General features: G+C 33.5%; 4 protein-coding genes and 1 non-coding gene across 10 annotated transcripts in view; 3 read left to right on the top strand and 2 right to left on the bottom strand.

Moving 5' to 3' along the window:
• LOC132067619 (protein PAL OF QUIRKY-like) overlaps positions 1–1,543 on the bottom strand; it is a 2,567-nt gene extending 1,024 nt beyond the window's left edge. The window contains exons 1-2 of the mRNA XM_059460905.1: positions 547–1,543; positions 1–12 (exon numbers count right to left, since the gene is read on the bottom strand). The exon at positions 1–12 is cut by the window's left edge and continues 1,024 nt beyond it. Coding sequence (XP_059316888.1) covers positions 1–12; positions 547–1,478 — 944 coding nt within the window. The 5' untranslated portion in view covers positions 1,479–1,543. The remainder of the gene's footprint in view (positions 13–546) is intronic.
• A 37,021-nt stretch (positions 1,544–38,564) lies between these two features.
• On the bottom strand, positions 38,565–40,799 carry LOC132066145 (uncharacterized). Its single transcript, XM_059459520.1, has 5 exons — positions 40,727–40,799; positions 40,318–40,638; positions 39,783–40,028; positions 39,136–39,719; positions 38,565–38,771 (listed from the first exon to the last, which is right to left on the bottom strand). The coding sequence occupies exons 1-5, from the start codon at positions 40,797–40,799 to the stop codon at positions 38,565–38,567; spliced, it is 1,431 nt and encodes a 476-aa protein (XP_059315503.1).
• A 5,372-nt stretch (positions 40,800–46,171) lies between these two features.
• LOC132067616 (putative lipid phosphate phosphatase 3, chloroplastic) lies at positions 46,172–52,023 on the top strand. 6 transcript variants are annotated; one of them, XM_059460899.1, is made up of 9 exons: positions 46,172–46,331; positions 47,562–47,675; positions 48,632–48,856; positions 49,096–49,183; positions 49,434–49,543; positions 49,817–49,907; positions 50,502–50,690; positions 50,774–50,833; positions 51,629–52,023. In XM_059460899.1, the coding sequence occupies exons 2-9, from the start codon at positions 47,640–47,642 to the stop codon at positions 51,796–51,798; spliced, it is 969 nt and encodes a 322-aa protein (XP_059316882.1). In that variant the 5' UTR covers positions 46,172–46,331; positions 47,562–47,639; the 3' UTR covers positions 51,799–52,023. The 6 variants fall into 6 exon arrangements, with proteins under 6 accessions (XP_059316882.1, XP_059316884.1, XP_059316883.1 ...); XM_059460901.1 differs by lacking the exon at positions 46,172–46,331 and adding an exon at positions 47,008–47,030; XM_059460900.1 differs by lacking the exon at positions 46,172–46,331 and adding an exon at positions 47,153–47,176.
• A 3,899-nt stretch (positions 52,024–55,922) lies between these two features.
• On the top strand, positions 55,923–63,772 carry LOC132067617 (putative lipid phosphate phosphatase 3, chloroplastic). Its single transcript, XM_059460904.1, has 9 exons — positions 55,923–56,083; positions 56,253–56,351; positions 59,459–59,683; positions 60,770–60,857; positions 61,016–61,125; positions 61,701–61,791; positions 62,392–62,580; positions 62,671–62,730; positions 63,410–63,772. The coding sequence occupies exons 2-9, from the start codon at positions 56,316–56,318 to the stop codon at positions 63,577–63,579; spliced, it is 969 nt and encodes a 322-aa protein (XP_059316887.1). The 5' UTR covers positions 55,923–56,083; positions 56,253–56,315; the 3' UTR covers positions 63,580–63,772.
• On the top strand, positions 57,597–57,703 carry LOC132069031 (U6 spliceosomal RNA). The gene has a single exon (XR_009417603.1). It is a non-coding gene; the product is annotated as a U6 spliceosomal RNA (small nuclear RNA).
• Positions 63,773–72,089: the final 8,317 nt, after the last annotated feature.

The following is a 72,089-nucleotide window of genomic DNA, read 5'->3' as shown; positions in this document are numbered from 1 at the left end:
CCACTACCCTCACTGCACCAAATTGAATTCAAGATCTAAAATCAGACAATTTTCCTTAAACCATTCTTTAGCCTTAATTAGAAGTGAAAAAACAAAGACTTGCATCAAGTAAATACTCCCTCTGTCTCAATTTATCTGGCAGTTTCCCTTTTTTCGAAATCCAAACTATGTCAACTTTGACCAACATATTATAATGTATTTTTTTCATTATATTGACATGAGAATCCAACTTAGCTTCAACCATTAGTCAAGTTGACTCTCGGGAAACGAAAAGTACAAACTGAGGGAGTAGACCATTTCTCAGATACCAGATGGTTATTACACAGCGTTATTGGTATCCGGAACCCAATGCTAACGTTATTATAACCATCTGGTATCCGTAACCCTTGGCCTGACCAATTTAAGGGGGAAGCATTCCCCGCCAGAGTTTTCTCCATTCCCAAGAGTAAAACCCAAGGAGGGATCACATCCATCCGCCACAAAACAAATAGTGCTACTAGTATTTTATTTCTTTCAAAAAGTAAAAGATCTTATAGAGAATTTTACCTTGAAACTGAATTAGGTGAATTCGGTTGCACTTGCTGAGGCTGCTGCTGCTGCTCAACTACCGGCACGCCGGAAGCAACACTCACTGGAGCTACAACTACCGGAGCCGGCGGCGAAGATAAACCCACAAATCCCCCAACACTGCCCTTTTGATTATTCTCCTCAACCTGAACCCTAATTCGGGGCAAATTCGGCATAGAAGAACCCGACCCGAATGACGATGTAGTTTCAACCATAGGAGAATCAGGTACAGATTGAACATCTTGAGTATTCTTTTTCACCTCTAATTTTTCTTCAACATTATCATCTAAACCCAATAGGCAATTCACTGAACTCGATTCAGAAAACACTTTAGTAGAAGCATTCGAATTCGCTCCATTTAATACATTAACAAACCAATCTTCAGATATTGTAGAACCATCTCTAATCAAACCAATTGTACTAGAATCATTATTATTATTATTATCGATTTTACTAGGAAATAAAAACAAACGAAGCCTTGATATTTTACTAGATGAACTATTCATTATACGATCATATTCATCGATCATGTTTTCTAAATCTTCATCAGAAGTAACAGAGATAAGTGAATCTAAGTCTTCATTTTGTAACTGATATTTTAAACAAAAGGGTTTCCCATTAAGGAAGGTTTTAGAGAGACGATTAGAGAGCTCCGCTAGGGAAGTGTTACGATTAGTGGCGAAAATGCGGGTTTCGCCACCAACGTAACACAGAGTTTTGTCGTGCGGACGAGGGATTATGTGGCCGCCGTAGCTAATCATTAGCCGAAGCTTGCCGCCGGTGGAGCCGCCGTCACGTGGCGGCGGCTCGTCGAAGGAGCGAGGTGAGGAGTTTGTTGAGTCGGTGTAACAGACGGTAGCCGGCGGTGGGATGGTGGCGGCTGAAGCCGCCGTGAAAGGTGGAGGGTCCATTTATAGGAAAGAGAATGGGAAACAAAGAGAGAGAGAGAGAGAGAAATAAAGATTGTTTTGCTAGAGAAATTTTCTCAACATTTATAAGAGATTTATTTAAAATGCGAAAAAAATGAAAAAAGATTTTGTACTATTCGCTTTGTCAATTTATGTGAACCGCTTTGATTGGTACGGTGTTTAAAAAAAAAAAGGAAAGACTTTTAAGTTGTCATTAAACGAGTTGTATATATTTTGAGTAGTTATAAATCATTATATAAGCGTAAATTGTTTCCAAATATAGAAAGAAATTATTTTTTATATATATAAATTAACAAGAAATAGGTTCATATAAATTGAAATAGAGAAACTATTAATTTTTATTACTGCCGCAATAAAAGCTAGAAAGAAACATGTATGTGTGTACAATCTGTCCGTAACAACATTTTTACGTAACACCACCTTACTATAATAGTCAAAAAAATTCGAGTCAATTTTTTTGTTATATTTTATTTTTCTGTAATAATTTTTTATTTATAACAATAGTCATCTTTATAAATATGCTGTTGTATTCTTTTTCAATAATATAATACGTTAATAATTTTTATAAAGTAAGAATCACGGTGAGGAATTTGCTGAGTCAGTGTAATTGACAGATCACGAAGGTGGTGGCACGGTGGAAATAAAAGATAGTTTTGCCAGTGCAGACTGAAGACTGCTTGACTGCTTTTCCCTTTATAGTTCTCAAGCTGTTTTATTACTACTACTTCATCGGTCCCAATTTATTTGACACTTTTCATTTTTTAGAGTCAAATTTTTAATTTTGATCGTGTGGTTAAATATAACATCTTTAAATTTTATAAAATAAAATTTACATATTTAGAAATTACGTAAAAAATATTATAAGTCATCATAATTAATAATTTAAAATATTTAAAAGACATATGAAAAATTTACGTCAAAAAATAACTCGTTTGACTCTCGAAAAGCTAATATTGTCAAATAAATTGAGCGAAAGGACTATGAGTTATCAGTTACTGTGACTTATAGCATTTTTTTCACATAGCTTTTAAATATTTAAAATTTATTTTAAGAAACATCAAAAATTCATGTCCGAATACATGCTCAATACAGAAAGGTTCGACTCTAGAGAGTCAAAATTCTTTATTTTGACGATGAATTCGGACATACAACATACATTCTTTATGTTTTTTGAAAAATAATTTACAAATTTATAAATTACATAAAAAGTATTATAAGTCGCAATAATTAATAATTTAAAATATTTAAAGGGCATACGAATAAATCGCGTCAAATATTTTCTTGTTTGATTCTCAAAACCCGAACTGTATCATATAAATTGAGACATAGGAAGTATTAGTTTAAGGGTGTGTTTGGTGTGAAGGAAAATTTGGAAAAATAATTAATGTTTTAATTTATTTGGTCTTTGATATTTTTTTTTTTAAAAAAAACTCATCTTAAAGAATGATATATTTTATAGTTTTTAGAAATAATTGATTTTTTTAATTTTTTATTTTAATGTTAATAAAATGATATATACCCACTTTAGATTTCAAATTTCAATAATTTATCTTTTTTTCCTTAAATTTTGAGCTCAGTCAAAATGCATATAAATTAGGAAGAAAAAGGAACTTACTTTTTATATTATTAGGAAGAAAAAGGTACTTACTTTTTATATTTGGTGAATAAGAAAAAAAAAAATATAAAAGTATTTCTATGTAAATGTATAACAGCCGCCGTAGCTGCCGTGACGGGTCTGCCGAAAAATTGTGGAGGGTCCATATAGGAAAGAGACTGGAAAATTATTTTTCGTTATAGAGCTTGTTTGGATTAGCTGGAAAAAATGGCTTTTAAGTATAAGTGCTTAAAGTACTTTTAAGTGCTTAAAGTATTTTTAAGTGCTGAAAGTTATTTTATAAATAAGCAGTTACGTGTTTGGATAAAAGTGCTTAAATGATTTTTAGAAGTAACGATAGTATTGGAATTAACAGAAAATATAAGGAATAAAAGGGTAAAGTTGTTAATCAAACCAAAATAGCTTTTAAGCCAAAAAATATAAGTTGGAGTTGAATAACTTTTTGATTTTGACTTATTTTAAGCACTTTCTAATTTAATTTAAGATGTTTTCTATTTTTATTAAACACTTAAATAATTTAAAAGTGACTTATAAATTAGTTTGACCAACTTATAAGCCAATCCAAACGAGCTCATAGTTCTATAAGCTGATTTGCTAAAATTTTATTAGTTTTAAATTTTCCTTAATATTTTAAAGAGATTTTATATATTATATATGTAAAGAAAAAAGAAAAGATTTTATATTATTTCTACTACTGCCGTGCCCGTCTGCCCCAATAAAATCTAGACCAAAACATGTTGCACGTATGTTTTGTGGACCCCACTCCTACTGTTTTACACTCATTGACCCCCACCCTAAGGCCATCTCCAACCTTGCACCATTTTTTACACCAAACTTATTTTGATGCAAAAACTGATGTTTTAGAGTTTCAACCTTGCATTATTTTTTACACCATTTTAGTGCATGAATAGTTTTGCACCAAATTTGGTGCAACACTATTCATTGCACCATTACTATTCATTAATAATATTTTTTTTTTTAATTATATAACACTTTTAATTTAACATATTATAAATTTTAATTTTTACATTTAGATTCCTAATATACCTATTCATCTACACCATTACTATTCATTAATATTTTTTTATTTTTTTATTATATAACACTTTTAATTTAACATATTATAAATTTAAATTTATAATTTTAGATTCCTAATATATCTAATTATTTTTTATGTAATATCTTATAATATTAATTTTACATCTTAATTTTGGAGTGTAAGTTTTATAAATTAATTTTCGTATATATTATTTTATATAAAATTGTAAGTTAATTTTATTATAATTTATAATTGTATTAAAAAATATAACCATCACAAAAATGAAAAGTGCAAATATAAAAGAAGAAATATTTCACGATGAAACAAGAATCATGTCGAAAAGATGTTGAACGTGCATTCAGAGATTTGCAATCTCGTTTTGCAATTATTGCAGGGCCGTCGCGTTTTTGGAGAAAAGAAGTGCTACATGATATATTAACATCATGTATTATACTGCACAACATGATAATCGAGGATGAGCGTGATCTTAATGCATCAATTCAAGATGCTTGGGAAGATCCAACTCCAACAGTAGAAATGGTAGTATCCAACTCCAACAGTAGAAATGGTAGTAGATGAAAATTATCGATTTGAACAATTTTTAGCTCGACACAAAAAAAAAATTAAGAACAAAGATGCTCATTTTGCACTTCGTAATGCATTAGTAGAGCATTTATGGGAGCAACGTACTAATCATGGAAGTTGAATATTTATGTAGAAATTAAAATAAATTCTACCTTAATGTAATAGTATTTATTTAATTATATTTTATCAATGATTTCACTTTTATTTAAATTATCCATTAATATGTATCACGTATAATATTTGCTTACAATTTATATTATTTAAAATTTTATGGTATAAAATAATTTTATATTAAATGATTATATAACAAAGGATTATGAATTACATGGGATGGATATGTAAAAAAGAAAAAAAAGGATTTTTTATGAAATTAAAAATAAAATTTAAGTAAAAGAAAATAATATAATATAAAAGAGAGAGAAGAATATAAAAGGAATATTCTTTTTTGGTGCAAAAAATGGTGCAATGGGTTGGAGTTAATTTGCACCATTTTGGTGCAAAAAATGGTGCAACGGGTTGGAGATGCCGTAAGGGGCCCGCTCTCTAAAATAGCACAGAGACAACTTGCAAGTTGAGACTTGGGAGTGTATGTTGGGGTGTTCATGGGTCGGTTTCAATCGGTTTTAGGTTAAAGCGAAAATCAAACCAATTTAGTTAATTTTAAAATTATTAAAACCAAATCAAGCCAAATATATTACATATTCATCGGCTTAGATATAGTCGGTTTGAGTCGGGTTTCAGTTTTAATGGTATTTCTATTTTTTCATGTTTTTTTCCTACAATTATGAGAGAATTTTCTACCATTTTTCAACTTATAATCCGTTATTACCCTTTTATTCTGGTAGCTATAGTTTCTTGCATTATGGAGAAAATGTCTTAAGATTTATGATTTTAATTAAGTGAATAAAATTTATAAAAAATACAAAAATAAATCTAGACAAATCTCGTATAGTTGTTTCTTTGAATAAATGAGTTTGAATTCATGGATTTCTTTTTTTAGAATCGGCTTACAGTATAAAGTTCATTAGCCTATTAGAGATAAATAAACTTTTGCTTAAAAAGTATATAAATTATTAAAACTTATTTACAAAAACCAATATATTGTATATATAATTATAAAAATTATGTATAAAATTTGTCGGTTCGGTTCGGTTTTTTCTTCGGTTTGCTTTTAGTAAAACCAAACCAAACCAAACCAAATATTATCGGTTTTTAAAAATTTAAAACCAAACCAAACCCAACCCAAGTAAATATCGGTTTGGTTTTGGTTTTGGTTTTGGTTTTCGGTTCGGATCGGTTTTTAACCAAACCGTGAACACCCCCTGTGTATGTGTACCTAAAAAGCTTGTTAAGTTAGTAGATAGTATTAAAAAACTTAAGAGTAAATCCCATTTTACCCCCTTTAACATTTATGGGTAGGGAAACGATACCCCTTTCACATATTAAATGAGAACGATAATCCCAGTATGCAATGGTTTCCGGTGAGATTTTTTTTTTGAATAATAATTTGTTTTCTTTTTGTTCCTAAAATTTAAATTCAACAATTGCACTAGTATAATAATTTTAGAATACAAAGAACACACATAAAAAAAATTATTACTTTATAGGGCAAAAATTCCTTCATCTAATATACATTTCACAAGAATTTCTAAAATTCTTACGTAAGATTGACTAATTCTGCATACTCTAGAATTTTTTCTCTACTGTGGAAATTCTAGCAATGAAACTCAATATAATAAGAAAAACCTTTCAATTTCTTGCAGAAAGTAAGAAAGACAAAACTAAAATATTGTTTTGGATAAACATATTATACTTCATCTTTTAATAAAATGACATGTTAAGCCCGAGGGATATAAGAAATCTTCAGATGAAATCTTTTTAACGAATTTGCATCCATTTGAAGCAAATAAAGAGGAGCCCAATAATCCAAGATTGAGAGGACATGGATAGAAAAATTGAGGCTCTGAGGTGTATAAATTTCTTTTTATTGATTGAAGGATTATAGATTCATCGATGGCAATCCATGAAAAGGAAAACAATGGATCATAGAATTGGAAAATTACTCACTTGTAAAATCACTTTACAGAATGCAATAAGAGCGAATAAAAAAGTGAAAAGAATATACTATATCCATGACTAGAGGTGGCAAAATGGGTTAAAAATATGGTTATCCGCCCGATCCAACCCATTTTAAATGGGTTGGATACCTATCCATTTAATATGGGTCCAATATGAGTCAACCCATATTATCCACTTAAAATATGGGTAAATTAGTGGGTAAAATGGATAAAACCCACAACATATAGAGTGTGTGTTTGGTATGAAGAAAATGTTTCCAATTTTCCCACGTGTTTGGTTGGTCAAAATGTTTTGGAAAATATTTTCTCTAGAAAACAAATTCCTTAACCACCCCTCCCACGCCCACCCCCACCACCCCCCACTACCTACCCTCCCCACCCCTATAACCACCCGGCCCACCCCTACCCCTATCACCACCTACCCCACCCTTACCTCTCACCTCCCTACCACCACCCCTATCTCTCAACTTTGCAAAACTAGACATTTTGTGAAAGTAGTAACTTTCAAAAACAAAGCAACTTTGCAAAAGTAATCACATTACAAAAGTAGCCGCTTTTTCAAAATATTACTTGCGAAAAGTAGCTACTTTTCAAAAATAGTCGTTTTGCAAAAGTATTCACTTAAGAAAATAGTCACTTTGTAAAAGTAGTCACTTTTAGAAAATAGCCACTTTGTGAAAGTAGATACTTTTTAAAAATAGTCACTTTTTGAAAGTAGTCAATTTTCATGAATAGTCATTTTGTGAAAGTAGTTACTTTAAAAACTAAGCGCTTTGCAAAAGTAGCCATTTTTTAAAATAGCTTCTTTGTGAAAGTATTAAAATAACCATTTTTGAAATGTGTCATTTCCAAGATAGTGGTCAATTTTGTAAAGTAGCCATTTTTTTAAAGTGACACAAAAATGGCTACTTTTGTAAAGTGGCCATTTTTTGAAAAATGACAAAAAAGTTGCTTATTTTTGCAAATTTGCATTTTCGGTGGTTTTCCAAGAAATAAATTTTTGCAAAAATAACCATTTTTATGTCACTTTATAAAAACGGTCAATTTACAAAAATAGCCATTTTTTGTCACTTTTAAAAAATGGCTAGTTTACAAACATAGTCACTTTTTGGGGTTGTCTTCAAAGTACAAAGTAGTCATATATGAAATAGACGCTTTGGAGGGGGGGGTGAGGGTTGGGTGGAGCGGTGGTGTGGGATAGGATGGAGTTGGGGTGGGTAGGTGAAGATGAAGTGCGTTCGAGGGTGATCGTTAGGTGGGGCTGGGATTTGGTTGGGGAGTGGGTGGTGGGGGGTGGGGTTGGGTGGATATTTTCCAAAAAAGATTTTCTTTGAGGTCGTGTCATTCAAAAGGTTCGAAGTTATATTCTTCCCACAAATGTTGAGGTGCAACTATGTACTAGGGATTGGATTTGTGGACAAAATGGTAAATTAATCTTCTCCATATTGGCTACATGAAGCCAACATCTTTGAAGTAGCTTTGGATAATATGGATATTATGGATATCCATATTATCCGACGGGTAACCCATTTTTTAACCGTGTTAAATATGGGCGGGTCGGGTAACTGATCCGTTTTTTGTCAACCCATTTTCGACCCGACCCATATCCGACTCGACCCACCCGTTTGCCACCCCTATCCATGAGATAGAACATGCGAGAATCCCTAATGTTCACTATGAAATAGCATAAGGGGGTTATCGTTTCCATTCAATAAATGGAGGGGGTATTATTTCCAACCCTTAAATATTAGGGGGTAAAGTGAGATTGACTTAAAACTTAATTCACTACTTTTTTTGTTCCAATTTATGTAAAATCTTTCGTTTTTAAAGATTCAAATTATATAAACCTTGATCAATGTTTTATAACTTTTTTTAAATCATATTGACATGAGATTGCTTTTCATGTGATTTTTGAATATCTAAAGTTTAATTTTAAAATATTAAGCTAATCTAATTCAATTCTACTTCAAGGATAAAGTCAAATTGACTCACTTGAAGGGAGGGAGTACCCAATCGTGGTGGAATGAATGATCAAATCTCTAGGGTTTAAGTCTCGAGAATGGAGAAATTCTGTGTGAAAGTACTCTACAAGATTTGAATTCAAATTAGTCAGTCTATAAATTCTTACCAACATCTATATCTAAATTATTATTCTAAAATAAAAAATTGAGTTGATCTAATTAATTTAGCTTCGAAAATTAGTCAAATTGACTCTTAAAAAGCAAAAAGTACCACATAAAGTGAAATGGAAAGAGTAATAATCAAATGTAATTGAGTACATTATAAAAAATCTCACTTTATTTTTTACTACATATCAGGCTTGATCTATAAGGTTATATTTTGTTGAAAATTAATATAACTTGATATCATAAAAATGCTAAAAAGTTCTGTACATGATAGATGCACGAAATATATAAAATATGCCTAATGGGAAATAGTGAACAATCGTGTTTTGTTTTAAATGGAATATATACTCCTAATAAAAAGATGTCCGATATTGGAGATCTCGATATCCAAATTTAATCTAGATTTAGTTCGATTCTACTTGCATCTTATTCTTATCTCAATTTGGTAAAACTTAGAAGCTAATCAAGATTACACTCAATTTTTGTTTGAGAAATTCAACGATGTAGATTCATTATTCTTTAAATAAAATAAACTTGCGGGAATAATATATTATAGATGACATATGCCCCTCCTTTTCATTTCATCATCATTGCTATTTGAAGGATTAAACAATTCATTTTATGGCTATGACTTTTTAAAACATGAAAAATCTTGACTTAAAATACTTTTTTCGTGTTTTCTTAAAATTTAAAGAGTCAATCTCTAATTTCAAACTAAAAATAAGTTCGTTGTTCAATAAAATTAAGTGCTTTCTTTCATTATATTCTAATTCTAAGCATCATTCTTCAAGACTTATCTAAGCAAAATCCTACAACATTTGGCTCTTACCAAACATTTGTTTTTTCCTAAAAAACTTAGAAGAAAAATTACAATAACAACTATATCTCAATCTCAAATAAAAAACAAATGTTTATAAACATTTTGAGAAACTTTAAAATCAACTATTTTAAAAAGATCTTTTTTTAAAAGATTTTTCAAAAAAACACTTTTAGCGAAAAGGTTGTGTTTGTAAATAATTAATTAAAAAAGCACTTTTGAGCGATCATTAGTGTTTGACCAATTGCTTTAAAAAGTCTTCTATTTGTATTTTTCTCAAAAGTATTTTTCAAAAAAATCTTTTGGTAAAAGCTTTTTTTTAGCTTCTCAAAAACTCCTTCTGCTACTCCCCAAAAGCACTTATTTTCTTCAAAAAGCTTGGCCAAACACCTCACTTTTTTTCAAATAAGCACTTATTGAAAAAATAAGTACTTTTGGGGGAAATATAAGCTTGGCCAAACATTCTATAAGTTAGAGTCAGTTTATATAAATTCGTACTGGCATTACAGAAAAATCTCTTGTATTTTTTAGCATCTTAAAAAGTTGGGTAACCTACATGTCCAACAACTCTTTGCTAAGACTTATAAAGGAGAGATGTTTACTTTAAACAATTTGAATTTATATGCATCGACAATATTAAAAAATTGTCACACTAAGTATTATTGATCAATAATTTTATCTCTTTTTTTTAAAGTTATTCATCCACATCTAATATAGATATTTCTTGTAGGTGATTGGTATTAGGCCCACATAGATAGGACTTAAAAGAGCATCTTAAGAATCCGTAGTTGTAACAGGACCCACTAAGGATAATAACGAACAGATAATAACGAACATTACCCAACTTTGCTTCTAAGTAACGTGTTTCAGGAGTTATATTCTACTATTATTTTTCACGTGTAATTATAATGTATAATCAACAGACTTTCCAAGTTGCAACAACACATAGGACGTATTTTTTTTGTTAAATTAACCAATTTTTTTTTTTTAATATAACATATATATATATATATATATATATATATATATATATATATATATAAGTAAAAGTACAAATACATGATTGAATTATGTAGTTAAATAATATTCAATCTTCTAATCTAAGGGAGAATCAAATATTCTTAGTTATTATGGGCGCTAATGAGGACATGAACAAATGAAAATTATATAAATGATTTATTTACTTGCTTTCTAATAGTATTTAGTAAGTAAGCAGAAAATATTCTTAAATAATATTTATATATAATTTAAGCAAATACTATAAAGTGGGAGTGGAGATAGGGGTGTGGGGGCTATCGGGGTGAGACAAGAATAAGGTATGTTGGAGAACGGAGAGGAGTGAATGCCAATTGCGAAACTTGTTTTCCTTAATTTTACAAAGGAAGTCAATTTCCTCTCTTTTAAGGATTTATTTTCCTTAGATAAACTGTTTCCAAAGATGCTTTTTAGTAACAATTTTCAATACTTCTATATTTGCAGTAATAATATGGGCATTGGACAGTCAATCCCAAATATTGGACTATCTTTGCAACGACATGTCTAACATCATTCTCTATAAGTTTTGAGTAGAAACGTTCTTACAACATTGTTGTACCTCACAAAACAATCTAATGTAATTACAAATAACATTATCTAACAATTTTTTGTGATTATTAACCGGGAATGACGGGCAACGCAAGTTCATATTGACTAGTTGCTATTACCATGAGCATGTTTCCTGAGGTTCTTTAGGTGCCTCGAGCTCCTTGATAGTTCCTTAAGTGTTAGAAAATATTAGTGATGGTAACACCAAAGAAGAACATTTAATCAACAAACAAGACACGATAATTACACCTACAACAACACTCTTCCTCTCCTCCTTCAACATTCCTTTCACCTCATGTATTATATGTATTATAGAGAAAAGACATCATTTCACCCCTGAATTTGGCACGAAAACTCACTTTAAAGAACTAAACTTAAGTTGTATTTATGTACCCCCTTAACAACTTACGTCTCAATTAAATACAACCCCATATGCCGATGTGACAAAAAAAAAATTAAGAGAGTGAAGAACACAAAAAGGTGGACCCGCGATATATATATATATATATATATATATATATATATAAAATTAAAAAATAAAATAAAAATAATATATAATTAAAAAATAAAATAAAAATGCACTCCCCCACCCCCATCCGCTCCTCTTCCCCCACCTCACCGAAATCATTAGGCCCAACCGAATCCAACCCCTCCCTCCCCCCCCCCCCCCCCCCACGACCGCCACCACCGTAACCACCACCTCCCGCTCCTCTTCCGCCACCCCACTTAAATCGCCCGTGAATCCCCCCCCCCCTTCCCCCCCTCCCCCCCACGATCCGCCACCTCCACCCACCTTCATAACCATCACCACCACCGCCGCCGCCAACCTTCCCCACTACCGAAGCAATGAAGTTGCACAAAATTGCACGAACTGCCCTTCAAATGGAGCCCAGTTGGGTAATTTTCTTCATTGTTTAAAAACAATGAAGAAATTCCACGAACTCTCCTTCAAATGGAGCCTAGTTGGGTAATTTTCTTCATTGTTTAAAAACAATGAAGAAATTGCACGAACTGCCCTTCAAATGGACTGGTGTGTGGCCCGAGGGGGGGGGGGGGTTTGAAGAAGAAGAAAGGTTGGTGGGTGGGAGTTAATGTTGGAAAAAATGTGATTTAGAAATTTTAATAATTGATTAGGAATTAATTAACGTGGAAAGATGATTAATAAAAGAAAATCTTTGACAAAGATGGGATTTTTCAGTTGGGTTGATTTAAGGAGGCGTTGGTTATGGTGGTGGTGGAGGTCGTGGTGGCGGCGGCGGCGGCGGCGGCGGTGATGGTTGCTACAAGTGTGGTGAGGATGAGGAGAAAGAAGAAGAAAGAGAAAAAATAATAAAAGAAAAATAAAAAAATGAAGGGTTGGTAATTTTTGACATGACAATGACATGGAAACGACGTGGCAATGATGTGGCGCGGCGCTAGTGTAATACGCCTCATATTGTGAGAGTGGTATTATTTTTTCAGGCGGGAAAATAATTGAGACGAAGTTGTTAAGGGGTATATAAATACAACTTAAGTTCAATAGCTAAAGTGAGTTTTCGTGCCAAGTTCAGGGGGAAAATGATGTCTTTTCTCTAAATTATACAATGTACTAGTTGTATCTCGCACATCAAAGATCATAACTTTATATATAACGATCCTAAAACTTCATAGGATGTGTGCAGAAATAAAATTAGATAGCGGAATGTTTACCTTCCGTCTCTGTTCTTCTTCTTTCTTGGCTTGTAATTCAGCCCTTCTAGGCTCTAGCCTATATTGTTAGGACTCTTCAAAAGATATCGACAGATGCATCTCGCACATCAAAGATCATAACTTTATATATAAATGATCCTAAAACTTCATAGGATGTGTGCAAAAATAATATTAGATAGCGGAATGTTTACCTTCCGTCTTTGTTCTTCTTCCTTCTTAGCTTGTAATTAAGCCCTTCTAGGCTCTAGCTTGTATTGTTCGGACTCTTCAAAAGATATCAACAGATGCATGTCTGATTCTTCAGAAGTGGTGCATTTTGGAGGATCTGAAACGGGTGTGGCAACATTCTTGAAGAGTCGGAGCAACATAGCTCCTAGCAGCCTCTAATTACTGCTTAACCAATGAGATTCAGTAATGATTAGCCTAATGAGATCGAACAATTCTACGAAATGGGAGCCTCAGGCTATCAAATGGCTCAGCAAACCTTCGATATACTATCCATATTTTATAAATCAATCCCCAAAAAATGAATTTGAAGGACTAAAGTTATTTTAGTTAATAGAAACAACTCTTTTCTTGATGAAGCAACAAACTTTCATTAAGAGGCATCACGAAGATGCACAGCAAAACACACGAGTATAAGAGTGTGTCTACTCATGTACAAAAACTACGTTAAGAATAGGGAGCAGATACATTCCAAAAAATGATCAGAACTAGACACAGGACCTGATTGAGCCAGGTGAAAAGGATTAAGCAAACACTTAGCCGGGAGGGCATGATTTGGAGTTGATAATCCATCAAAACATCTTCGATTGCGATTTCTTTCATTCCAGATGCACCAAAAAATAGAAGTATACACAAAGGCTCTACTATTCCTTTCTGAATAAAAGCACCACCACAGACAAATAGACATTTTGTTAGAAATCTTACGAAAAATACTCCATCACGAACGTTGTCGAAAAATACTTGATCACGAACTCTTGTATAGAAGATCTTGAAAGCTTGAGGCATGTCAATTAAGACACTGTCCTTAAGGATATTTCACCCGGTATGGGTGTATTCCCCAGGATTCAACAAGCTCTTCTAGTGCAAAACTAGGAGCCAGAATCTAACAAAGATTAAAGTAATATTATAAAACCCAGCAAAAGAAAAATAGGAGTAAGAAGATATGTTGATGTGTTCTCACTTTTTTCTGTATCACAAAGAGAAGAACTTAAGAATATATATAGAGACTGATTCATGCAATATTGATAGCTAATTTAATAGCCCAAGAAACATGTACTGCCATCTCATATCTCATAGCAAGTAACGTTTTCACCATAATGGTATAGGCATTCAATTGCACTAATGCAGGAACATGAATGAGGATTGACCAACAATAAAGCTGATAACGGTTTTTGCTTTAAACCTTAGTATAGTGGTTAATTAAGGTATTGGTCATAATTGAAAATAATCAGACCCGTATTTGGATGATATAATTAGGATAAACTAAATATTATGAGAATGAACATTATTTTGGAAAGAATGAATTTGGACACTTCCTTTTGAGATTTTACACACATTTTTTCATCACATTTAAAATTATAACACAAGTTATGAGCAAAAAGTTCCAACAACAATATTTATGGAACCTGTTACTTCCAAAACATGGCCCACATATAAGAGACTACATTAACAAAATTTCAAATAAAAAGGAGAACATGTATGGTTGATGGGAAGGAGAAGATCCAAATGAAAGGCTTAATACATAGATTACCCCTGAGGTTGCCCCCCAAATACCTTTTACACACCCGTGGACCACAGGAATCACCTTACACATCCAATCATTTTAAATGTGTGTCTACTTCTGCAACCCAGTTAAAAACTTGTTACCCCTTGAGCATTCAAAATTTCACATAATGGGAATATTTCCAGTAAGCATTACACAAACTTGAAAGATACAACCTACAAAGTGCTTACTGCTAGACATGTCACATGACTTGGGTCAATCATTTTTCTTCCAACATGTGCGAGTTGATAACATGGTATAATACTGCAGGTAATTTGTCATTTGAACCCTACCAAATTGAATCTTTTGCAACCAACTTCTTGCTGAATCCATTTACTATTCATCAGCTTATAAGGTGATATACAAGGAGCCTTTAAATCAATAATTCATCGTAAACTCGCTCAACTCTAAATATTTATATAGAGTATTAGTTAGCTCGTTCGCTTTCATAGTGCTACCTGCTCTAACAAGTTACCAGCTAAACTGCTCTTTCTTTGTGTTTAATCTCTTTCTTATAAAAGAAATTGCGTAAATTTTTCGTTTTTATCTCAGTTTTTCCATTATTCAACAACCAACTAATTTGCTCTATACTTTTTCTAAGCTCAGCCAACATTCCGAACTTGTCTCGACACTAACAATTCGGTGCATGGGATAGCAGAGAGAGAAAGGAAAAGAAGTAGTTCCCAAAAGTGATTGTACTCATCCCGAAGATTGAAAACTACCAAAGTTCATAAATAAATTTGCACACATAAGAACGCATAACTGCCTCAAAACATACCGATATCGACTTGATGAGTCCAAAGTCGATTTTTTTAGGATAGGCCATAATTTTGATGTCTGAGCTTAATTAGTGAGGTTACGTATTGACTTGAGTTTGTTGTTAACAATATGGTTTCTTCCAATCATCTCTGCTACCTGGAAACCAATTGCAACAAAAAAAAAATTAAGTTCTTGTTCTGTTTTATTGGAAAAAACAATGCTACAAAATCATACTGGATTCCCCAAGCTTAATGCTACAAAAAGAAAGAAGAAAGTGTGATTAAGGTAGAAGATATCTGTCCCTTACTAAGAGCAATCAAGTTTTAATATAATATATTTTTTCTTCCCTCAAGAAACAAAGATTGACTCACAAAAATATATTTAAGGTGGTAGTTAACTAGCAGAAAGAGATGTTCTTACAATCCAAAAGCATCAAGTTCATCAATCAATAAATCGCAAAGACAAAATTAAGCATTCAAGTAGATAGTTCTAAACTAAATTGGTCAGATAACCAGCCTTCTAACAAGACACTTAAATTTCACTATTGGTTGGGGGTGGGGGGCGGGGGGGAGGGAGAGACTTCCACACCAGTGCAAAAGTAACACAAATTGCTATGACCCCGCCAGGGATAAGCGGAGAATTATTTTACGTTTTTGCAATATTTGAATGAAGCAGCTCTAACAATCATTCAAGAAATCACATTACACATAATGAATATATGATTGCAATGAGGATCCAAAACACCTGAACCAAAAGGTTAATGGAGGATATTTTTAGAGCCATTTTCAATGCGTTAGGGACATTTTTTACCCTTTTTCCTTTTGGCCATTAAGAGATCACAACGTGAAGAGTCGGGACGGCATAGTTGATTCATGCCTACTATCTAAGCATATATATTTTCTCCAAATACCAACAAGAGTTACGGTGGAGTGGTAAGTATTTCTTCATCCTTAATCAGATATCTCGTGTTCTAGCCTTCAGTATGAAATCACTTGTGTCGGGGAGAATTTTACCCCAATGTGAGACGTCGAGACTTTCTGGCACGAATCCTCTCTAAGGTTAAGTGTGTGGGTTGGTATGACCATTCAGTACTGAACATGTGTTATTGAGCCCAACCAACGTTATTGAGCCTTAAAAGCCCAGGTATGTTTGGACTTGTTAAACCTGTGGCCTTAAAAACAATTGTTAATAGAAATTTCTTTGATAATGATTTTTTTGCTTTTTTGATTATTTTATCTGGATGATTGTAGTGGAAATGAGAAACTAATAAGGCAACTTGACATGAATACTCTATTTGGATATTTGTATACGGTAAAATTCGTAGGCAACAGGTGAGTGTATCAAAAGATGACATGTGGTGGTGATGACATGTCAGATTCGAGTCAGCAAGCAAGGGCCTCTGGAAAAGCATATGACGCTCCAGATAAGTAATTTGGTAATCGCTACCTGAGACAGAAACTACAAAAGGCCCGGAAAAGCATGCCAACTCACCGGTCAAAAATCATTCAATGCATTACCGTTACAAAAAATCTCAAATCTTCCTCAACTCTTAAATGTGCATTAATACCCTTTATTACCATTCATTGTCACCTTTAATTACTTTTATTGCAGTATTAATATTGGTAATTAAGGGGGCATGCTTGGTGGATCATGTACCCCAGAGCTCTAGTATAAGCAGAGGTTTTTATTCTATTGTAAGACATTAGAAATCATATAGCAATACAACATACTTACTTTGTTAACTTTATTCTTTTGTTCTAGATTCGAACTGTTCTTAAAGGCAGAGTGTTCAACCGGAGTCATCCTCATTGAGAGATTCCTCCGGGTTCCAAAGGCCCAAGCTTATTTTATTATATTCTTGCTTTATATTTACTTAATTTCATTTCTAATTGCTATTATTTTCTACTTACTTATAACAAATCAATTCACGTATCCTTTAAATCACTGACAAATTCAACTATACCTTTATTGGGTAAACAATATTCATTTTTGTAAGACGAAAAAAAAACTTAACTTATAGGATCAAAATAGAAAAACCCGAAATAACCAAATTGATCAATCTGAACCCGAACTTAAAAATAGTGATTCAATCCAAACTTATTTTAATTTAATTTGGATGTATTTTTTTAAATCTGAATATGAAAATCCTTCAACACCTTGCTAATGCCTATTCAACTACCTGGAAACCCATCCTTTAATATGACAAAATTGTATTGCAAATGCATTTATGGTTGAGAAATCGTTTTTGGATAAGAGAGTCATCGCAATAGATGGGGTAGGTTAAATCAAAGCTGCTGTATTTATTGATAGACAGATGTATACTTCAATTTTTTGATTCATCTTCCCACACTTAATAATTGATGCTTCCATCATTTTATCACCCATGATGAGTCATGCCATTTCTAATAAACATATAATATATTCTAATCCATTTTTCCAATCAATTGATAGCTGAAGCTATGAAAATAACATTTGCATCAAAGCTTTTTAATCAACTTGTTGCTATCCAAATACTCAATTATCTCTTTAAAATTACCAATAAGTGCTTGCCCATCCGTTAGGGCGGTGAAAAATAGTGCTAAAATTAATTCAATTGCACAAACCTTTGTGGGAATGCCTGTCAAAAGTGTGTCGTCAATTGGACATCTTTGTCTGAAATGATAGAGACTAGAGTACCATGCAGTTGGACAGTTCATTTCATCTACAATAACTCAAATTGAATCATATTTGTGATACGATCAAGGTAGACCAACTATGAAGTCCATATTGATCACCTCTCATTTTCACATCGGGAGCTCTATATTCCATGCCAACCTAGTAAGCTTATGATGTTAGACTTAAACTTATTGACAATTTTAATACCTAGCCACAAATTAAAATCCGAAACATCTTTAGTACTTTTTTTTCTTCTTAATTACGTATTTCATTGTTTGTGTACTTCGCGTTTAAATGGTCGAACTTTACCAAGCTGCAGCTGCATTTAAAATGAACAAATTTGTCATTGAAATATTATTGGAATATGAAAAGGCCACAATAAGCACATTACCAACAAGAGTTAAAAGTAGTAAATTAAAGTTTGACACATGTTACCCCAAACAAGAAAATCACATATCACCAAAAGATTACAGAAAAACATGTGGAAAAATAGTGTTCCCCTTTAACGGGCGGTATAAATTCGGATTAATCAGATAGGTGGATTTCGAATACTGAATGAGTTGTACAAAAAGAACCATTTAGGATAAAAATACCCAATTAAGCAATTTTCCAAAATTTGAATAAGTAGATCAGTGAGTTTCGAATACCGAATGATTATGTAAAATAAACATACATTTAGGACAAAAATACTAAGCGATTTTCCGTAATTAGGTGAAACTTCCTGGAACAACAAACAGATAGAAAGACAAAATTATATAGTAAAATATTATGTGAAATTTTCTTAGGAAGCTAGTATGTGCTTGTCGTTGGTCAACCAACTTCATTAATTAATTTTTATTCTCCGGTATATTTTTCTTGTGAAATATGAACTTGGAAAGTTAGAACGAGGAAGAGATCTTCTAAAATGTTGGGTTCTATTCGTCCCCACCAAAGGATATTAATTTATTTCCAATCACCATTTATTTATAAAAGAAATTGGACTAAAAATGCTAGTAAATGTTTTCAACGACGTCATGCCACACTTCGTTGCAAATTCAAGGTTTTGAGCAAGCGAATTCAGAAGAAGACTAAACAGAATCACAACGAACACCTCAAAAATATTGTCATATTCAGCTTCTTTTTTTTATTTTTTTTTATTTTTTAATTTAGTCATAACTTGATCAGTTTATTTGGTTGACTAGATCATGAAATTGAGGGTCTGGAGTTCGTTTATTGAAAAAAAAAAAAAAAAGAAGAATTTTCTTTTCTTCTTATTTCTCATATAGAACAAACATCGCACAACTATATAGACGTGTCAATACATTTTATATTGGATTGTTTGTAAAACAGATGAACCAACCTGTATTTGATTCTCCAATTGGAGTGTTATAAATCTAACATGATTTTAATTTAAGCACCATAGTAGCATTTATTAAACGTTACAACACAAAATAATTAATCAATATCCCAACAATATTGTGCCAAAATTTAGCATGTGGTATGGCCACCTATTCCAATGGCTTAACAGATTAAACCCCACCAACTTCCTCGCTGTCATTCGAGCTTATAGTTCTTTCTCGGATGATTCATAATAACAACTTAACAAGGTTTTCACAAAATCGTTAGATCATGTATAATGTTGATTTCTGTCTATGCTTGAAGGTCAAGAAAGTTGATGATCGAATGACAAGAGAATTGGAAATCGAAGTCCCAAAAAAGAAAAGAAAAAAGATTGTTATTATAACAGTTCTAATTAAGATAGTGAAAGTTTTGTCAGGTAAGTTTTAATCCGCACAAAATGTGTAGCAATTTAGTAACTATTTCAGAAGAGACTAGATGAAATAGATATGTTTGTGAAAATACAAATATTTATTACTCCTAATACCTCTACATTCATAAATTCTATTTCTTCCGACTCTTCTTTTGAGTCTTTTTGCACAACATAATCATAATGTATGAATCTTATTAATGCATGTCTTTTTGTATTTGTATACATTTAAAACATGCTAAGCTGAAATATTTCTTTTTTATTAAATTTTTCTAAATTTCATTTCAATCCAGTATATTTTTCTGGGTCTATTTTGATAAGTTTCGATACTTTGATGCTTTTATTTTGGGATAAGGCACTGTTACCCCCCCCCCCCCCAACTTGTACCAAATTTGCTAGGACACACCTTTCCTTTCAAGGGGTCCTATTACCCCCCTAAACTATATTTTCCCGTAATTATTTGCACCTTTTGTGCTGACCTGGACTAGTGCGTGATATCAAATATGTGAAGCGCGTAGGAGGTAAAAAACATAATTTGTCACGAATGGGAAACTGCCACGTATCATTCCCAAAGCTTATTATGTGAAGACCCATCGTCTAAAGCACTACTTTTCATTAATAAAAGCTCAACCGATTATACACCCAATTTAAGAATCAAATTATTTTTTTGATCCTAAATTCTCATCTTTTTGGACGAGGTAAGTAAATTATTGTGTAAATTCGTTATCCTTTCTCCATCTCATGTTGAATTTCTAGTTTAGGGTTTTAATTTTCTTCCCCGATTTACTCGTGTATGAAATTTTTAGGGTTAGAAATGGCGAACAACTTGTTGAATAAGTCGTGTATGGACGAAGAAGATCCTATACTCAATTCCGTAGTGCGATGCAAACATGGCATTTTGCGAAAATGCGACTTCTTGGTCCGATCGCAATCCCGGAAGGAGATTTTGGTCTTGTCCTCACTATGAGGTTTGTGCTCATATTCTAATTTGGTTGATTAATTTTAGTGTTAAGTGTTAATTTCAAGTATTTGTATTCTTCAAATTTCGGCCAATGAAGTGCAATTTTTTTCAGATGGAGAGACACGGAGAAAGTTGATCAAAGATCAAGGTTTATTATTCCAAGATTGGTGAACAAAATCAAAGAGTTAGAAGAAAATTACGAGCATGTTCGGGTGCATTTGCATGAGCTTGAAAGTCTTAAGATGAAATATGATAATGTCGACATGAATTCACTTGAACCTAAGGAGAAAATTCGGTTGGATGAGGTTGAAAGTCTTACCCTTCAATATGATAATCTCAACATTAGTGAGTTGATTGAGCTTCAAGAGTCAAATGACGGAGGTGAGTTGATTGAGCTTCAAGATTCAAATGAAGGAGGTGAGTTGATTGAGCTTCAAGATTCAAAAGAGGAGGAGGATGGATTGAATGAGTTTGAAGATACAAAAGAGGAGAAGGATGATTTGAATGAGCTTGAAGATTCAAAAGAGAATAATTTGAAAGAGAAGGATATGACGGAAAAAAAGAAAAGCAGCAGGTGTTGGTTTAATAGAAACTTACTTTGGTGTTTGATGGTTTGTTTATTTGTTTTGTATCTTAGTAGTTTATTCGAAATGGGCAACTTGAAGAAAAATCAAATGAAGTTGCCATAGTAGCTAGTGGTCTGTTAATAGTACCTTATTTTGTTTGTTGTAATTAGGGCTGCATATCGGTCGGTTCGGTTCGTTTCAAAATTATCGGTTTAACTTATTGGTTATCGGTTTGTAGATATGTTAAACCGTTAAAGAACCGTTAAAATATCGGTTAATGGGTTATCGGTTAATCGGTTGTTGTATGTTATCGGTTCGTTATCGGTTTAACCGTTAAGATTTCACACAACAAAAAAATGGCTTGACCACTTTGTACAAGCAAAATCATGCACAGGGAACCACTTTTGTACCAAGATCCAAGAATAATCTTAAGTTACATTTACTACTACAAGAAATTTAATGATTTGTTATGGCTCTATCATACTCAAAACAATGTCATCGTGATTGATGGTCTTGTAATGCACAAAGGCAAAACCACCAACCTTTTCGAATTACCTAGCAATGATAACAGATGATAATGCACACCTGTTTTAATTGTTTCGAAACTACTTTTTCCAATGATTTAGCAGCATAACACTCATGACTTTGTATAATTTCCCAACGACCACTGAATAGTATACTAATCTATACTCCCTCAGAATTAAAAAAAGTAAACAGTCTAATGAATAGTGTAGATCCAAGATCACAGTGTACAAGCAAATGCTTTCCAAACCTCTTCAACTCCAAGAATAAACTAGCTTATGACATTCTAAAAGGAAACAAGTAGTAAATTTCTCCTTCCATTTAATCTCATAAAAATGCAGCACCACAACACCAAAAATTCAGCAATGCACAAGGGGCAATTCGCAGAATTGCCCTTCTTTTGGGGTGGTCTTTAAATTTTGCCCCTCATATTTGAAATCTTTAAAATTTGCCCTTCGGCTAACACCCATAGGTTCAACCTCGAACCCACGCGTAGTCAAAATTTTAAAAAAATTCGCAAGGCAAGTTTAAATTTCGCTATGCCTAACCTGGCATATTTTTTGTTAAGGAATTATCAAAGTTATGCGGACTCAAATGCCATATACTTATGCCTTGCGGAACTTGACAAAATGCATAAGTATGCCGGTCCGCAAGATAACTTTGATAATTCCTTCACAAAGTTATTCTCATAAAAGTTTGCCCATTAAAAATATGCCCCCACCGGCATAACTTTGATCATAACTTTGCGAGGAACACAATGCACGTCGTTTTGCTTGTTAGTCACCATGTATCTTTCCCCGTATCTCGTTGAATGTTATAATCTTTCATACCACCGCTCCTCCGGGTCTTCTCATCAAGGGTAGAACATATTGCACCGTGATCCCGTAGGTAATCCGGTTTGATGTTTTTCAATGAGAAGTCAATGCAACATCTCCTTTGATGGAATTTATGGGATTGATTCACCTTCAAAGATGTTGTTATAGAAAGGTTCATCTCGCTTTTAACGACATTGAGATGGACAACCTCTTGATGTGTAAATTAAACCGTGACTTTGGACCAACTTGAAAACCCCTTTATAATTACCAAAGTTATGCTTCATACTTTTGTTAAGGAATTACAAATTTTATGCTTCCAAGATACTCATGCCTTATGGGCGACTTGGCATAAGTATGCGGTCCGCATAACTTTGATAATTCCTTCACAAAGTTATGCGGGTCCGCATAAAAGTTTGCCCTTTAAAAGTATGCCCCCATCGGCATAAACTTGTTAAGGATTTACTAAACTTATGCCGATGGGGCATACTTATGCCTTAAGGGCAAACTTTGCCTCAAGGTCAGTTTAACTTTGTCTTTGTAAAAGTTTTTTGGATGGAATAAAATAGACTTTCAACCAAAAAAAAAAAGTTTGCCTTATAAGGCAAAGTTTAAATTTTGTATGCCCTCCGGCAGATTTTAGTTATGTTTAACTAAAAGTCTCATTAGGGCGTTTTTGTCTTGAGACTTTTAGTGTAAGTGACTTAATATATATGAAAGGGTAGAAGTGTAATTAATTAAATTCTTATCGGGTTATCGGGTAACCCGTTAAAAAACCATTCTCAAATGCCATGACAACCTAACAGTTTTTTTCATTTTTAAAGTGCACCAGAATTTGTCACTCAAATGTGCCAACCAAAGATCAAAACCATTCTCAAATGCCATAACAACCTAACAGTTTTTTGAGTGACAAAATGCACCAGAATTTGTCACTCAAATGCACCAGAATTCAGCTTCAAAAGCATTCTCATATGCCATAAAAAAATAACAATTTTTTGAATGACAAAATGCACCAGATTTTGTCACTGAAATGCACCATATATAAACAAAACAATTCTTAAACATTGGGTGTAAATAGCAGAATTCGCACCATTTCCAACATAACAAAAAACAAATGGTACATCCGAATACCAACATGAACAAAGCAAGCTTTTCAAAGTCTTAAGTCTTAATGTAGCTTCAAACAAACAAATTACAACACTTCCACTGGCACTTAACATTAGATCTTCCATCGGTCTCTTGGCGAAACTTGGATTGGTGCTTTGCCTTGCTTTAGCCCTTACTTGATCTCTAATCTCTTGAAGCCTTCTTGTTGTGAGTGCTTTAGCTCCCTTCCACGTCAGAGTACTTGTTGGTTTGAAACCAATATCACCAATTACATCAGCTGATCTTACTGTGTTTTTTGGTCCAGTAGATACTATTCTTTGACTTGGCAGTCCAGGCTATTTAAAAAAAAAAAAAAAAAAACATAAGTCATTGTTATTAAGAGAACAGTACAATATAGTAATGTATGAATACTTACATTAAAAGTTGTGAAGCCATTCTCAGCTTGAAACACACCTACTCCCATCACTCTTGGCCTTTTATATGGTGTTGTTCTTGCCACACCTTTTCCTTTTCCTCTAGTTGCAGCAGTTGAACTAGGTGCAGTAGTTGAACTAGGTGCAGCTGTACTTCCGGAGCAGTTAAACCAACTTTCAAGTGGATGATTAACATCCTCTCCCACATTTCTTCCCACACTTTTTCTTTTTCCTCTAGTTGCAGCAGTTGAACTCTGTGCAGCAGTTGAACTAGGTGCAGCTGTTGAACCAGGTGCAGCTGTTGAACCAGGTGTAGTAGTACTTCCAGAGAAGTTGAACCAACTTTCAAGTAGGTGATTAACTTTTTCTCCTCCCACATTTCTCCCCACACCCCTTCCACTTCCTCTACCACCTCTAGTACCTCTGGTTCTTTTTGTACTTTCAGCAGCTCTTGAAGAAGTTTCATGTGCCACATTTGGTGTTGTGTTAGTTGCAGATGGAACTTCAGCAGCAATTGTACTTTTCCTAGTACCTCTGGTTCTTTTTGTACTTTCAGCAGCTCTTGATGAAGTTTCATGTGCCACATTTGGAACTTCAGCAGCAATTGCATTTTTCTTAGGTCTGCCTCTCCCTCTCTTTACTGCAGGCTCAACTTCAACACTTGTTGTTTTCTAACATACAAACACACATATATTAGAAGACACAACCAATATTAGAAGACACAAAATAAAATAGTACATTACCTTTGGTCTGCCCATCCTTGTTGTTGAACTTGATGGAATTGATGAACCAGGATGATCATGTGCATCAGTTGAACTTGATGGAACTGATGAACCAACATTTTTCAAAGTACATCCTCTTCTGTTGTGACCCTTAACATGGCAGAGATCACATGTCATAGTCATACCAGTTTTAGGTAATTTTCCACACTTCTTTGTTTCATTTTGCTCTTTCCTTCTATTCTTTTTGGGCCTGCCTGGCATTGGTTTCACCACTGGTGGTGCAACAGTAGGATGTCTATTATCAGGCCAAAAAGGCATATTATTTACAGGCTGAATGAAGTGAGAATATGTCATCAAATATCTCTCTTTTTTGTAGCAGCTATCAACATATTCAGTGGGTCATATTGTTTAAAAACCATGGCGATATGGCATGTGCACAGGGTATCCCCCTAAGCATCCATGATCTACAACTACATACCCTCTTTCTTAGACAAACAGAGTGTTGTTTGTCTCCATCCAACACTTCATATCCTGATTCTCCATTAAATTCCAGTGAACAGTCCATTGCCTTGTCAATATTATCCTCCAATATCTTCATTCCCATTGGAGAAATGTCCCCTATCCAAGTATTTGCAAATTGACTTAACCTAGCAATTCTAGTCATAACCTTTACTCTTATCTCCTCAAGCATGCTAATGATAGTTTTGTGCCTAGCTGCCAAAATCCAGCATTAAAACTCTCACACATATTATTATCAATCGAATCACACTTCACATCGTTGTTAAAAAACATCTTGCACCAATACTCTTTGTCATAGTAGAGTAGATCATCAACTATTCCATTGCTAAGTTTTCCCAAAGAACTTCAAATTTGCATTAAATTCTCGCCTCATAAGTGCTTTTAGCACACTTCCAAAATACTTGCTTCCTTTGAAGCCCTCTCCATTCCTTTGACCAGCTTAGCAAGAATGTGCCTAGCACACCTTCTTTCTTCACAAAGCGGCAACAGCTTCCCTAGTTGCCGATTCAAGTCCCTACAACAGTTGGCATCAAAGTGTGAAGAAACAGAAACAACAAAGAATAAGGAAACAGAAAGTGTGAAAATAACTAGAAGGTATGATAAGAACATACCTTTTGCATGTCTGAAATAATAGTGTAGCCTGTGCCATCTCCTAATCCCAAGTCCTCCTTCAGCAAAGTCAAGAACCAAGTCCAAGTATTTTTGTTCTCATATTCCACTACTGCCCAAGCAAGTGGAAGCATTTGGTTATTCCCATCCCTAGCCACAGCACATAGTAATTGCCCCCTACTAATTCCTTTAAGGAAACAACCATCTAATCCTATGCATTTCCTAATAGCCATGAATGCCTTCTTGAGTGCATCAAAATAGATGTAAAAAGCTTCAAAACTGGCTGACCAAGATCATTAGCATCACCAAGTTTAACAACACAACTACTTCCAGGGTTTGTCCTCAACAACTCATCCTTATAATCAAGAATTCTCCCAAACTCAAGAACATGATCTCCCATTATCTCCTTCAAAGACCTTAGCTCTTGCTCTCCTAGCTGTGGTCTTACCAACATGGACTTTAAACTTCTTCCTAACTATCTCTTGCAACTTAAACACTCTAATGTTTGGTTGTTCAATTATTCTCTTTTTTAAGGCATGAGCCAAGAATTTAGCATTGCACAAGTAATTTCTGGAGGATTTTTCACACTTATGAACTGGAATGTAAGTCCTAATAATAAAATTATTACTTACTTTGTCAAGGCTAGCAAACAAAAGCCACTTGCAACCTTTCTGCAACACCTCACCCTTACTCTATTAGGCTCATTAACATACTTCTCAATCAACTCTCCTCTGGATTGCATACCTAGTGACTGCATCTCTAAACTCCTTCACACTCACAAAAGTCATTCCCAACTGCCACACAATTTTTTTACAAGTTGGATCAAATCTCACACCCTTTGTACCAGATTTTTTTCTTTTAGATTTTGACAGTTTTACCCTCCTCTGTTGCCCCTCCTCAAACCAATATTCATCATCATCAGTTTCATAGCTGCCAGGATCAGAACTTGGGTAATATGGTTCATCACCCCCTAGTCTGCCTTCTAAATTATTTTTACCTACTTCTGCAGTCTCATCAAATCCCAAATCTGGTCCAGCTTCACCACATGGTACTTCTTCAGTGTCTTTTGGAATTCTTTCCCTTCTATTCCTCCTTGTCGCTTTTCTTCTCTCATTCTTAAGCTCTATGTACTCCTCATGTACATCACTGAAATAATCATCCTCTCCAGTCAAGTCACCATTTTCAGAATCTGGACTTTCATCAGTTGATTCATCAGATCCCTTTACTGAAAGTTCACTGTTTTCGAAATACGATGGAGCGGAACTAGATCTATTGGATCTTGAGTGTTTGGAAGTACTACTTCTAATGGAGGAGTAGTATTTGGGGCGATGTCTAGGGCATTTTTGAGGCGAAATTTAGGGTTGAAGGTCGGGGCATTTAAAGATACCTCACCAACTTCAATGTTTTGACTAGCACTTCCTTTAATGGTCCCTCCCCTTTATAAAGAGAAGAATCAGATTCCCCCTCATCCATGTGCACATATACTTCCAAAATCTGCCCACTTTGCAAAGTCCTACCAATTCTTGAAAGAACCCTATCATTGTCAATATTTCCTAAAATGCCACTGTTAGGTGGCCTAATACTAAAGTTGCAACATGAGCTGTACCCTAGATCTGTAGTATAACCCTTCAGCTCAAAATAAGAAAGCGTATCAACATCAACATTAGTAAATTCACTCATTACCCCACCCACATATCTTGCTTCATCCTCATCATCTTCATACACTAAGTCCCCACCATGATACGATCTTACGGATAAATGTAAACCCACTCATACCTAAATGCAAACAAACACAAATAACAAAAAAAATCATCATAATTCTCAACAAACTAAGTAATCGACAAAAATGAGAAAAACTCACTAAAGCAAAAAAGCAGTGTAGACATGCAAATCAAGTGGAAATTCTAACATTTTACCAAAGAATTCAAGAAAAATACTACTTTATTCGATTCATCAAAATCGCAAACATAAAAACCCCTAAAACCCTAGACTAACACAAACCCAATTAAATGTAGTAAAGTACTAACCTTTGGTCGAAATGTAAGCTTAACCTTCCAACTGACCGTGAATCAACAAGTTGTACCACCAAAGAGATCAAAAAACAAAAAAAAACCCTAGACTATACTTTTTTGAACTGAAAGGAGGTAGAACGTTTGATTGAAGAACTTAATAGTCTACACTACATACTTCTTTTCACTCTATTAATGATGAACTGCAGGAGAATTAAGAGGAATTAAGGATTTGGGGAAATTTTGTTGAAGAATCGAAGAGGTTGGCTGATTTTTGGGTTCTGCTCTTTTGGTCAAACGAGCAATGTATTAAAATTAAAAGGAAAAATGAATTGTCTTGGGGCCCACAGCGCGTGTGTAACACGTATTGTAATATAACTGGGACACTAGTCCGTGTCGGCAAAAGGTGCAAATAATTACGGGAAAATATAGTTTAGGGGGGGTAATAGGACCCCTTGAAAGGAAAGGTGTGTCCTAGCAAATTTGGTACAAGTTGGGGGGGGTAACAGTGCCTTATCCCTTTTATTTTCCATTAAGTTTACTACGTCATTTACCTTTAATTTAAATTGTGTATTACACGACTTGCTACTAGGTTACCTATAAATCCTACACATATTAATAGATTATTTTCGTTATTCATATCTTCGTATCCTTTAGTTTATATTCCTATTTTAATTTGTCTTTCAAATTTGTCAAGACTTATTATAAAGTTTGGCTCTGATACCAATAAAGAGTCAGAATATTATTCAAGAAATATTCTAGCTCTGATACCGAATTCAACAAGTTTTAATACTAGAAAAAAGGAAGAGTCCGGCGCCAAAATGACATTTTTTTTATGGTCAAAGACAATAATAGCATGCCTTTTTTAAGATATCATAACGGGTTTTTCGTTGGCTATCCAACGAAACGTTAAAGTTCTGTTAACTTTCTGTCAAACCAAAAAAAAAATTTATATATTTAAATTTACTTATACAGGTTTGGGCTTGGGAGCGAATTATCTCGATGCAACCATTACTTCATCCTCTAAGAGTAAACGAACGAGATATGGTATTTGCGCAGAAGAGGACTCGTCGTGAAGTTCGTGAAAACGAGGCATGAGCTGTGCTAGTATTTTGTAGGGATGTTTTAGACAACCTAACTGATGATCAGGTATTTTTCTTTTGACAAGATTCTTCAAAAAAATGTATTAAGTCAATTTTAGTTTTGCATTTCGCAGATTATGCAACGAAATATAAAAGCTTGGAAAAGATAAGTAAAAGAAAGCTTCTGACAAGATTCTTCAAAAAAATTGGAATTGACTTGTCCCTGTTAAAAATAAAAAATAAAAAATAAAAACAAAAATCTGTTTCCAAGCCAATTTTTTTAGCTTTGCATTTCGCAAATTATGCAACGAAATATAAAAGCTTGGATTTGACAAGTCCATGATGAAAAGCTAGAAATAGGACTTGGATTACTTCAATTTTTTATTTTACATTTCGTTGCATATAACAAAATTTACATTATAAATAATTCTAACCGGTCATTGTTATCTTCGGGTGAGCGTTTACAAGCAAGAGCCAATTTTTTTAGTTTTGCATTTCACAAATCATCCAAAAGCTTCGGGTGAGCGTTTACAATCCATTTACTATCAAAAAAATGCTGAAGAATAAAGAGAACACTCTTGGAAGCTCTTCCTCACCCTTTGCTTGGGTATTCCCGGAAAACAGGAATGATTGCTCAAATTCAGAGTCACCCAACAGCGACGTTGGAACATAGAATCCATATGATTTTGAGATGGACATGTACAACCCACACATGCTTGACGAACGAGAAGATGATTTTTGGATGCTAAAAAAATTAGATCCATGTTAGTACTACTGCGGATTACGCTGTGAATGGATCATAGGTACCATGAGTCAAATAGACTCATTCATGAGCTTGAGGAACTGGGGGCACCCAAGCCACATCGATTCTCTGTGTGGATAAAGCGCAAAGATATAGTAGAATATGAGGTAGCTGTGAAACAAATTCGAAAGGAAAATAATAGGATGTTAGTGAGACGTTGTAGGTACTATATCCTTAAGCTCGCTGAAGAACAAGCTGTAGCAACAAATTACATGCTAACAGAACATGAAAGAGCAAGTGTTTTAGCACACGAACTTTACAAATCATATGATGACATGCCTAACGAACGCCCTTAGACCAACTATGTGTTATGTGTTTTAATTTTCAATTAGAATGTAATTTTATGTTCATTCAATAAAGTATTGTGTAAGTTTTATCAAAAAATAAGTGTTAAATTAAAGACACAATTAAACTCCACAATACGAACAGTTTATATTTTAAAATAAGGACGACAACATATTGTTGAAGATTACACAAGATAACAAAGATTACATAAGATAACAACAACACAAAACTCATGAAAAAACTTAAAAGCAAACAAGAAACAACAACTACTGAGTACGATTAGGGCAACGATTCTTGTTATGACCGGTTTGCCTGCAAGTTCCGCACCTCCTAGCCATGCGAGCAGGAGCAATATCCATTTCATTCCTCCTTCTAGTTGTTCTCTGGGCTCTAGAAGTTCGCTCGTATGCCGTGTTTGAAATTAAACGGAAGGGACTTGTAGGTCAATATGTCTCATCACCCAATAGAGAAAACTTTCCATTATATGTTTGTTTGTTTGTAATACCTACAACTGTAGTACTTGCTAACATAGTCCTTAGGCTGAATTTTACGGATCCAACAGAATTTAATTGCATAGGAACATGGCATGTGGTAGTTTTTCCACTTCCCACACGAACACTATTTTCCATTGTCAGAGACTTTATGGACATTTCCGCCCTTACCTTCGTGTGCAAATGTCAGAATCTCAAAGACCCCATTCGTAGCGTTGTAGTTCATCACATCAGTATGCATGTTGGCCTTATCCCAATATTCATGGAACTTCGTATCAACACCGGGCGGCCAAGTCTCCTTATTCACCATTAGCAAAGCAAAGAAGGGCGCTTCTTTTAACAAAATGATCAACAAGATTTTTAAAGGTCATGCGAGCCATGGCAGTAACAGGAAATCCACGGGCTTTCTTCAGTCAACCGCTGTAAGACTCAGAGACGTTTGTCCTCATAACCCCCCCACTTATAACCACCGTCCTTATACAATGTCCATTTTTCCTTCGAAAGCTCGCTTAACCACATATATGCTGGAGGTGACAAAGTTTTGATTTGTTGCATCCTCATTTGGTATTTCTTCTTCTGGTGCTCTGTAGCATCCAACCATATTAGGTTCTCAAGATCAGAGTTAAGAAACTTTTTGTTAAAGTTGCTTTTCAAATATCGAACACAAAATCTATGGTGTGTGGTGGGTGGCTATAACCATTCATGTGTCATTACACATTGCAAGATCCCTTGATGACGGTCAGAAATTAGTCCAATTCCCTTTCGATCACAAACAACAAGTCCATGACTCATACCTCTCACGTGCAACTACAACATATGCAAGTGGAAAAATATTTCCGTTTGCATCAATTCCAACATCAATCAACAATTTCATCTCATACTTACCATAGACATGGGTGCCATATATTGAGATGACTGGCCTGCAACTTTTGAATCCATCGATGCTTGGTTTAAAGGCCCAAAAAAGATACTTGAAGATGTGTTCACCTTACATTGTAGTTGACTCGTGTGTCCACTCAACAATAGTGCCCGGATTGAAAGGTTGTAGGGCAGCCAAATATCATGGTAATGCCCTAAAAGAACCTTCAAAATCACCATACACCATCTCAAAGCTTTCTTACGCCCTTTTTGCGCTTTTCTATAACTAGAAGTATAGTGATGGATCCCCTTTATAGTTTCCTGAACAGACTTAATACTGATTTATATGTTGATCATAACAGATGGTATCAACGAAGTAGCAATCATGTTGCTATTCAAATTGAAATGATCCTCTGTATAATCATCCGTGTCACAATTGTGTGGCTCAACCACTTTGCCTGATTTTCACATACCACTTCTGATCAACAAAAAACGGATTATCCAACTACAACCTTCCTCATGCTGCTTGCAAATAACCTTTCAAAATGTACCTTTAGCTTGATCCGTTTTAAATTCTTTTTTGTGGGCTATATTTTAGAGTCTCACTGCACCTTTCATTTGCTTCTTGTTATGAAATAACATACCTATTTGCATGTACAAGGAAAAATATCAACTTCTAATTACACCAATTAAAATCACATAATTCAAAAATAATATATTATTAAAAAAATTAGTCGCACCAAACTAACCTGATTTGATAACTTTAGGATTACTGGAATTCCAAAGTGCACCAATGCACTTAATTAAGTATCTCTCATGTATGCAAAATCTTCCGGTTCTACTTCTTCTGTATTATCCAAATATGGGATCACATTTGAATGATAATTAACACTAAGATCACCGGGGGCCGCAACATCTTCATCAGAATCGTCATGGTCGGCAAACGATTGATCATCGTCTGGACCTTCATGATCTAATGGACTATCGCTATCCGACTCATTTATTATATCATTAGCTAAATCGTTATTGCTCACAATTTGTGTGAGCTGAGGCAATGTGGGGTTATCTTCAAAATCGTTATGCCTATAAATAAGGAAAATTCATAGAATTTACAAGTCAAACACAATTATAAGATCCATGAATAAAGTGAACAAAATATGATTATATTTACCTATCACTGTCCAATTCACTTGGACCTAGATGTGAAGGGTGTCGTACATTACAATTCAAATTATGCAACTGCATAGTATCATTACTTGGTCCACCCGTCTCATGATTCTGCCCATTCCAATCAAAATTATGATAGTGCGTTGAAACCACACCATCATACTGTGTACCATAATTAGTTGTATCATTTGACTGACTACCAAATCCTACCATTGTTTGGTGTTGAACTACACCCCTTGAAAAACCAATATTCAAACTTGGGAGATAGGTAGTACCTCCGAAATCGAACTCATTGCCGGTAGGTACTTCAACCTGGGTAGAGCGTTGAACAGTAGCATACATGTCAAGCGCCATTATGCATATGTGATTTTTAAAAGTCTCAGGACTATGAAGAAATAACTATAAAGATTCATCGTTCGTAATTAGCATCTCACCATAAATTGGTAAACCATCGGTTGTAAATGAACTTGGACATTATCCGGTTATAACCATCGAAAGTTCAGGATCATTTACGAATATTTTACTCCTTAAGATGCGTTGCAGACGATCATATTTTAGGAAAATTGAAAACCTTTGCCCTATTTCAGGACCTCGGCTGTAGCTAACCGAACCTGCTTCATACACAACTTCACCACCCCAAAATAAATACACTTTAACATGAGTTTCCGTCATCTTTTATGAAATATATGAGAGAGAAAATGAAAGTTGAAGGATATGAAACAGATAAGAGAAAAACAATAGATGAAAGATATGAGATGGATAAAAGAAAATTGAAAGATGAATGTATACCATAGGTAAAGATAGGACAATTTTTATTAACGGAGAAAAGTAAAAAAATTCGCAAATTAAGTCACGAAATGCAAAAAAAATTATTTTGATGTGACCATTCAATGCTCGTCTAAAATTTGAATCTAAAATTTATTTTCTTTTAAGTCAACAGTCACAATATAAATGAAATGTACAAAAAAAAAAAAAAAAACCACACTCACCGATGTGCCAAAAAAAAAAAAAAGGTAAAGAGTTTTTCGTTACACGTGTAGCGAAATAAAAAAAAAAAATTGTAACATTTCGCTAGAATTGTGGCGAAATGCAAACAAAAATTTAATTTGCATTTCGCTACACGTCTAGCGAAATGCAGTAGATTTTTTTTTTTTAACGGACGGAACAGTTAATTTTTGTAGTATTTTGTTGGATATATCCAACGAAATACCCATTCTGGTATAAAAAAAAAAAAAGACATGTTATTTTTGTTTATAAACTTCAAAAACAGTCCATTTTGGCACCAGACTTGAAAAAGGAACATGAATATTCCCTTAAAGTATATTATTTGCAAACTCATACCGCTTTACTTTGATATCACCAAAATAATTACCCGTGTGCTTCTAGTTCTCATTCTCTTTTTCGACTGACATCATCATGATATTATCGTTGAGTACTTTGTTGCTTTTTCTTGACTTACGGTGCTTTGCTTTGTTGCTTTTTGTGTTCTTTTTTTTTTTTTTTTTTTTTTAAAAAAAAAAAAACTTTTTTTTGTACAAAAAACTTATTTTTCACTTTTATCACTTTTTCCATTTTCTGTTTTGAGCGATTAATTTTATTTTTCTATTTTCAATTTTATCCTAAAAAAATTTATTTTTATAAAAAGGACCCTCATTTATATTAGTCAACAGCCAGGGTAAATGTACCCAGCTACCGTAGCTGACCACTTTACACCATAAAATCCCTCAACCTTTCAACAAAGATGTCATCTCTACTCCTCTTTATACTTTCTCAACCTCCTACTGATGGCACCATAGTCTTTCGTCTGAAAAATTGTGCGTCTTCAGGTAGCATCAATAGTAAGAACGACTTTCTTTGACGGTAATTGCTAAAATTTACTATTATTTGCCTGGTTTGTATAAACTTATAAAAATTTGTAAACCCTAGGTCGAGTTTTTATTGTGGTTTTCGTGTTGATAGCTTTGATTCTATTTTCAATCAGGTTATATTTTTAAATCATCAATTTAATTTCTTTTTGCTCAATTGATGAGCATCTTTTATGCCAACTTTTTTTGGTTCGTCAAATTTCATAAAAATATATTTTCTATTAATTTAGATTTCAATAAATAAGTTAGTAACTATATTACTTTTCTTAATATAATTGCTGCTTTGTTGTAGAATAGTTATTTAGTTTTCTACATTTTTATTAGTCTAAAAATAATTAGTTAATAGTTATATTTATATATTTTAGTTTCATCTTTGAAAATAAAGTAAAAAACAGAAAAAAAAGAAAAAAAAGAAAAAAAAGGGAAAAGATATAATGGAGAGAACAACAAATCAAAAGGAGTGAATTGTGAAGTACTAGTTTATAGGGTAAAATTAGAGAAAGAAAAGAGAAATGAGAGGTACGTGTCCATTTTTTTGGTTTACATCACTTATCCTGAAATAATTTACAAGTATTGAGAAAAAGACAAAAATAAAAACAAAAAATGAGGGTAAGACAAAGACAACAAATGGGAAAACAAAGTGAAAGAATACACGACCTATTATCAATGTGCATCTCGCGTGATTACTTCGAGGCAGTGAAGAAAAAAAGGGTGAGAGCACTTCGGTGTCCCAAAGTAATTATTTAGTAATTAGTTTATGAGGGGCATGGATGGATGAATATTTTGTTACTAATGAGAATTTTGTGTTGTTTTCCTTAATAGTATCTAAAAACTATTAAAGATGATGACTCACGAATGACTTTCGTATTAATAGCTTGTACAACCTTGACATTGTGAAACTTGTACGGTCTTATCCCATATAATTCATGTGAAAAGAAGATTCTTTTCTTTGGTAAGCATTGCACTATCTAAATCTAACTTTGCCAAACGAAAATTTGTCTGACAAGAAAAAGTTAAAATACAAAAAAAAAAAAAAAAAAGTTTGATTTACTATTACTGATGTCATCAGTGACATCTTTGAGAAGTTCTTCATCTCTATAAAAGGCAGTTTTCATTTAGTTGCAAGATACACCAACAAAGAGAGAAAAACATAGAGAGTGATTACATTGACTGTGTATAAGAAAATAGTACGGGAGGACAAATAGAGAGTGAGATTATAGTGATATCGATTCTTTCCTTTTGGCCCGAATTTTTTTTCTCTTATTCTGTTAACAGCGGAAAAGAAACCTACAAGCTGAAGAAATTGATGAATGAGCTCAAAGTTTAGAGAGAGAAAGAAGAGAGAGAATGTATTAGATTGAATGAATTGAATTCGTCTGTTGTACAGTGCATATATCAACTTACATAATAATACAACTGGGCCTGACCGGATTGGGCCGACCCGGTACAAATAAATGAAATGGCCCAAGTGGACTAAGACTAATCTGGGCTAGTCTGAATAAGTCCAACACCCCCCGTCAAGTTGGAGGGTGCCAACACCCCCAACTTGGGTAAATGACCATGATGAACAGCACCAGGAAGAACTTTAGTGAACAAATCAGCCAACTGAGTAGCAGAAGAAGTATGTGAAAGATGAATGAGACCCTCCTGAAGCTTGGCCCGAACCAGATGGCAGTCCAATTCAATGTGCTTGGTCCTTTCATGAAATACGGGATTCTTGGCGATGTGAAGGGCTGCCTGATTATCACAAAGCAAGGGAATTGGAGATGAAGAGCACAAACCAAAGTCAGTGAGAAACCGAGAAAGCCAGACAAGATCAGCCACAGCTTTGCTCATAGCCCTGTACTCAGCTTCAGCAGAAGACATTGAAACAATCTGCTGCTTCTTGGCCTTCCAACCAATAAGGCTGCCCCCAAGAAGAACACAGTAACCGAATCACGGACCTCACAGAATCGGGCAGGAGGCCCAATCACTATCACAATATGCAGTAAGAGACAAGTCTGGACCATTGTTGAAGAAAATGCCATGCTCAGAAGTGCCTTTCAAATACCTCAAAAGATGAAGGGCAGCAGTCATGTGTGGAAGACAAGGAGCTTGCATAAACTGACTGAGATGCTGAACAGCAAAGCAAATGTCTGGTCTGGTGTGAGTTAAAAAATTCAATTTCCCAACGAGGGACCTATAAACCTCAGGCTTAGGAAGAGGAGCACCGTCATGAGCTTTAAGTTTGACATTCAATTCAAGAGGGCACAGAACAGAAGAGGCATTAGAGCAATGAAACTCATGTAACAAATCACGACAAACTTCTTCTGATGAAGTAATACACCAGAACTGGAAGAAAAGACCTCAATGCCTAAAAAATAATTCAAGTACCCCAAATCTTTGATTTTGAATTGCTCATGAAGGAAAGCTTTAAGAGAGGAAATCTCATCAACATCAGTACCAGTCAATATAATATCATCAACATAGACAGCTAATATCACAACTGAATCCCCAGAACTCTTGGTAAAAAGAGAATAATCATTTAGAGAATGAGACTAACCTCTGGTAGAAAGGGCTTGAGAAAGTTTGGCATACCATTGCCTAGAGGCTTGTCTTAAGCCATAAAGTGATTTTTGAAGTTTGCAAACAGGATGAGCATAGGAAGGTGAGGAAGGAGGTATATATCCAGGTGGCAACTTCATGAAAACCTCTTCATCCAAATCTCCATGTAAGAAAGCATTGTTGACATCTAACTGAAACATAGGCCACTGTTTCTTGATAAACAATGAAGCAACAACCGGTCTTAACAATGGACATCTTAACCACATGAGAGAAAGTTTCATGAAAGTCTATCCCTTCAACCTGTGTGTCCCCCCTAACAACTAGCCTAGCTTTGTATCGTTCAATATGACCATCTGCCTTGTACTTGACCTTAAAAACCCACTTACACCCTATGGGTTTCTTACCAGAGGGAAGATCAACTATGGCCCATGTATGATTAGCCTCTAAGGCCTGAAATTCTTTACTCATTGCATCTTGCCACTCAGGAATGGAGGCTGCCTGAGAATAAGTATTGGGCTCAAACACATGATTTTCAGAGGAAGTAGCTAAGGAAACAGCAGATGAAGAGACAGAGGGAGGAAGGTCACAATGATAGTCTTTGAGATAAGCAGGAGGATGATGAGACCTAGAAGACTGTCTAACAGCAGGAACAGGATCAACATTAGAGTTAGGGGCAGGTGGAGGAGGGGGAGAAAGGGGAGTGGAAGAAGATGTAGAAGGAGTGAAAGGAGATGCAGCTGATGTAGCAGGAGCAAAATGAGATGGGGAATGAGGATCAGAATCAGGGTGGATAGAAGGGGAAGGAGAAGTGGAAAAGGAACAATCATCAGGTATTGAAGACAAAGGGCAAGTAGTAGGTGAGTCTGGAGGTGGTGTAGAAAAAGGAAAAATATGTTCAAGGAAGACTACATCCCTTGAGATGAAAACAGATTTAAAAACTAGATTGTATAATTTGTACCCCTTTTTAGCAAAGGGATAGCCCAAGAAAATACAAGGAATGGACTTAGGATCAAACTTGTGTCTATTGACTTTAGGTGTGGTAGCATAGTATAAGCATCCAAAGGTCCTTAAATGAGCATAAGTAGGAGGAATGCCATATAACATCTCAAAGGGACTCTTATTATTAAGGACAGAGGAAGGAAACCTGTTAATGAGATATGTGGCTGTGAGAAGGCAGTCACCCCAAAAAGAAATGGACAATTTAGACTGAAAAAGCAATGCCCTAGCAGTTTCTAGGAGGTGTCTGTGCTTCCTTTCCACCACCCCATTTTGTTATGGAGTGTGTGGACAGGAAGTCTGATGGTTGATGCCTTTCTCAGCAAAGAAGGAAGAACCAGCATGACTAGAGCCTAACTCCATGGCATTGTCACTTCTCACAGTTTGCACCTTAGTGTGGAAGTGAGTGTCAACCATGGCAATGAAGGCTTTGAGCAAATCAAAAGCATTGCTCTTAGCCCCATCAAGTGGGTCCAAGTACATCTAGAGTAGTCATCAACAATAGTTAGAAAGTATCTAGCATTAGATGTAGTGGATGTGTGATAAGGACCCCAGGTATCTATATGTATTAATTGGAAAATGGCAGTAGAATGAATGTCACTAGAAGGGAAAGGGAGCCTAGTCTGTCTAGCCAAAGGACATATAGAGCAAGGAAAAGATTGAGTAGAAGATAAAGATCACTTAATAGCAGGAATAGTTTTCATTCTAGAAAATGGGATATGGCCAAGCCTGAAATGCCACACAACATCCATTTTATTAATATTCACAGAAGAACATACAGATGCTTTAGAGGAAATAGTAGAGTTAAAATCATCAGCCAAAACAGTATAAAAAACTGGAGCATTACAAACAAACGAGGCTTAACAGAAAGAGAATGACTAGGGACAGAGGTGGTAGCAGCAGTAGAAGCAGTAGACAGTGGAGGAATAGTCAGCTTGTATAAGCCATTGTCCAACCTACCAAGAACCAGTGGCTTCCTCTGTGAATGGTCCTGAAAAAGGCACAGATTCTTGGTAAAATGGGCAATACCATCAAACTGGGAAACTAATTGATATACAGAGATGAGATTGTACTGGAAAGTAGGGACATATAGCACATTATGTAGAGTAAAATTTGGAAACAGATTTAAAGATCCAGTATTTGTTACCTTGACCTTATAGCCATTAGGTAAAGAAACAAGGCAGGGGATAGAAAGGGGTTTAATGTTGAATAGTAGAGACAATTTGGATGTCATATGATCAGATGCCCCTGAGTCTATGATCCATACTGAACTATCGACCTTTGAAAATAGACAAGGTTTGAGCAAAACACTATGAGTAGCAACTCTACCTACAAAGTGAGTAGATGCCATGAGAGAATGAGATGATCCAGGTGATATGTGAGTTTTGTGTAGTAGGAACTGCAACTGAGAGTGCTCATCTTTGGTTAAACCTGATCCCTCATAAGTCTAATCAGGAACAGTTATTTGAGTACTCTCATTGAAAGGAAAAAAACTGGTTGATGAATCAGTAGGATAACTCTCACAAGCAGCTTTAGCAGCAACCTTTCTAGGACCAGAATTAGGACCAGAACCCTTAGTGAATTTAAAGTTTGAAGGGTAACCATGAAGCCTGTGACATTTCTCAATAACATGCCCAGTCCTCTTGCAGTATTTGCAATATAGAGATGCCTTCTGAGGATCAAATTGTACTTTGGGAGCAAACTTAGATCCACCAGTGTTAAAAGAGGCATGGAAGGAGGCTGATTCAGAGGGAAAAACAGTACTAGCAGAGACTTGTCTTTATTTTTCATCACTGAGAAGGATGCTGTAAGTAGTGTCCATGGAAGGAAGAGGCTTAATCATAAGAATGTTACTCCTCACTTGGACATAAACCTCATTTAAACCCATGAGAAACTGATAGACCTTTTGTTCTTCCTCGGATTTAGCACCCCCAATACAATTACACCTATTCTCAGAATGAACGAGATTGAGCTAACTCATCCCACAATTGTTTTATCTTGGTAAAATAGGAAGCAATGTCAAGAGAACCTTGGGAAATGTGAGCCAAGGCTTTCTTTAACTCAAATACCCTAGCACCATCAGCCTTACCATACCTAGCTTCTAATTCCCTCCAAATATCCTTAGCAAACTCAGAGTATACAACAGACCTATGTATTTCCTTAGTGACGGAGTTGGCTAGCCAAGCAACAACTAGGTCATTGCAACACTGCCATTGTCGAAGGAGGGCAGATCCTTCAGGAGGCTTCTCAGTAGTGCCATGGATGAAATCAAGCTTATTTCTAACAGATAAAGCAATCAAAATTGATCTACGCCAACTACCATAGCAAGTTCCATCAAACAATTCAGAAACTAAAGACGAAGCTAGTAAATCAGATGGGTGCACATACAAAGGGTGACAGGGGTGGATGAAATGGTACATGCGAAATAGGGGTTGTACCCGTCGTTGAAGTATTGATACCAGCAGCAGTACCATTACAGGCAGGAATTTGAAAATTGTCGGTGTTCGTCATCGATTAATCAATAGCAATACTCAATGGCAAAATAACAACCACGAGATACAACGCACCAATAATATGAGAACAATATCGACAAATTGCAAATAAAGGAAACCCTAGAAATCCGAATTCGATCGATTTTGAGAGAAAACAAATCAGAAACCCTAACTTGATCGAATTGGGGAAAGAATGTTAAGAATGAAAGAATACCACTCCTCTTTGCAACCGAAAGAGGTACGGCCTTGACATATAATATTCCACCGGAAAATTAGCCGGAGAACCACAAACTTCGCCGAAAAACTGATCGCTGATGAACCTTTGACGAAGGAAACTAAAAACACGACTATCTACACCGTAAAGCACAAAAATATACAGTGTAAACCTCGCTCTGATACCATGTTAACAGCGGAAAAGAAACCTACAAGCTGAAGAAATTGATGAATGAGCTCAAAGTTTAGAGAGAGAATGTATTAGATTGAATGAATTGAATTCGTCTGTTGTACAGTGCATATATCAACATACATAATAATACAACTGGGCCTGACCGGATTGGGCCGACCCGGTACAAATAAATGAAATGGCCCGAGTGGACTAAGACTAATCTGGGCTAGTCTGAATAAGTCCAACATATTCAGAAGGGTTTTCACGTAAAATCTTGGTGTCATCACCGCTCTTTTAATTCTCGTTGATTAATTGTATTTAGCATTCCGCTTTTATTGCTAATATATATCGTGAAAATTATTTCAGCAGATTTTATTTATTCTGAATTAAACTAGCATCGATAAAACATTTAAAAAAATGACAAACAAGACATAAAGAAGAATGGATTGACAAAAAGAAGGAAGGAATGAATTGACGTAAACAATATATATAAAGTAAAGAAGACCGAAGAGCACAATAAACGATATAATATAAGGAATTTATTCTCTTATGTCTTTTGACGGGCTCAATGAACACCTAGTAGACCTAAAAGAAAGAACTTATAAATGATTTAAGTCGGAGTTTCAAATCCAGAAGATGTCTATAAATAGCCAATTGCTTTGGGGACTAGCCATAATAGTATATTCTGGTTTATAGTATCTGACTGAAAGCATTTCTAGAATCCTTTCTTTTGGTGGAGTAGTAAGTACTCCTTCATCCTTAACTGCCAGGCCCGAGTGTTTAGTCTGCAGAGCACGGAGTCGCCTTTATTAAGGAGCAATTTACCCAGCGAACTTATAGCGCAAATCCGAATTTAGTTAGATCCTAATATAAATATCAAACACCGAGAAAGAAACTAAAAAAAATAAAAAAATAAAAAAATACCACAAGACTATAATTTGTTTTGTTTTGAGAGTTTAATCCCCTATAGTTGTTTCAATGACTTTAAATTTTTATGCATAAGGTCAGTTGAAAAGGGAAGTGTTTCCTATCATAAAATTTCTATTCTCTAATTTTCAAACTCAAAATATAATATAAAAGTAGAGAAGTTCCTTCACCCTCGCATCCAGTGTCCGATATCCGCATTGGAGCCCCACTATATTTGAATTCGCTCCGTGTAGGCCTCATTCAGGGGATGCGCTTCATACGAAGGAATTTTTCATACACAAGGCTCAAACCCGAAACCTCTGATTAAGAGAAAAACAGACCCGTCCACCATACCGCATGTTTGATGGTGTCCCACCCAACTCTCAATGTCTCTTAAACCTTTTTAGCCATGGTGTTTTCGTATTGACACAACAACTTAATATGTTCAATACAATCCATTATTTTCGAAACACATACATTAAAAGGAAAGCTATTCATTTCCGTTATATCAAATATGTGATGACCTCGAGCAACGAAACTATAATAAGTTTCAGAATACTCTACCTAACCCCATTCTCTCTAGATTAGACAAAGAAATAGAAAAAACCATAATATTTTTTGTTGAAAAAATCAATAGTTCTAGAACTTATTTGATTTCAATTATTTACAAGATTTAGTTTGGAATTTTTCGATGACATAACTTAGCCACATTGTTCTTCCCACTTCCTGTTAGCTAGGTTGTCAAAAATTGGAGTTGCCAATACATATAGTGGTCAATCCATTTCGGTTTATTTGACCATTTTTTTAATGTGAATTTCTAGGCGGTCGTCTTCTTGAGATATTTATTTGGTAAATTATTACTTTAAAAATAAAAATAAAATTATAACCTATAAATCTTGGGTGAAAACATTTGCACCCCGCAACTTTGCTTTAAAAATCAGACTCCCCCCTTAACTTTGAACAATAGTCATTCTCTCCCTTTATCCTAATTGACTATTTTTCGGTTCCTATTATTCTCTTACATTATCAACTTGTCTTTTTTTTTCCTTTTACTTCTTTAAAATCGTGATTTTTTTTCAATCTTTTTAATCTATGTAACAAATTTCCTTAAAAAAATTAAATATTATTTTTGAGACGACAAGTATACATAATGTCATTCTATAATTAAATAAAACAGAAGAGTCAGAATTTTTTAATTAATAATAATCAAAATTCAAATATCTATTTATACAAGTAAAAATAACAGGTAATAATAACTTTATAAATATATTTCAATGTAGGTTATACAAAATAATTAATAAAAATAGAAGTATATTCTATAACAAATTCCTAAAAGATTAGCTATTTATATTATAAATGAATTTTAAGTTATAATTTAGAATATTTCATTAATGAGAACCAAAACACGTTTATATATTAACAATTCCAGAAGTAAAACTTAAAAATACGTATACGTATACATACATACATACACATATATATGTATATAAATTATTGGTAATGTGTGTGTGTACACACACATGCATATACATACATAATATATACTTAATTCATGTAATATTAAAAGATCAATCATAAAAAATAACATTAAATTTTGTGATAAATTCATAAAAGGATTATTCTACTTCTATGAATTTAAATAAAAATCTATACATACCTAGGGTGAAAAAATAAATTTTATATAATATAAAAAGGTATTACACAAATGGAGGATTGGAAATGTCAAGGGTAGAATATGCATTGCATAGAATAAAGGGTTTGGTTGGGGTTTCGGGGGGGGGGGGGGGGGGGGGTATTGTTTATTAGTTGAGGGGCGAGTTTGACTTTTAAAGCAAAGTTTGGGGTGAAAATAATTTTCATGCATAAATCTTTTAGACCACGATCTAAAGATCTATTTTGGGCAAATTGAATATTTTATGACAAAACTTTGAACCAGAATCCAAAATTTAGCAATTTAATTTTAACATTCTTATGCTCTTCCTAGTGATGTATTTTCTCATAGACACGTCAGCTAACTTTTTTTTTTTTTTTTTTTTGGAGAACTCCAAGCTAGCGACATTTTCAATTTTTGTTTATTTACTCCTAACTTGATCAGATCATCTGGTTGACCAGATCATGATATTGAGGGTATGGACTTCGTTTATAGAAATAAAAAAAAAAGCTTCTCCTCTAGAACAAACATCGCACAACTATTTAAATGTGTCAATACATTTTATATTGGATTGTATTTGTTTTTATCTACTAAGAAATTTATTTGTAAAATTGATAAACCAACTTGTATTTGATTCTCCAGTTGGAGTATGCTAAAGCCAGCATGATTTTTATTTGTTGGCATCATAAATGGAGTAGCATTTGTTTAAAAATTATTGCGAAAATTAATTAATAGTATCCCACCAACATTGTGCCTAAATTTAGCATGTGTTATGGTCACCCACTCCAATGGCTTAATAGAGTATACCCCCACCCACACCTAAACAATAATTTTGCCTTTAAAAAAATCATCACATAGGAGAAAGAAAGAAAAAAGGAAATAGTGAAGATCGATTCTACACTTATAACTTTAGTTATTCATGCCTTTTTTAATAATAGTGGTGTTTGGATCAGTATATGTGCGTCTCAACTAATTTCACAATGTACTTGCTACCTTCCACTAGCGCTTATACCAAATGAATAATTTATACTATGAATAATATAAAAGAAAAGAGAATACCGAGAACTAATTTTACATATATTATGTGATAGTTTTTTTTTCTAATATCACAAACTTATAACTTTATTGGTTCATATTATAATGAAATAATCTCTAAATATTGTTTTAGAATTCAAAAATTTGAAACAAAATTCTTTAACCTTTTGTCACGGTGTTTCTGGTAGACTAGCACAACAATAAAATATTCTCAATACAATCTTAAAATATATTATTTTCAATAACTTAAAGACAACTAACCATCGAAACACATACATTAAGGAAACAATTATTATCTTACATTATATCATCATCAAATCAACTACGTGATGACCTCGAGCAACGAAACTAATAAGTTTCAGAATTCTCTACTTAACCATTTTTTCTAGATTTAGTCAAAGAAAAAAAGGTCTAGAACTTTTTTTGTTTGAAATTTACTTTGAACTATATATTTACATGAAGTAGTTTTGGATCTTTTGAAAAGTCAAATCAATATAAGTTAAGCAACTAGGTTTATATTCCCACTTCCTGTCAGCTATGTGATGAAAAAATAAATTTTTCAAGACATAAAGTGATTAATATAGATTATGTTGCGGGATAGTGGTAAATATAACTTTATCTTTAACTAGAGGTTGCGACGAGTAACCTATACAGAGTCGTCTTTATTATGAAGCACAACTTTCCGGCTCAATTCGAATTTACTCAAACCATAATACTAATATCAGATATCGACTGAAATATATTAGTACATTTTCGGACTACTCAGTCTATCCATTACCTTTTATTCAACAGTCTTTTATTTATTTAGTCCCAAAATATTAGTACATTTTATATTTAAAAGATTTAAGTTGTATACTCAACAATGCAAAATACTTGTCACAACATAAGTAGTACTTAATATAAATTAATCTATTATACCAAGTTATTTACTACCCATTTAACTTTTCAATCGGTGCCTCTTAAATATTAGTGCATATAATTTAAATTCATATTTGAAAATTATTTTTGAATTATATTATTCTTATGTTGTTCTTGATGATGTACTCTAATAGGAATATAAAACATGTCGAAAATCATAAAATCCAAAAAATAATTGTATATGTTAATTTTTTTTTACTCAGTAAAACTCCAAATTTCTTTTAAGAAAATAGAATTTGCTAAAATAATAATAATAATAAAAAAATTGAAATGAGCTGGACCAATCAGTCATGCTTGTGGGTCCCACATGTATACAGTTATAATAACCAACCAACCAAGCCGTCAAAATCTGACCACGCGTTTCACGTGTTTGACAAAATCAACGGCTGTGATCAAATATAATCTTTGTAATCTCCTATCCATTATTTAAAATTCAATTTTTAAAAAAATTATGCACTTTCCATGTACCTGGGCACCATTTTCCACATAGTTGTTGCAAAATAACTGTCACAAAAGAATCCACATACAAATTCTTTTCATACTAATTTTTTTTTTCTCTTAATTTTCTTGTTTCTTGCCTTATGTTCTGCCATTTCTAAAGATTGAAGCTTTATTTGAAACATTCTTGTATTTCACACAAATTATCGGCTAAAAGGGTAATTTTTTCCAGTGTTTAATGTTTGATGTAACAAAATAAAAAAGTCAATTTTGTTCATACTTCAGTCTTGGTGTCAAATCTAGAAGGATTATGTGCTGATAAATCTTTTTTGGTCTTTCTTAAATTTGGTGGGGTTTTTTTGCTACTTTAAAGTCTATTGTTTCATACTGTATTTTTTTTTCTTAATTTTGTTCTTTCTTGGCTTATGTTCTGCCATTACTAAAAACTAAAGCTTTAACTTAATTATTCTTGTGTTTCCCACAAATATCTGCTAAAAGGGTACTTTTCAGTGCTTAATATTTGATTTAATGTCATTAATTTCTTTAAAAAGTCAAAGTTGTTGTTATTTATTAGTGTATTTTTTTTTCTCAATTTACCTCATTTAATTGCTTTATGTTCTGCCATTGCTAAAGATTGAAGCTTTAACTTATGGGGGCCCATCTGAAACATCCTTTTGCTTTGCTTCCCAGAAAATAGTAGTATCTGTTAAAAGGGTACTCAGTTCGGTGAAAATTACGTTATATATACAAGGTTAAAGTTATTTTTTATGTACATATTAGGTGTGTTTAGCTGTTTATATTTTAAACCCCTTATTAAAAATTCTGATACCGCTACTGTTCATGCTTAGTGTTTGATTTAACACCATTAATTTCTTTTACAAAGTCAACTTTGTTCTAATTTGATGCTATTAGTCAATGTTGGTATCATATTTAGCAGGATAATTTGCTGATAAATCTTGTTTCCCATTCTTGATGTTGTTCCATGGCTAAAAATTAATGCTTTAACTTGTGTGGGACCCATTTGAAACATTCTTGTGTTTCCCTCAAAATATCTGCTAAAAGGGTATCTTTCAAGCCTTAATGTTTCATTTAACACCATTAATTTTCTTTTAACTAGTCAAAGTAGTTCTTAAAATTATATTTTACTCAGTCTTGATAGCATTATCTAGAAGTATTTTTTTGCTGATAAATCTTGTCTCCTTTCTTAATTTTGGTGAGTTTTTGTGTTTCTGCTCTTTTATGTCATACTGTATTTTTTTCTGACTTTTCTTCTTTGTTGCTTTCTTCTGGTTAAAAGGGTACTTTTCATTGCTTAATGTTTGATTTAACACCATTTTTTCTCTTAAAAAGTCTAAATTTGTGCTTATTTGATGCTACTATCTGTCTTGGTATTATTTCTAGAAGGATTATTTGCTGATAAGTCTTGTTTCCTTTCTTAGTTTTGGTAGGTTTTTGGATTTTAGGTTCCAAGATTTTCTCTAAGTTTGGTTTCTGCTGTTTTGAGGTGAAGTATCAGCAGTACTTAAATGGGTTGGAAAGATAAGATTAAGACTGTGTTTCAGGTTTGTTGGCCTTTTTGCTTTGTTCATTTAATTCCTATTTTTCATGTTATAATTTTCGTTAGGTTTTCTGTTTAGTTTTTGATTTCTGGTTCTGCTTATGAAATGCTGTTTCTATTTTCATTCTCTTGCAGTTGTCTTTTACCTGTATGGTGTAAGATTATGTTGCTTGGATTCGTATTGGATCCTCCAAAGTAGTACATTTTTGGAGGATTCGACACGTGCACGAGTTACGATAGTAATTTTGGAGAGTTCGAGCAACATAAGTATATGGTACTTAATTGTTTTGTCTGTCTTGTTTAGCAGCAATCTGTGGATTTTATGATGGAAAAAAAAAAAATCCAAATTTTGTATGGTTTGAGTAGAATTGTGTGGATTGAACTGTGAAATTCTTTGGTTTCAATTTAGTGGTCCGGCAAGATATGAATGAAGTCGTTGTAATACTCGAAAATCTTTTAGTCCAGATACCATTGATAACATTGGTATATCTCCAATCATTATTTTGGTGCAGGATTAGTTTCTAGAAATCTCAGCGTTTTGTGGTCAAAGCCGTCTCTTTTTCTCCTGAAAATGCTTAAACATAAAAATGATTAACAAATATTTTGTTAGTCATTCCTATTTCTGTTGATTCACCAGCTGAAAATATATAAAAAAAAAATTCTAACGTTTTTGCTTTTTTAAATCTTTATTCTCTATTCTTCTCCTATATGATACTGGACTAAGACGTGCTTAAATAGAGTGATATGGACTGTGAGGATTAACCGACCCCAACTTGCTTGTTTTTGAGGAGTAGCTGTTGTCGCTTATGTTGTGTAGTTTAAAATGAAATGCTTATTAATTCTGGTTTTGCTGCCTTCAAATATTGCTTGTTAGAATGTTTTATCAAATGAACTATCAACTTGAATAATAATTTGGTTCCGCAACAACACATATTAATATTTCTTTTTCAAATGACACAGGGAAATACAAATGAGATCGAGCTCGGATGTGGACATACTATTAAGTCTCATGGGTCATCAGTTGCAAGATTTCACATGCATGACTGGCTAATATTGCTGCTGCTTGTCGTAATAGAGATAGTCCTTTATATCATTGGTCCATTTTACCGGTTTGTTGGGAAGGATATGTTGGATGATCTGAAATATCCCATGAAAGAAAATACGGTCCCCGTGTGGTCTGTTCCTGTGAGTATTCCACTCTTTTCTAATGTATGGAGTTTAGTATCAATCCATCGTAAAGAAAGTTTATTTAATTGCTCTAATGGACAGTGAAGTTTCTGCCCATGATAGAATAAAATTTGCTATTACAATGAATTCAGGAGTGTGAGGGAGGAGTGCTGATTACACTGTGCTTGCAAATTTCAAGAAGTTCAATGTTTTGTAAACAAATCCCGAAGTTTCTAACTAATTTGTCTAATGAACAGCTATATGCAGTTTTATTGCCTATTATCATCTTTGTTTTCATCTATCTTCGAAGAAGGGACGTCTATGATCTGCACCACAGCATTCTAGGTAATTTCATTTCAAAGACATTTTTCCCTTTTCTTACCACTAAACTACAGTAACTCTTTTAGAGGTTGGTTTTGTATATTTCCTTCTTAGTTCTCCATGTTTCTTTACCTCTTCTAGCCAGCTTGCGCACACCTCGGCTTTTGTCTCTGTGACTTTGAATTTTTCGTTGTTGTAGTAAAAGGAATGTTGTCCGTTTTGCTTTGCCAAGTAACTTTACTAATTGCGCTAGACTTGTCCAAAAAATTTACAGGTCTCTTATTTGCCATACTAATTACGGCTGTAATCACGGATGCCATCAAGAACGCAGTAGGCCGTCCCCGACCAGACTTCTTTTGGCGCTGCTTTCCTGATGGTAAAGATGTATGTATCTTGACTTATCCTCTCTAATTTTATTCCTCTAACGAGAAAAGGTTTTACCTTTTTCCCTTCGTTTTCTAGTTTCCAACAAAGGGTTAAAGTCTTGGTGCATTTCTACTTTGACTCAATAAAAGTCTATGTATGTTTATCTGATCGAAAATGCTCTTTTTTCTTGATTATCGCAACTGTATACACTTACAAGCATATTGCTTAAACCGGTGCTCAACTCTATCATTAGTTGTAATTTGATTTATTCATTTTGCTGTTCTCTTTCAGGTGTATGATAAGTGGGGAGACGTGATATGCCATGGTAAAGACAGTGATATTAAGGAAGGACATAAGAGCTTTCCGAGTGGGCATACCTCATGTATGTAGCTCAAATTTCTTCTTTTCCACTATATCCAAATTACATTAATAGCATGTTTGGCCAAGCTTGTGGGAAAGTCAAAAGTGCTTATTTTAGAAAGTTGAGGAGCTTAGCCAAGCTTTTAGAGAAAAATAAGCGTGTTTGAGAAGTAGGAGAATCTGTTTTTCATAAGCTAAACAAAGTAGCTTTTCCCCAGATACACTTTTGGAACATTGGCCAAGCACAAAGTACTGCTCTAGTATTGGAAAAAGTGTTTGCTACTCTCCAAAAGTACTTTTTTCAAAAAGCACTTCTGACAAAAATCATTTTGCAAAATAAGCAGATTTTGAAAGTTCGGCCAAACAGGCTATAAATCAGGATTTCTGAGATTCTGATTAGTTGAAACCTTTAATGAAGATTGCGTATAGACTTCAAAAGGAGTACTTCATTTCATAAGTGGTCTGAATTACCATGCAACCTTTCTTTTTCTTTTTTATTGTCCGAGTTGGAAATATTTTTCTTTATTCCGGAGATTTTTTTGATAAGACTTTATTGTAAAAACATGCAGTATCTTCAAAGACTTCGATCCAACAAAATTTGGGTTCTTCTTTGCAGGGTCATTTGCTGGTCTCGGGTTTCTATCGTTGTATTTGGCTGGGAAGATCAAAGCGTTTGATCGTCGAGGGCATGTGGCAAAACTATGCATAGTTTTTCTTCCTCTCTTAATGGCATCTCTTGTCGGCATTTCACGTGTGGATGATTACTGGCATCATTGGCAAGACGTGTTCACCGGAGGAATGATAGGTTCGTCTTGAAGTTCTACATTTATCAGTAAATAAGGGCGGCATTTCATTTTTGCTTAATATTCCACGCCTTTCACATTTCAGGCCTTTTCGTTGCAACATTCTGTTACCTGCAGTTCTTCCCAGCTCCATACCATACTGAAGGTATGGTCTTTTGCGTTTCAACAAACCTTCCTTCAATCTTTTTGATTTTGTTACCTCCTTAGTACTTTAATAATAGAATGATTTTTCGTATCCAGACTAATACCAAATCGAACCATTTCACGAACAAAATGTGACCAATTAATAAGCCAACAAAACCACTTGTTGCATCATAAGAAGATAAATGTTGACTAATCTGACTTATGTTTGGAATAGATTCCATTTTTAGATAGTTGAAAAATCACTATCTCAATGAAAGGTACTATATATGTGCCCTTTCTCAACGCATTCGTTTAGACAAAGAAGATCCGATCATCCAAGGGTGATACTATTTTCGACGGATGCTCTTATTACACTGGCAGTCAATTAGTCTGTATGCTGCTTTCTTTCCTAACAGAGTAAACATATCAAGATTTCTACGTACTTCCATTATGGAGGTTGCATGCAGGGGGGACAGTGGGGAGGCCGGCTCCATGAGCTGAACAGATCAACATTTGTATCTTTTGTATATATTGCATCTTCTTGATGCCTTTCACGAAATCTACTTCATCAAAAAAGGAGTCGCCATGTTTAGGCTTCAATACATTTCAGATCACTAGGCTTATGTTGAAGCACAACCGTGTTTTCTGCTAATTTCCTTGGGATTTTCCTTTTCGTTGCTAATGGTCTAGGAGAGCACATTGGACAAATTTTCCTTTCGGTGACTTAACTGTTATAGTGGACAAAATTCTGAAATTAACCCTATATGATAGGCATATGGATGTTACATTTACATATGTTTTTTTCCTCTGTTAGCAGGATGGGGACCATATGCATATTTCCGGGCAGTGGAGGAATTCCGCAGTAGTAGACAACATGTCCACCCTACTAATGGAGGATTAGAGTCAGAACATCCCGAGGTACAATTGAATCAGCGGTCTGGTACAACTACCAATCCTTTTGAGGATGTGGAGTTTGGCAGAATGTGAGACATAGACACTGTACTCATATGCTTATCTTTGTTCAACTAGCTCAGTTTGTTATTTTCTTGTGAATATTTAGACTGCTTTTGTTATATGTTCTTAAATATTTTAGCTTTAGGGACCTGAAATTGGTTAATCAGGGTTAAGTTTTTTTTTTTTTTTTTTTTTTTTTTTTTTTTGTGTGTAAATTGTTGCATAATTAGTTAAAGTGGTTGATAATCTTCTCATTTATTTCTCTCTTGGAGCTAAAGATCATTCTGTTAGTCTGGATAGTGACTTAACTCATCTCAGTTTTTCAAAATTTTGGCACTTAGAAGGAAAAATGATGTGAGGAGAACAGAAGAGAAGTGGTGGTGGAGTAACAGTGGTCTTTAAGTGAACATGGTGATTTTTGTGTGGAATTTCCGTATGTTTTCCTTGTTAGTGTCGTGGGAGTAAGAAGTGGTGGTGGAATAACGGTGGGCTTCACGGTGGTGTTTTTAAAAGTGGAGAGTATAAATTGTTGTGATGGTGATCGATTTAGAAAGATTAAGGATGGTGAAAAATGATGATCAAAATTTGAATTATTTAGCAAAGTTCAGGAATAAATTTAAATCATTTTGCATAGTTCAATACGGATTTGACCCTTGGACCATTGCTTCTTCCACCATTCTCCTTTTCACCATTGATGACATTACTAAATATAAATGCAAAAAATCATAAACAAATTTCAAATGAGGTAACCAAAAACAAACAAAATTTGACAGTTTTCAAGATTCCCATAATTGCGAATTTGAGAAAATTGGTCTTACAAATAATAGGCATGTCTTGTATGAGTTGAGCGTGATTGATGAACTCAAAGCATTCCATTTCTTGCATGTTGAAATCCACCATGACAATTCGATCTGTTGCCGAAGAATGGACAGAACTACAGTTGCTTGTTCAATGGTTGTTAACTTGTTATGAGTTGAGTGCAATTGATGAACTCAAAGCAGTCCATCTCTGGCATGTTGAAATCGACCATGACAAGGTCGAATTCATCAATCCATTCCGCGAGAATGGACAAAGCTACAGTTGCTTGTTCAATGGTTGTTATTGTAAACGAAAATCAAACTCAGAAAATGTCACAAGGAAGTTATATGCGTTCTGCAATAACTGTAGTACTACATGACTAATTGTATACGTATACTATTAGTCAAGCAAGTGAATATTTTTTTCAAAGATGGAAGTGACACTCAAACCCAAAACTTCTCTTCCTCTGCTACTATGTTATTAAACTTTTCAGAAATTCCCTTCTTTAGCTATACCTACCTATAGATTTGACCTAAAACAAAGGAAAAAGCTACGTATGAGCGGAGCTAGAGTGCCTCAAGGGAGTTTACATAAAAATTGATATATATTATAAAGTTAGGCATAGATAAAGTGATGTGACATCTTTCTGTGGCCAGCATTGACATTTTTCTTTTTTTGGTAATTTTTCCGACATTTTTCTACACTATTTACTAAATAATTGAATTAACAAAAGCCCCATATATTAAATATCCCTTTGCAGGAATGCAGCCCGCGTACAACTTTGTAGTTAATCCAAAGTAATTGTCTGATTCAGCCATGCAATAGCAATATTTATTGATACATCAAAGCCCAAAACCGTTTTTCCTTTGAAATTAATCACCGATATACAATGATAATTGATTCCTCTGCCTCTTGATACTCTACTATTTGCACTATATATATCTTCTTATTCTCTTTTTTTGTTTTTTGTTTTTTGTGGCTATGCTACTATGCTATTCTCAAGTTTCTTCAGTTTCTTAACCAACAATCTTGTCTCGCTCCCAACAGAGAGTTACTCCTTTTTCCCCACCAAGCACTAATTCTATAGTCCATATCATAATCCAGCAGCAGCTCTCTATGGTTGGTAGTAATCTTTAGATGGAAAAAGATGATTTGGTATTCATCTATATTTATATGAGTAGTTCATCATTTTGTGTTTGCGATATTTTAATTAAACAATTTGTTTTATTTGTTCATAATTGCGTTAAAGTTGTTCTTTTTTTTTTTTTTTTTTTTTTTTAATTGGTACCACACAATGAGGAGTTTTATTTTTATTATTGATCACAGAGATCACTAAAAGATAAACTTATTTTAATCTATGATGTCATTGTTTATTCTTTTGCTTATGTAACAATTCTTTCCTCGGTCGCTTTTGCTTTCTCGCTTGAAATGTAGGAGTATAATTTTTTCCTTTCCTTTTTTTTTTTTCCAACTAATTTTTGAATGTAACAATATTTTTTTAATTTGCATACAGTAGTTTATTAGTACGATAAGAAAGGTAAATAAGATGTGAAGAGATATCATTATCAAAAAGGCTAGATGATTTCAAGAAATTTAAAGGCATAGAGACAATTGAAGATAAAGAGATATTATCGTCAGATGATGCCGAAGCGGTCAAGGAGCGGTCCAACTTCTTACAAGTCAAGAAAGTATTTCAATATTGATCAAATATTCCAATATTGACTTTTATTTATATTTGAAAGTTTGAATTAAGTTTTTATATTACTCATATATATGAACTTACAATATTCTATATTTACTTTAATAACATTTCGATTCGTGATTAAGGTTGATTAAAGGAAGTTTTAATTTTCTTTGTTTTGGTATCAAGTCGATGATCTGAGAAAGAGGGGTTTGTGACTAACTACCACGTGTCATATTATTATTCTCTTTTTATTTTTCCTTTACTCCAAAAAAAATTCTTTTAAGTATACTGTTGTATTGATTATTAGGATATTAGTTTTAATTTTTGTGTATTTATATCGTTAAATTTCTTTTTTTTGGTAGAAATAAATGTATTAAACTAAATGTAGCTATTAATCGCATATCTATATTTACTTATCTACAATAATTTTCTTTATATTTTTCATAATTATAAGAGAAAATAATACTTCATAACTGCGCAAAGCGCGGACCATTTCACTAGTTACACTTTATATACAATAACAACAACAAAAAATACGCCTCAGTCCGGAACAAGTTGGAGTCGGCTATATGAATCTCCATTTCTTCATATAATCGACGTCAACTTGTTTGAGATTGAGGTATAGTAGTTATTATATTATATAGTGTAATTTTTAGCGGTAATGGTCAAAAACACATCTCAAGTATCACATTTTTTTGAGTTTCCTACTTGAACTATTAAAATTAATAGTCGATGAGTGTTTTGTAAACTAATTGGTGATAGTTTAGGTAGGAAAAGTGAACAACTGATAATTGAGTTGTGTTTTGCAAATCAATTGGTGATAGGTTAGATAAGAAACTCTCACATCTGATAGTTTAGGTAGGAAGTTAAAAAAAAAAAGTGATACTTAGATATGTTTTTACTCTATATGTTATTAATTTTTTACATAGTAAAACTCTAAAATTCCAAAAAAAAAAAAAAGAGAATTTGAAAAAGATGTGGAAATGAGGTGGACCAACCCCCTCTTTTGTGGGTCCCAGACTTCGACAGTTATAGCCTGGATTCCCAGTAACCAACTACCAAGCCGTCATCATCTGACCAAGAATTTAACATATTTGACAACATTCACGGTTGTAATCAAATTTGATCTTTGTATTCTCTCATATTTTAAAAAAAAATAAAAAATGATGCACTTTCCATGTACCTCGGCACCATTTTCCACGTAGTTGTTGGAAAAAAAATTTAAATTCTTAACTGTACCAGCAGACAAATTCTTTTCATACTCTTCACTCCCTCGTGTTCAAAAAAGAGAGTTCAATTAGTTTTTATTTTTTGATTAAAAAAAATAATGTTCACTTATTAAATTAAGAAAAAATTAATATTATATTTTCAAATTTGTCCTTATTAAGTGTTAAGTGATTAAATCTTAATATTTATTTAATTAGAAGTAATTTAGTCATATTATCTATTTTTGTTATAAGAGATAGTATTTTCTTAAGAGGTATTAAGGCTAAATGGACAGTTTTTTTGAACTTGAGAGAGTATATTTCTTTTATTCTTCTCTACATTTTCTTCTTTCTCGACCTGTGTATTTTTCAGTGCTTAATTTTTTATTTAATACCATTATTATCTTTTCAAAAGTCAAAGTTTTTCTTATTTATTGCCAGTAGTCAGTCTTGGTATAACTTCTAGAAGGATTTTTTGCTGACAAATCTTGTCACCTTTCTTAATTTTGGCGGGTTTTTAGTTTCTGGCTCTAAACTAGAGTCTTTTATTTCATACTCTATCTTTCTTCTTTGTTGTCTTCTCTTTCTGCCATTGCTGAAAAATTGAATCTTTAAACCAGAAACTAAAAGGGTACCTTACAGTTCTTGATGTTTGAATTAATATCGTTATTTTCTGTTAAAAACTCAAAGTTGTTCTTATTTGATGCTATTAGTCAGTCTTGGTATTATATCTAGAAGGATTATTTGCTGATAAAAAATCTTTTCTCCTTTCTTAATTTTGGTGGTTTTTTTGGTTTTAGGTCCCAAGATTCTCTCTGAGCTTGGAGTTTGCTATTTTGAGTTGAAGTATCAGCAGTGCTTAAATGGGTTGGAAAGATAAGATTAAGACTCTGTTTCAGGTTTGTTGGTCCTTTTGCCTTGTTCATTTTCCCATAAGATAAGATTAAGGAGTCAATTCCACAAATGGTCATTGAACTTGTAGAAAAATCCTCCTAAAGTAACTTTTGAATTTTTTTAAACAATAATGTCATCAAACTATGTCCATGTTTCCAAAAAAGTAAAAGCATCCATTTTTTGACATAAAAACCCCTAAACTCATTTTTAAATTATAAAACCCATTTGAATATTTCTATTTTACTTTCAAAATGTGAAATTTTAATTCTAATAAAAATTTCAGAATATTGCAAAATTATATCTCAGTGGACAATAAGAGGATACAGTTGAATGATAATAGAACTGAGCACAAAGCTTAATTATAGGTTTTTTAACTGATAGTAAATTATTCTCCCTGATATATAAAATTTTCAATAATAAAAGAAAATATTTAGTATTTTTATTTTCTTGGAGGTGAACTTGTAATATTCTGATTTTATTTAAGTTTTATAAATAAGTGAATTACAATTAATGTAAACATTTTATATTTTTAGAAAGCATATAAAAAACTAATTGTAAAAGTGTTTTCATTTTTGCGATGTCTTAATCCAACACAATTTTTTTCTTGAGAAAATTTATCCAAATATTCTACCAATAAAACCAATCTCGTCTCATGTGTTTATTGGTAGAATATATAAACCGAAAATAATAATTACATGCATCATGGATTTATATAACGTCTCATGTGTTTCAATTATGTCCAAGCACTTCTATTCAGTAAAATATTTAACTTCCGACTTTGAACAATAGAAAAATATTAAAATAGTTCGAAAGAAGTTGATATAACAAAGAAAATCAGCTTATAGCATACTTAAAGTTTGAACGATTATATTGTCTTATTCTTATAGCTTGAAATATTATTTGAATATTTCTATTTTATTATTAAAACTTGAACAAGAATTTTGGAGTATCTAAAAATTGTGCCTAGGTAATGGGTTTTATAATTTATATATGGGTTAAGGGGTTTTATGTCTAAAAATGGGTTAATTTACTTTATTGGAAACAAGGACATAGTTTGATGACCTTATTGTCCAAAAAAATTCAAAAGTTACTTTAGTAGAACTTTTCTATAAGTTCAATGACCATTTGAGGAATTAACTCTAAGATTAAGACTGTGTTTCAGGTTTGTTGGTCCTTTTGCCTTGTTCATTTTCCCATTTCTAATGATATATTTTTCTTTTGGTTTTGCGTTTGGTTTTTGATTTCTGCTTCTGCTTATGAACTGTTGTTCCGATAAAGTTGGAACGATGCAAAGAAGATTAGCATGCCCCCTGCGAAAGGATGACACACACAAATCAGAAAAATGCTCCAAATTATTTGGGGCAGAATGCTGACTAGTGAAGAACTCTCACGTTCAGAAGGTGAAGGTAACAGAGATGAGAATGCTTAGATGGATGTGTGGTCATACTAGTAGAGATATGATTAGAAACGAAGTTATACGAGATAAGGTCGGAGTGACCTCTGTGGTGGACAAGATGAGGGAAGCGAGGCTGAGATGGTTCAGGCATGTGGAGAGGAGGTGTGAGGATGCGCCTGTTGGGAGGTGTGAGAGATTGGCGGTCGCAGGAATTAGGAGAGGTAGAGGCAGACCGAAGAAGAATTGGGGGGGAGGGGGGTGATTAGACAGGACATGGCATAGTTTGAGCTGACCGAGGACATGACCTTAGATAGGAAGATTTGGAAGTCGAGGATTAGGATAGAAGGTTAGTAGGTAGTTGAGTTTTGTCGCACTGTGTGTGGGAGAGGTAGGGGGCTAGCCTCTTCATCTCCTCTTCTCCTTTTCTTAGTAGTATTATTTAGGTATCCCGTAGAACCATACTCTTACGTGTGTATTACTATGTTTTGCTTCATTTGTTTTGTATCTTGATATTTTTGTTGTTCTGCATTGACTACGTTTCTTTTGAGCCGAGGGTCTATCGGAAATAACCTCTCTACTCCACTAAGGTAGAGGTAAGGTCTGCGCACATCCTATCCTTTGTAGACCCCACTTGTGGGATTACACATGGTATTTGTTGTTGCTGCTTGTATTTTCATTCTATTGCAATTGTCCTTTACTCATATGATGTGTGTTTCTTAATAGTTTTGGCTGTCTTGTTTAGCAGTTCTCACTTCTCAGTGGATTTTATGATGAAAATCCAATTTTGTATGGTAGAATTTGGGGATTGTACTGTGTTATTCTTTGGTTGCAGGGCACTGATTATCTAGATTCTTATTAGATTGGCTTGGGCATTGTAATGGTTGCTTTTCAAATACTGAATTAGAGATTAACAAGTAGAGTGGAAACAAATAAGTGAAGTCTTTCAAGCAGTGCAATTTATTGCTCCAGTTTAGAGAATGTATAAAACTTCGAATACTTTTTGAGATGAGTTTAAATGGAGAAACTTGGTCAGCGAGGATTTATAGAGCCGAATCAAACTTGTTTGGCACTGAAGCGCAATTGTATATTTCTGATCAATTTTTTCTACAAGATTAGGGTCTAAAAGTCAGCATGTTGTGGTCAAAGTGGTCTTGTTTTATCCTGAAAACGTTTAAATCATCGTAATTGATTAGCAAATTTTGTTAGTCATTCCCATTTCTGTTGATTTGCCAGTTGAAAATATAAGGAATTTCCAATTCTTTTTTAATCTTTATTCATATTTTTTATATAACACTAGAGTAAGATGAGTCTAAATGGAGCGACATGGCAGTGAGGATTCATAGTCGACCCCAACTTGCTTGTTTTCAAGGCGCAGTTGTTGTTGTATTCCCATTTCTGATTATTATGTTGTGTGGTTCAAAACGAAGTGTTTTTCCATAGTCCCCGCTAAATCTAACAGACATAGTTTGATAAATATTTTATGAAGACTAAAAGTGTTTACTTTTAGCAAACTCAAAGTATTAAAACGTTAAGTGCGTACTTAAGGGACTATTTGAACCTACGCTCAAACATAAGGGACCAATTTTGTCATTTTCTCCTGGTTTTGCTCAGTTCAAAGAACTTTTCCTTGTTACAATGTTTTATCATATGAACTATCAATTCGAATACTATGGTTTGCAACAGCACATATTAATATTTTTGTTTCAAATGAAACAGGGCAATACAAATGAGATAGAGCTCGGATGTGGACATACCATTAAGTCTCATGGCTCATCAGTTGCAAGAATTCACATATATGACTGGCTTATATTGCTGCTGCTTGTAGTCATAGTGATAGTCCTTTATACCATCGGTCCATTTCATCGTTTTGTTGGAAAAGATATGTTGACTGATCTGAAATATCCCATGAAAGATAATACGGTCCCGTCGTGGTCTGTTCCTGTGAGTATTCTTTTCTTTCTTCTAATTAGTAGTTTTACTTAGTAATCACTTAGTTTGTTTCCCCATTGTGTATTACTATCTGTTGTTTCATTTGCTGTATCTTATTATTGTCTTGCCATATTTTTCTTGATACCATGCTTCAATTTTTTTTTTTTTTTTTTTTTTTGAGTCGAGGGTCTATCGAAAACAACCTCTCTATCCCACAAAGGTAGGGGTAAGGTCTGCGTACACCCTACCCTCCCTAGAACCCACTTGTGAGACTACACTGGGTATGTTGTTGTTGCTGTTTGTTGAATCCAGTATCAATGTAATGTAGAGAAAGTTTAACTAACCGCTCTAATAGGACCTTGATGTTTCTGTTCTACAATAGAATTGGCCTACAATTATTTCAGGAGTGCAGATTACAGTATGGAGAAAATGACAAAAATGGTCCCTTATGTTTTAGGGCAGCTTCAAAATAATCCCTTAAGTATGCAATTAATAATTTGGTCCTTTACATTTGCCAAAAGTTAATATTTCTAGTCTCTGTCATATATTTACCGAACTCCGTCCGTTAGATTTGATGTGAACTATGAAAAGAAAAAGGAAATTACCAGGAACTTACTTTTAGAGGTACAATTTTTGTAATTTTTGGTATTTTTATTTATTTCTAGAGTCTAGTGCAACTTTTTCCCTGGACCACACATGTGGGAATACAAAGGGTATGTTGTTGTTGTGATGGTCTAGTGCAGCTTTTTGAGTTATAATTTTTGCTATGTTTTATATCTTTTTAGTGTCTGGTGCATTTTTTTGTGTTGTTATTTTAGGATTTTAAGGTTTCTTGGTGATTATGGTTCAATAAATTCCCAGTATTTCCGTCAAATCTAACGAACATAAATTGTTAAATATTTGACAGGACTAAGAGTGTTAATTTTGGCAAACTTAGAGAACACTATTAAGTGCATACTTAAACTATTTTGAACCTACCCTCAAACATAGGGGACCATTTTTATCATTTTCTCTTCCACTGTGCTCGCAAATTTCAAAAATTCAATTTTTTTTTTCAGTCAAATCCTGGAGTTTCTAACAAATTTCTCTAATGAACAGCTATATGCTTTTTTATTGCCTATTATCATCTTCGTTTTCATCTATCTTCGGAGGAGGGACGTCTATGATCTGCACCACAGCATTCTAGGTAAGAGTTATTTTCACCTGAGTAAGGATTGGAATATAGAGTAAAAGTGCTTTTTGTCTCTATGACTTTGAGTTTCTTAGTTGTAGTACAACGAATGTTTACCCTTTGTTTTGCTAAGTAACTTTACTAATCGCGCTAGACTTGTTCAAAAATTGCAGGCCTCTTATTTGCCATCCTAATTACTGCTGTAATCACAGTGGCCATCAAGAATGCAGTAGGCCGTCCTCGACCAGACTTTTTCTGGCGTTGCTTTCCCAATGGTAAAGATGTATGTATCAATACTTGCCCTCCCTAAGTTTTCTTCCTCTAACAAGGACCCCTTTTTACCATTTTTCCCTTCGTTTCCTAGTTCGCAACAAAGGATTAACTTCTTAGTGCATTTTTATTTGACTTAGTAAAAGTGTCTGGACATTTATCTGATATTAAAAGCTCCTTTCATGATTAGCGTAACTAAAAGGACACTAGCCTTTTGGACATCGATTTGGTTGAAACTTGAAAATAAGAATTCTTGAAGTTGAAGTTGAAAAAATGGTACTTGGGAGTAGAAGTCGTGTTTGGACTTGTATTATATGAATTACTTTTTTTGAAGTTTTGCGAGTGGAAAAAAAAATATTCAATCAAAAAGTGGTCAAAACCAGTATTTCAAACTTGAAAAACTCATCTGAAAAAACTAACCAACAAATCATCCCAACAATGTTTTGAAAATATTTTTGAAAAAAGGAAAAACTTTCTATGTCCAAACAGTTCCTTTGAAAATGCTAAATTGGTGCTCAACTCTATCTTCAATTGTAATTATAGTGTGCTAACTGGTTCATTTGATTCATTTTGCTGTTCTCTTTTCAGGAATATGATCAGTGGGGAGACGTGATATGCCATGGTAAAGAAAGTGATATTAAGGAAGGACATAAGAGCTTCCCGAGCGGGCATACCTCAGGTATGTAGCTTGACTTTCTCCGTTTCCACTATTTCCAAGTACATTAAATCAGGATTTCCGAGATTTTATGTAGTTGAAACCTTTAATAAAGATTGCTTATAGACATCAAGAGGAGTACTTCGTTTCATAAGTGGTCTGAGTTAGAGGTGGAGCCAAGGTTTGAAGCGGGATTTTAGTCCTTTTTGAGTTACTGGTTTCTAAATTAATAATTTGTACGTATTAAATGAATTTCTTAAGACAAATATAAGATTTGAACCAAAACTACTGGGTTGTGCTGAACTAGCTTCCTACACTCTAGCTCCGCCCCTGGTGTGAATTATTGATGAACCTTCATTCCTTTACTGTCTGAGTTGGAAATCTTTTTGGTTGTTCCTGAGAATTATTGGACAAACTTTATTGGGATGACGACATGCAGTATCTTCAAAGAGTTTGATCCGACAAAATTTGGGTTCGTCTTTGCAGGGTCATTTGCTGGTCTTGGGTTTCTGTCATTGGAAATATTTTTGGTTATTCCGAAGAATTTTTTGACAGACTTTATTGTAATGACATGCAGTATCTTCAAAGACTTCGATCCAACAAAATTTGGGTTCTTCTTTGCAGGGTCATTTGCTGGTCTCGGGTTTCTATCGTTGTATTTGGCTGGGAAGATCAAAGCGTTTGATCGTCAAGGGCATGTGGCAAAACTATGCATAGTTCTTCTTCCTCTCCTTATGGCATCTCTTGTCGGCATTTCACGTGTGGATGACTACATGCATCATTGGCAAGACGTGTTCGCTGGAGGACTGATAGGTTCGTCTTAAAATTCTAAATTTAGCAGTAAATGGGTGCTGCATTTCGTTTTTTATTAATATTTAATATTCCGCGCCTTTCACATTTCAGGCCTTGTCGTTGCAATACTTTGTTACCTGCAGTTCTTCCCAGCTCCATACCATTCTAAAGGTACTATGTTTTGTGTATCAACTCTTGCGTTTCGACAAACCTTCCTTCAATCTTTTTGATTTCTCTAGCTCGTTAGTACTTTAATAGAATGATTTTGTCGTAACCAAACTAATACCAAATTAAGCCATTTCACGAATTAAATATGATCAAACCAATCAACAAAACCACTTGTTACAAATAAGATCTTCTGGTTGCATGGAAAGAAGTAAACGTTGACTAATCTGGCTCCATTTTGAGAATTTCTCAACACGTTTCTTTAGCCAAGAAAAATCTCAGTATCTTAGGGTTATCCTTTTGTTGATGGATGCTTTTATTACACTCGTAGTCAATTCGTCGATGCAACTTCCTTTTATAACAGAGCCGTTAAACAGATCAAGGCACAACCGCGTTTTCTACTTCATAGAAAAAAAATTGCTATGTTTAGGCTTTAATACATTTGAGATTACTAGGCCTTTGCTTTTGCCTACATATCGTATCAGTAGAAGTCCCGAAGCACAACCGCGTTTTCTGCTAATTTCTTAGGGATTTCGATTTCGTTGCTAATATTCTAGAAGAAGGCATTGCACGAAAATTCTTTTATGTGACTTTACTGTTATACTGGATAAAATTATGAAATTAACCCGATATGATAGGCATATAGATATTGTTACATTTACGTGTTTTTTCCCTCTGGTCTCAGGATGGGGACCTTATGCATATTTCCGGGCAGTGGAAGAGGTCCGCAGAAACAGACAACACGTCCAGCCTACTAACGGAGGATTAGAGGTAGAGCATCCCGAGGTACACTTGAATCAGCGGTCTGGTACAACCACCAATCCTTTTGAGGAAATGGAGTATGGCAGAATGTGAGACATAGATCTTTGTTCAACTAGCTAGCTTGTTATTTTCTTATGAATATTTAGACTGCTTTTGTTATATGTTCTTAAATATTTTAGCTTTGGGGACCTGAAATTGTTTAACCAGTGTTAAGTTTTTTTTTTTAGTGTGTGTAAATTGTTGCATAATTAGTTCAATTGGTTGATAAATATGTTGTCATTGTTTCTCCCTTGGACCTAATGATTATTCTGTTAGTATGGATAATGACTTAACAAATCTCAATGTTACCCTGAAATTTTGGCACTTTAAATGGAAAATAAATGAGGAGAAACAAGAGAAGTGGTGGTGGAGCAACGGTGGTCTTTAAGTGAACGGGGTGATTTTTGTGTGGAATTTTTGTATGTTCTCTTTGTGACTGTCGTGTGAATAAGAAGTGATGGTGGAGTAATGATGGTCCTCAGGTTGTGTTGTCAAGAGTGGATAGAATCAACTGTTATGATGGTAATTGATTTAGAAAAATGATGGTCCAATCATGAGTATTTCGCAAAGTTTAGGAACAAATATGGATCATTTTGCATAGTTCAATGATGAATTTGACCCTTTCCCTCGTGAAATGGTTCAGTGTTGAAAATCTCATGTCGTTAGTTAGTCTATAAGAACAAATTTAGCCCATTTTTATAGCGGCAAAGGTAGATTTGACCCTAACTATTAACGGAGGACAAATTTAAATCATTTCACGAAGCCTAGGAACAAAGTTACAACAATTTGCTTATAAACATTTGGCATCACCTTCTGTAGTTTGCTCTTGTTTTTGGTGTAACATCTTCAACTTAATTGACATCAATTTTGAAACCAAAACCATTAATCAATATAGATTGTAGATCATTGCTTGAAATTCTCAAAAGGCAACTAGCTTTGACATCAAACATAACAGTATAGGAGTAAATGTGATTTTAGTAAAACGATTCAATCATTATAACTTAAAAATTATTTACACTAATAAGGTATATTATTTAAGAATTTAAGTAATATACACTTGTCAATATAAATAAACTTTACGCAATCAAATCATCTTTTTCTATTATAGCGAGTAACATATTTTATTTTCATGATTTCAAATCGCACACTTTAAGAAGACTTACTTGTAGATATTATTTACCGATATATAAAAATTAAAGTCTACTTAAATTCATTCGCCATTTACTGTTTTCTAGCAAATTTGATAGTTGAGAAATGTATCACCATTTTTGGCAAAAGGACCAAATTCATTACATGTAAGAAAAAGGAGTCCGAACCAAAATGACCCAAAAAAACGCACTGTGAACGAAAATACCCCAAGAAAAAAATAACTAGTATCAAAGAAATACTGCGTTAAAGGACTTAACCATAACGGCGCGGTTAAGTCCATTAACGTAGAAAAATAATGCGTTAAAGTTTTTTTTTTTTTTTTGGTATAACGCAATAAAATACTACGTAATAGCGACCAAGAAAAAAAAATTGGTTAACATTTTTTTTTTTTTTTTGCAACACTTAATGTTTTTTTCTATACTTTGACCAACGATTAGTCGTGTGTCAAGACTTCGAAACGCCAATATTTTATATAGAACTTGATATTTTTTTCTGCGTACAATAATATAGGCTCAATACATCAAGAATACATAGACGTTCGGCCCGTCGTTTTAGGGGTTGAAAAGATGCCCGAAGTAAGTTTTGTTTGAAACTTTAAGTTTAAGTGTTCTATTTTTGTAAGGTTATTTTAGTCAACTTTATATGTCGAGAAAATTAGTCAGCTTTGTTTTCGAAAATTGAAACCACAAAAGTGAAATTGACATTCACTGCTACATTACCCCGGGATTTTTACGTTAAAATCTATTGCGTATCATCATATTATAAGTAAAGAAAACTGAAAATTTCACGCCAATTTGGGGGGAAATTGAAATTGAATGGGATAACAGGTGTTACTTTTAAAAATCGGCTTGGCCAAACCGCCTTGCAGCTGTTTGTCCGCATAGATCTTGAAAAAATACACAAAATAAAAAAAAAATGCGTAAAACGGACATCCGAGCCCAAAGTTATAATCATCTAAAGTTTGACCACTTTACAACTAGCTTTTCTCCCTATATTTTTTAAATACGTTTTTAAAGTTATGTCTTGATTAAAAAATAACACGCTTAAACCAAAACCTTAAAAAATAAAACACTTAAACCTAAAGTTTCCAAACAAAACTTACTTTGGGTACCTTTTCAACCCCTAAAACGAAGATCCGAACGTTTACGTATCCTTGATGTAGTGAGCCTACATTATCGTATGCAGAAAAAAATATTAAGTTCTATATAAAATATCAACATTTCGGAGTCTTGACACACGACTAATCGTTGGTCAAAGTATGGAAAAAAAACACTAAGTGTTGCAAAAAAAAAAGATTTATTAAAATAAAATGTTGCGATATTTTTAAAATAAGATTTATTATTACGAAATAGATACACAAAAAATATACTTAATATTTAATAAAACATGCATCCGCCTAGGTTTGATCCCTGGCGGTTGGGATAAAAAAAAGAGATGCCTAAACCACCAAGCCAAGTTTGTGAAAGAGACAAAGGGAGACATTTTTTATTATTTATAAAGTTCACTAATGCCATCTAACTTGTTTTCATAAATTGAATTCTGAACGTTGAAATTGACATTCAAAACATCATTACTACGGGATTACCATCTTCAAATATATTTTTTATCACTAGATTTTTACTAAAGATGAATGAAAATTGTGCACCAATTAGGGCAAAAATTCAAATTGAATGGGAAAAAAGAGGTTTTTCTAAAAACTGGCCGGCCAAACCGCCTTGCGGCTGTTTGAGGGGCTAGATCTCCTAAAAATACCCAAAAAAAAAATCGCGTAAATCGAACGTCCGAGCTCAAAGTTATGACCGTTTACAGTTTCACCAATTTACAACTACTTTTTCTCCCTATATTCATTATTTGATAATTTTTTCTTATCAATTTATTTAACTACTTAAGTTCATGCCACATCAAACATCACTAATAATCGAGCACTTTTCATGGTGCATGTTTTAGTAAATATTAAGTATATTTTTTGTGTATCTATTTTTTAATAATAAATCTTATTTTAAAAAGATCGCAACATTTTCGAAATAAAGTTACGTATTAAAAAATAACACTAAACCCTAAAAATAAAAAACTTTAAGCTAATGACAACAAGTCTTCAAATAAAAATGGACTTCGAGCACTTTTCAACCACTAAAACGACGACCCGAAGTTTTGCTTATCCTTGATGTATTGAGCCTACCTTATTAATCAATCAAAAATAAGTAGGGTTCTATATAAAATATTGAAGTTCCGGACTCGAAGCATGATTAATCTATGCCCAAAATACGGAAAAAGTGTGAAATAAAAAAAAAAGGATACCCAGAATAACGCAGTAAAATACTGCGTTATTGGACTGAACTGAGCCGTTATAGTTAAGTCCAATAACACAGTATTTTACTGCATTAAAGGTACTTTGGTACTAATTTTTTTTCTTGGGGTATTTTGGTTCACAGTGTTTTTTTTGGGTCATTTTGATTCCGGACTCTAAGAAAAAGGTAACGTGGGAAACGTGGCAAATTCCTTATATAAAAAGATTTTTCTGTGTAAGAATTGAAATGTCCAAGGATTTCTGTATACACTGATATTCTCTGGTTTTCCCTTTATATTCCTCGAAATTGCTTAGCTAGCGTTTGGCCATAGATTTTGTGAAACTTTAAAAAAAAAAATTGAAGTTTTGTTGAAAAATAACTCTGGAACTTGAAGTTGTGTTTGAACATGCATTTTACTTGAATAACATTTGAAATTTTGTGAGTGAACGAAAACTGATCAAATTTCAAGAACAAACAATTTTTTATTTTGAAAAAGCTCCCGAAATCTATGGCCAAACGGGCGCTTAATGTCCTAGAAGTATTCTTGAATTACTTAATATCAAAATCAGCTTTGGGTGGCACATCTAGCGAGTCTCATTATTATTTTAAGAAGTACCAATGAAGATGGTGGTTATGAAACTAAAGTATAGGAGCTACGGTAGGAGTCTCATTTATTTTTTTTTTTGGCTGAAACTAAGATTTTATAACAGAAAGGTAAAGAGAGTACTTGCAAAAGATGCATTGGTGAGTCTTACTATCATATAAAGTTATAAACCAATTATTAGAAAAAGAATGGTTCCTAAAAGAGCGTCTCTAAATTTAGGAACCATTCTTTTTCTAATAATTGAATTTTGAAATAATAAAAAAAATGTTTCTGCAAAAAAATATTTTCTTAATTTTCTTCTAAACGGAACAAAATCATAACGTCAACCAAAGGTCTTTTACAAAACTTAACTTTTCAAATATAAACCAAAGATCACATAAAAACATCATCTAAACTTTTATTATGAGCATATTTATTAGAAGCAGCTAACATTATAACAAAAAGCCTAAAACAAAAGCATTTTGTGTGTCTGTTAAAAAGGTTTTCACTCATCATCGATGTGTTTTACTCACACCTCACCCAGAGAATATAAATATATTGGAGTTTGAAATGTGTTTGTTATTAATTTTCAGATTAGTTTTTGCATAAATTAATTGCAAATTTTCTACAAAAGGAAACAGAAATTCTTAATATGTTATTCTGTCATGCTTTGAGTTCGTGCCGTCACAGGTCGTTGGCGGCATTCATGACGTTTTTCAACTTCTTTAATAAATATATGAATTTTGCAAACATATTATTATAGTTGTAATACGTAATAGCATAATACACATTTTTGGTGTTTCTTTAATGCATCATATATGATCATACAAATATTCTACATTTGATTGAATATGAATATAGGAATTAACTGAGTATGTAGAAATTGGTAAAGAAGCACCCAACACTAAGTGTAGAATTTAATTGTAGTAAAACTTTTTTTTCTTCATAGTCGTAAAACTGATTAGACTTATTATGCAATAGATAAGCAATATTTTATATACAAATTAACTTTCTCTTCAAACGACTCGTGGTCATTCTCCAAACGGGACGAGGCCAAACATTTAGATTTTTAAAGTAGGTTGAGTGACAGATCGGTCATTGAAGTACTCCAAGATATAATCAGGCACAAAAAAATGTAGTATACAACGATATCACCGCCACCGTTCCTTTGCTACCCAAGAGAGAGGATTGAATGGGCAACAAAAACCCAATAATTTCTTAAGAAAATACCCTGTCCCAAAAGGATACAGACACAACAAAATTCCATTCATTTTTTACTCATACTCACCACCTTAATGTCGTAGGTCCTAGCATATAAACAGACTAAATGATGAAGATATATCCTAAAATGCTAGATATGATCATATGGTGAGTAGGTATATATAGTGGGGTTCAAGGTTTGTTAAAGAGCCCTTCAAGTTCTTCGATTGAGGTTTGTTAAGGTTTTCAAGATCACTCATATACACAAAAATTAATAGTGTAACTGAAGATTATGTTCAGCCAATTTGAGCTTTCAATTAGGGAAGGGAAACGACCGGTATTGCTTAACGTGGATGGACTTTATTGCCTATTAATAAAATAAGATGAAATAACTAATAAGAATATAGGGCTAATAAAATAAAAATAAAACAAATAGAGAAATGAAAGAGAAAAGTTAAAAAAAAAAAAAGAGAAAAAAGATAAATAGTATCCTCGCCATAGAGAGGTGCCACATCACCTTGTCTATGCCTAGCTTTATATTATATAGATAGATGTAACTTTAGGCTCATAATTACCCTCTTTATCAGCACTTTTAAAAAAATAATAGGACTATGTGAAATTACACTGTATATGTTATTGTTATTGTTATTGTTGCTTCAACATACAGATGAGCGTCAATACCTTTCTTAGCTAACTTCAGTTTTTTTTTTTAATGCCGGTGGTTCCTATAAGAAGGAGGAAGACCCTAGTATTTTGTAAATCTTTTTAGCACTGAAATTTTTCTTGAATGTGTTTTTCTATAGAGGATTTACAACTTGTTTGGTTGGTTGTTACCTTTGTAGTGTATGGTTATTTAAAATACAATATTTATTTTGACTACTACTTAAATTTTATTGTATGTATCATTAAATCCACAGTTCTGTAACGACGAAAAGTCATTTTATGCAGCCACCGATTTGGTGCGGCTGCGTCGTTACCTTATTTTATTTTTTTCATTTTGATTTTATTGGCTATTTAATAATCCTGTTTTATCCTTTGCTCTATCTTTTTTTTTTTAATAACAACCTACTTTATATCCTTTCTTATAAAATGTGAGTTTACTGATGTGTGTCATTATGTAATGACAGAAAACGATACAATCTATCTAAATTCCAAACAACCCCTTAGGTATTACATCCCGCATACCAAACGAGAAAGGATTTGAAAGTGAATTGAATCATAGGGCCATTTTATGTGAAATCGAATCAAAAAATGAAACCAATTCACGCCAAGAATAAGTAAAGAATCGAGAAGAGGTCTTGACAATGACCCTATGATTCAATTAATTTATTTACTCATCAATTTTATATTATAAGGAAATATTTGATTAGGCACGAGATTTGATTAGATTACTGATAGTAAAAAAAATTATAAATATTATGATGAAAATGTTAATTTAATTAAAAAGAATATTATATCATAATTTTAAAATGAAACAATTAAAAGAATTAGATTTTTTGAAGGTTGTCATAATAATAGATTTTTATAGACAAAATATCCTATAAATCAGTATTGATAAATTTTAGATCGAGAGTTAAAGCAAAGATTATATTTCCATGAGTATCGAACAATGGGGAAAGCCTTGAAAATAATTACAAGTAAGATAAGCTAGTTTTGTAATAGCATATCTTGTTTTTAAGAATTTTTATAATAAGAGGGTGGGGGTGATAATACTAATATACCAAGCTTCTTGTACGTATTTTGTACTCTCTCAAAGGACATATTTCATTGTTTATACTTTAGTCATATTTCATTGTTTATACTTAAGTCATACATAGTAGTATGAGCTTTAAATTTTATTCACTGATGATGTAAAAACAAAATTTCTGTTAATATAACATGGAAGCAGGAAAAATAGCCTGTTGGGGTTGGTCAAATTAAATTAAACTTTTTTTTTTTTATAAAAATATAAAACCCTTCTACTGTTAGTATTGAGCTCAAAAAAAAATATATGCTGTAGTTGCTATCTTAAGATTACTCCTATAACTTCGCAGCCTGCATTTTTCTCGTTGTGCTCCACGAACACAATATTTTGGGCCAATTACAGAGAAAGAAAGATAAAAAAAACAAAGTTATAACATTAAGAATTAAGATTCGTATTACTAAGACATTTTTTTGCACGGATTGCCCTTCTTTTGGGGTGGTCTTTAAGTTTTACCCTTTGCTTGGAAAGGTGGGCAAATACCTAAAGTTCTGGGTTTGAACCCCCGATTAGGCATAAAATAAAAAAATAATTTCGCAAGGTGGTAGGGGCGTGTATGCCGGATCCGAGATACACTCCTTAAGGAAAACTAAAGTTATGCCGGATCCTAAGATAACTAAAAGTTTGTCCCATAGCGAACTTTTCCTTTAAGGCATAGTTTAGTTATGTCTTATGGGGCAAACTTTTAGTTAAGGCATAACCAAAAGTATGCCCCATAAGACAGAATTTTTCCTTAAGTCATAGACTTTGCCTTATAAGGCAAACTTTTAGTTATGTCTTAAGAAAAAGTTCCGCCTTACGAGGCATACTTTTAGTTATGTCTTATGGGGCACACTTTTAGTTAAGGCATAACTAAAAGTCTGCTCGATAAGGCGAAGCATTTCCTTAAGGCATGACTAAAAGTTTGCCTTGAAAAGGAAAAAAATAAAATATATGCCTCAAGGCAAAGTCTGTCTCCTTCGGCAGAGCGAAATTCAAACTCTGTCTTGCGATTTTTTTAAAAATTTTTGATGAACGGAGGTTTGAATCCGGAACCCATAAATTTTAGGTGAAGGACAAAAATTAAAGACCACCAATTTGAAAGACAAAAGTTAAAGACCACCCCAAAAGCATTGCAGATAGACCATATAATAAATATTTATTTACACTCGATGATTACATTGAAGTTGAACCAAGCAATTATCTGATCAATTAAGAATAGAAAATAAGAATTTATATATCATAATTTAAGTGAGAAATGTATTTACGAATAATCAATTAGGCAACAATAGATTGATCGTCACTAGAACTCGACCAGTTTTAAATCATAATCTTTTAATGACGGGCTTGTAAACTAGATATTAGCGATGTCAAGTGGATCGTGTTGAATTGATTTGAATGGTTCAAAATGAGTTTGAATTATAAATAAACTGGTCAATGACCGTTCTAAAGTTATTTGGACTAAAATGGACTAAATAAATGGTTATAACTAATTCGTTCAATTTTTACCACGTTTTAATCTTTTTATTGTTCTTTTCATAATTTGTTTACCGTTTAATTTTTTCTTATTATGACTATATATAACATAAAAAATAAAAATGTCTTATTAGAAATATCTTGAAAC

The sequence above is a fragment of the Lycium ferocissimum genome, chromosome 8 (genome assembly GCF_029784015.1).
Source record: "Lycium ferocissimum isolate CSIRO_LF1 chromosome 8, AGI_CSIRO_Lferr_CH_V1, whole genome shotgun sequence".
Taxonomy (NCBI): domain Eukaryota; kingdom Viridiplantae; phylum Streptophyta; class Magnoliopsida; order Solanales; family Solanaceae; genus Lycium; species Lycium ferocissimum.
The sequence above is the reverse complement of the archived record's forward strand: the minus strand, read 5'-3'. Positions and strand labels throughout refer to the sequence as shown.

Excerpts from the sequence above, each read along its gene's own strand:
- LOC132066145 (XM_059459520.1), bottom strand. The coding sequence starts at position 40,799 with ATGACGAACACCGACAATTTTCAAATTCCTGCCTGTAATGGTACTGCT. Across the intron at positions 40,029-40,317 it reads CTTGGCTCACATTTCCCAAG|CCTCCTTCCATGCCTCTTTT; the intron begins GTTCTCTTGACA and ends CCTCTGAATCAG. Across the intron at positions 39,720-39,782 it reads TCCTACTGATTCATCAACCA|GTTTAACCAAAGATGAGCAC; the intron begins GTTTTTTTCCTT and ends ATGAGGGATCAG.
- LOC132067617 (XM_059460904.1), top strand. The coding sequence starts at position 56,316 with ATGGGTTGGAAAGATAAGATTAAGACTCTGTTTCAG. Across the intron at positions 59,684-60,769 it reads TCCCGTCGTGGTCTGTTCCT|CTATATGCTTTTTTATTGCC; the intron begins GTGAGTATTCTT and ends TCTAATGAACAG. Across the intron at positions 61,792-62,391 it reads CCCGAGCGGGCATACCTCAG|GGTCATTTGCTGGTCTCGGG; the intron begins GTATGTAGCTTG and ends TCTTCTTTGCAG.
- LOC132067616 (XM_059460899.1), top strand. The coding sequence starts at position 47,640 with ATGGGTTGGAAAGATAAGATTAAGACTGTGTTTCAG. Across the intron at positions 49,908-50,501 it reads TCCGAGTGGGCATACCTCAT|GGTCATTTGCTGGTCTCGGG; the intron begins GTATGTAGCTCA and ends TCTTCTTTGCAG. Across the intron at positions 50,834-51,628 it reads AGCTCCATACCATACTGAAG|GATGGGGACCATATGCATAT; the intron begins GTATGGTCTTTT and ends CTCTGTTAGCAG.